The sequence below is a fragment of the Centrocercus urophasianus genome, unplaced genomic scaffold (genome assembly GCF_019232065.1).
Source record: "Centrocercus urophasianus isolate 14NV4802_14NV808 unplaced genomic scaffold, USGS_Curo_1.0 seq_15, whole genome shotgun sequence".
Lineage (NCBI taxonomy): Eukaryota > Metazoa > Chordata > Aves > Galliformes > Phasianidae > Centrocercus > Centrocercus urophasianus.
The window spans coordinates 40,145,494-40,217,582 of NW_024884697.1; the positions used below are offsets into that span (position 1 = coordinate 40,145,494).

At 34.2% G+C, this 72,089-nt stretch overlaps 2 protein-coding genes across 2 annotated transcripts in view; one reads left to right on the forward strand and one right to left on the reverse strand.

Annotated features, from left to right (window-relative positions):
* Positions 1-211: 211 nt before the first annotated feature.
* NTS (neurotensin) lies at positions 212-12,377 on the forward strand. The gene is made up of 4 exons (XM_042815360.1): positions 212-405; positions 3,482-3,543; positions 9,879-10,103; positions 12,005-12,377. Exons 1-4 carry the CDS (start codon positions 345-347, stop codon positions 12,149-12,151), a joined length of 495 nt encoding a protein of 164 aa, XP_042671294.1. The 5' UTR covers positions 212-344; the 3' UTR covers positions 12,152-12,377.
* Positions 12,378-42,109: 29,732 nt separating this feature from the next.
* Positions 42,110-72,089, reverse strand: part of MGAT4C (MGAT4 family member C) — a 117,637-nt gene continuing 87,657 nt past the window's right edge. The window contains exons 2-4 of the mRNA XM_042815877.1: positions 49,372-49,527; positions 45,017-45,164; positions 42,110-43,266 (exon numbers count right to left, since the gene is read on the reverse strand). Of these exons, the coding sequence (XP_042671811.1) occupies positions 42,110-43,266; positions 45,017-45,164; positions 49,372-49,527 (1,461 nt within the window). The remainder of the gene's footprint in view (positions 43,267-45,016; positions 45,165-49,371; positions 49,528-72,089) is intronic.

The window sequence follows — 72,089 nt, forward strand, 5'->3', positions numbered from 1 at the left end:
GCGGGGCTCCGCGTGCGTCAGGCGGGAGGTGGCGTCAGCGGCGGAGGGTGCGGAGCGGCGGAGGGGGGCAGCGGGAGCGGGGGGGAAAGAAGGGGGGGGGGGGAGGCGAGGGGGGGGAGGGAGGGCTCTTCACCATGAGGCGATGGCGGCACCGCCGTGACATCACCCCGAGGCTTATATAGTTGGGGAAGGGTCCGGGTCCACCATCTGGTGCCTGCGGCCGCCCGCCAGTGTGTGTGCCGAGGCGCGGAGCAGCGGAGCTCTCTCTGTGTGTCTGTCTGTCTCTCTCTCCGTCTCTCCCCAGGATTTATGGACTTTACTTTCTAGAGAGTGGCGCGGCAAGGATGAGACCCCAGCTGGTGTGCGTGGTGCTGCTGGCCTTGGCCTCCTGCAGCCTGTGCTCAGGTAAGCTCCGCCGCGCCCTGCGCCCCGAGCCTCCGTGCGGTGGGCAGCACCACGCGGCCGGCCGCTCCCGCAGCCTCGAGCGGGACCAAATGGGGCGGGGTGCGCTCGGTCTGACGCGGCTATGCTCTGCAGGTGCTCCCGGCTCGTACAGAGCGGGCTCTGTCCAGCATCACATTTTCCATCACTCCCGTAATTTACTCCCTATCTGCAAAACATTCCCCTCCGCAGCATCACTACCACGGTGTAACTGCAGAGTGGTCATTGAGGAACGTCGATGTAGGCTGTCCCATTAATTATGTTGCTACATTTGTGATATTTGAATCCCAGGTATTTCCAAAGTATCATAGATAGTGTGTTTTCTTCTTCCTTCCATCAAAGTCCAATCAGCATGATTATCTTTATATGTACTGTAGTCACTTTTTAGCAGCTGAAGTACCGTTTTAGGATTCTGGGGAAAAAAAAAAAAAAAAAAGCAATCACTAGCAACTGCATTGAAATGACAAAAAATGCTTGTCACAAAGATGCTGATCACACAATAGGATACTAGCTGAAAGTGCATTTCTGCTCTAAGATCAGTTGCTTTAGATACCTTAAAAATAGGGTCATACATGAAAATGCACTGCCAGCTTGTTTGGAAAGTGACAATAGCTAAGTGTGTGTTATTTAGATCATCAGTTTATGACAAAAAAAAAAAAAAAATTGCAATTAAACAGGTGTACTGTGACAGATGTGTAGTAGAATAATCTTCAAAATCCAATCTCACTAGTGTACAAATTACTGTTACTTGTAACTCCATTAAAATGTAAAGAGTAGGTTTAGAAGTAGATTAATTTTTTAGCTTCAGTATCCAGGAGAATTCAGAATTCTTTGTTTTGGATGCAAGTTTCCGGTATGCATTGCCCCACAGAAGAAAAATGTGACACACTTAAGCTTGTATTTTGTCATGGCTTAAGCATAATCATTTTGTGTGCTTTACAGACCTGGTGTTCTTTGGGACAGGGCTAAAAGTTTATTATTTTCTCTGCATATGTATGTAGATTTTTAAGCAAAAACATGACTAATATTTTCTGTGAGACAATTTAAAATTCATAAACCACTGAAGTCAAAGATTCCAGTGGAAATTAAAATAGACTCGTATAAAAAAGAAGCAGAATTGTATGTGTAACTGACATGATGGTTCATTTGCTTGAAAATTTGGAATTATATTTAAATGAGAAATGTCACAGACAAGTTTGTGTTGAAAAGCCAAATGAATTTTTGCTAATGTGGACAAGTAAGTCATTAGGAAAATGATCAATTTTCTTTTGAAAATGTTTGCTCTCAGGGAAAAGTGTGTTTTAATAGAAGACAACTATTTCTGTAGAATGTAGGTATACAGAAAGAAGCTATATTTCCTATCAATAATAAGGTAAGCATACATAAGACAGCAAAGTGTTTGGATTTTCCTCAGATTTGAACAATAATCTGTAATCAGATTGCTCTCTTGAGTGTTTGCTCTTTTTCTGCTTTTACCCGTCATCTGTCTCTTTCACTCCTGAATTATCTGAATACGCTCCGTTTTCCTCCAGGCTTTGTTTCATTCTTCACTGTGCGAACAGCTTCCTAAGTAATATCCTCCAGATATTTTTTCATTAAAGATGTTTTTTATTACCCATCTATTCAGTAAGCTTTCCACTTCTGCATCTGCCTTCCACCCTTGGTGGTGGGGAAACTATATTCTGTTCTATATAGCTTTTACAGGGTCCTAACCAGATATAAGTCATTTCATTGCCCCAGAATACAACAAATTGTGATGCTGTCTCACATGCACTATTCATCCCTTTGAAAGAGCTGTTGGTATTAGTAGTCAAAATTCAGGTGAACATGTGATGCCAGCAGAAAGGACTTCATCACTGGTGAAGCTATTGAGAAACTAGGTAATGATGAATACAGGTAGTGCTGAAAGGGCTGAAAGGCATCAGCTATAGAGAAGTTGCTAGTGACATGCTGCAGTACTGACATCCAGTCTTTATCAATATTTTAAGTAACAATTTTTAAGTGAAAGCAGTTAGTGTAGCGTACTAGTAATGCAAAGCTGAACATCAGCATCACTGCAGAGAAAGACTGACATAAGGCACAGACATTTTTGGTGACTTTAACACAAATGGAAGCAGTACAGCTGTGCAAAGTGATTGTTTAGTAAATATTCACTTCTATTAAAAACTCCTTTTAGCAGAATCACAACTGGTAGAAATGTCTGAGGAGACAAAGAACTTGGGGACACTATTTTACCTTACTTGTATTAGAAGATGCTATGATTTTTCACATACGGCAGAAGCAAAAGCCAAAAATGTTCCAGAAAGCTACTTCCTTAGCAAGTGATAAGCATAAAGGTGGTTAAAAACTGAGACTTCTGATCTCTCCTTTGCTGTACTGTACTGTACTCAGGCACAGAAGATGATCACTCTAATGACTCGGGGAATAGATGGCTGCTGTGTGAGAGCAGACTGGATTGGAGACAGAGACAGTCTAATAGATCTGAGCATAGCCCTTCAGCAAAGAAATTGTCATAGGGTTTCCAGAGGAATGGCTTATCTCCAATAGACTGTAGTAGAATGACTTTGCACTAATTTGCTGGTCACCATTTAAAAACACCTTGAAGATCCAAGTTGAGAATGTTTGCAATTGCTCCCAAAAAACAGTAGCTAAGTAAATGTTAGTTAGTAGAGGTGACAAGTAGTAATTAAGAAAATCAGTCTGATTTTGGATGAAGAAAATTGCACCAGTTTTTGTACTGAAACAGCTGAAAATTAATGGGCCTGTCTATGAGCGAACAGTGAATTCCTTCATTCATGTCAATAAGCTTGATTATGCTTTGAAATTTGATGGATATCCCTTTCAAAATAAAGTTTTGGTACCAAAAACCTCCTTATAGTCTCATTAGAACACAATGCTGTGAATCCACTTTTATTACTGTTGTGTTTTTTTTTTTTTTCCCCAAAAAAACCTCATTTATATATCTATATTTTGCTTGCTGAATTCAAATGTCCATGATTTATGATGAAATAATAAACATATGTTACTGGTTTATTCCCAGATTCAGAAGAGGAAATGAAAGCATTAGAAGCAGATTTATTGACCAATATGTATACATCAAAGGTAATTATTTTTCCTCTTTCAGCTAATGGTTAGAAAGCAAATGAATTCTCATTACAAACCTAAAAGTCTTCATACAAAGCAATAACCTATGGTCCAGGCCTGAAAGTTCAGTGCTTGACATCACTTTGGTGCAAGATTTTCTCAGTTCAAAGGAAATTTAAAGGTGTTGATGTGACACACACAAAAAAGTGTTCCTCACGTGTAACATTGATACTTTCATTAAACTGTCAAAAATGTGTAGAGGGATAAATTTATAAGAGGAAATGTGTTTCCAATAAGATTATGCCTGCTGAAAGTTAAATTAACCTTTAGTCAAATCTCTAAGTGAGATTTTTATGTGGAAATTTTTTTCTATGTGCATATAAAATTAAGACAGTCATAAAGCAAAATCTGTTAATACATATGCTGATTTTGGTTTAGGAATTTCATTATAATGTTAGTACAAGAACATGGGGACATGACTATGACACTATTAATCTGGCAAATGACATTTCCTTGACAGGTAGCCAGACGATGAATGATAAACATGTTATTTAAAACAAGTAGACAAAAGTTCTGTTCCAAACTCATACTAATGTAGGTGAAGTAGCAAGTGTTGCACATATGTATTGAACAAGCTGACAGACATTTCCTCAGTACTGTTATTTTCCACAAGTGATCTAAGCCTAGTGTTTCTTCAGCAATATTTTGAAGAAAAAACTCTGAAACAAGATTCATAGGCTTAAAGTAGAATGATTTAACTCTTGGTGCTTGATTTCACTGGAAAATAAAACTACATTCTTCTGAAAATTTTCAAAAAAAAAAAAAAAAATCATAAGCCAATGGCTAGTTGTAAAAAAAAGAAACAAAAAACCTGCCTGCAAGACTTATGTTTATACTGTATTTTCTTATATGTGAGCTTTTCCACAGCATCATTTGAATAAACCAGGATAAGAAATGAGGCTGGAAGATACATTGTTCTGATCTGGTCCAGCAGTTCTTAAGTTCCCACATTCTTTACTGGCATGGTAGATCACAAACAAACCTGTTTGCCACTGGTTTCTCTAAAGTAAAGAAAGATTTAATAGAGATTATTTCCCAGAGACAAATTTTAATGTTCTTTAAATAGTTCTTTCTCTGCCTGCCAAACCATAATACGCCCTGGGAGAAAACCCTGCAGCTATTCTATTGCTGCCACTGATTAGAGTGGAACTGTGACTGTAAATGCCACTTCCATCTTTTTTTCTCTTTTACTGTAGAGTGCAATTGAAGGTAACTAAAAATGCCCATATAAAGTGCACCTGTTGATAATACAAAGATGTTTGTTATATACTTTTACACATTGTTTTACATCATGTAACTTAATTTTTAATGGCTTTATGGTATATATACTGCAAGTGACATGGCACCTGAAGTTGACAGAAACAATAGGTGATGGAGACATTTTAATTCTAAGCGATAGAATTTTAAATCACTATTTTAAATTAATTAGTATAAAATGTACTCTTTCTTGACAGTAAAGGCATAGTGGAACCACTTAAAAGGTGTATGAAACTACTTCTACAAGAGATAGATCATTATTCCATTTGTTACTGAAATAATAAATTATTATTATTATTATTTTGTTGGCCTCTGCTAGTTTTTAGTCTTCATTAGAATAGAACCATGTTTCTGATTTGAAAGACTAGTTTTAGGATGGTATGCATGATAACTGACTGTCTTTGTGCCTGAGATTAGTCTCTAGTTGAGAGCAATTACCATTAAATTGTATTAATCATCTTTAACACTGACTTGGTAATCATCAGCAAGGGAAATCCAGCCAATTAAAAAGACTCAGTGGTTCTCATCAATAAAGTGGAAGGAAAATAGAAGGAAAAAAATACGTTTATGAAAGCCCAGATCTAATGCAGTAAAATGCAGTAAAATCATTCATGTTTCTGGTATTTCACAGAAAAATTCTAGCTAAGTAGGTACTTGTGAAGTATGACATCAAATCTATGCAATATTATGGAAATATGCTTTTTTACCATATTCTTTTGACTTCACAGACTGTTGATAAATGTCTACTGGTCTTTTGCAAGATACTCTTTAAAGTCACCCATGTGCTGAATATATCTCCATATTTAAAAAATTACATTCATGCTTTCATGAACTGCCTTCAACATTTAATATAGCTTATCACCTTTCCCTGCTGTTATGCCTCAACAAAGATACAGGGATCAAGCAAGACCCTAAAAAGTTTTATATGTCTTTCTTCTAAGATAAAGTCCAAGGAGCCTTTTGGAAGATTTAGTAAGATAACATAATCTGAAGTATCACAAATATGCAAATGATTACCTGCTGACTGTCTTTTGCATCAGAAAGATACATCTACTCACAGCTTCTTATGTGCTAACGTGAATCCACCATTTGCATGAAGACTGTCTTGAACTCAAACAAAACTGAAATGCTATTAGTTCAAGGAAAAAAAAAAAAGAAGGAAAAAATGTTTATTTGAAGGAATCATTATTACTAGGATAGACATTTGAGATCCCTGCATACACAATTTTTAATGAAATCTTGAACCTTCTGAGCTTGAATGCCTGTTCCTAACTGTATATACCCAGAAAGTTTAGCCTTCGTATCAGGCAGATGAGGCTGCAGCTGTCTAAGAGTTTCTAACTTCCTGACTCAGTTATTGCATGCAAGTCCTTACATTTGTTAGCATTAGTATACATCACAGAAAACCTTAGGATGCAATTCATGTACTTAAAGGCAGAAAATATTTTTGTTATCATTTCTACTGTTATGTTTTGAACAAAATTCAATTACTGTTCCGAAAAGGAACCATTGAAGCACCTATGTAGAGACAGTGCAGAAGTAATTCTGGGTCCTTTATGTGTTATTAATACTGCTGGAAAATAAGTGGTCTCCCTGTCTTATTCTGTGTAGAGGAAGTCATTAAACAAAACTAAAGACAGTGAAGTACACCAGAAAAGACACTGTAACGAGCCCTCAATTCTCTGCATTGTATCTCAGGAATTCTGTAAGCTAAGTCAGGTGTTTTACCTAGTTGTTCAGTACCATGGATTTTGCTTGGTCCTGAATCTTTTTCACCTGCTTCCACTAGACAAAGGCAAGATTATAAAAAAAGGAGAACTGAATATTTGTATTTATTTTATTTTAATTAACATTTTTGGGGTATTCATTACAAAACAGAAACAGCAAAAATTATATTAAAATGTCCTGGAGCATCATTCAACCATAAATTGAAAGAAAAAAGCATGTATATTATCACTTGAGATTCTCTGTAGTTTTCACAGGAAAAGGTACTGTCTAAGAGGGAAATATTCCCAAGCTTGTTTCAGTTTCTTAGACAATTTTGAGTTCACTTTCAGTATTTAAAAAGGTATGGGAAACCATATATCTGAGTCATATTTCAGAAGCATGTTTAACAGTGGAAATACATATATTCATTTCATGAATTCTTCATCATTAATAATTTTTAACTGTGATTCATGTGGCAGTCTCTTTTGTTCCACCAGGTACCTCCTAGATTTTTTCAAGTTAATCTTCAAAACAGTTTATTCCTTCTTGGCAGATACAATTTCTTTGATCTCTCATGTAGGTGTTTTTCCAAAACATACATTGAGCAACTGTAGTTGGTATTGCTTAGACATCTGTGGAAAATATTTCACATATTGAATGTCTACCTGAACATTTGCGTTACAGTCATCTGAAACTGTGTTTTCATGTTTTTTGTTTGTTTGGTTTGGTTTTGTTTGTTTATTTACTTTTTTAACATGCCCTCTTCAGTGATTTTCCATAACCTATAAAACAAAGCTGTGTGATTGTAATACTTGCTGTAATAGAGAAGTAGATTATAAGAAAGTAACATGCCTGCACTGTTCAGAAACTGGACATGATCTAGAGAGGTCCATGCTCAGTTAAAAAATTATTTCACTCTTGACTGAAGTTCTTAATGCTTCATAGTCTTATTCTGGGAGCTGGCAACAGTGTAAGTCAGAAGCATGCGTATCCAAGTGAAAATACTTTGAAGTGATGCATGTTATTAATGAGAATTAGACTCCCTTGACTAACAAAGTATGCTTGCATGCAGCACTGTAAGATTTTTTTCCCTAACCTCATAAGTAGCAGCCAAGACCAATTGCACATAATGGAGACTGCAATTTAGGTATTTTGCTAATATAGAGAGAAATGTTCCTTAAAAAAAGAAGACATACATCAAGGTTACATAAAATAATAACTTCAGATCAAAAAGATTCTAAAAGTTAAGCAGGAAAGCATAATACATTTCTCTAGTCCTTTTCTTTTCCAGTCATATCCATCAGCATAGTCTTGTTTTCAACTCTGAATTCTCACTTTCTCACACAGTACTGCTCCTGGATTTTATTCTTCATTGCAGTTTAGCTGGGGGTGTTCTAGTTCATATTTCTTTCATATACAAGGAGAAAGAATTGTATTGGAAAAGCCTCCTCATTTGGCAAGAAAAGCTCTGTGTTTGCATTTCACAAATACTTTAAAACAGAGTAAAGATTTTGAAACTTCAGTGAACAGTTGCTTTTTGGCTAAATTAACTTTTGCTAATTAAATCAGACATTCTGTACAGATGTCAATTTTGTTTTGAACCTGCCACAACTTTTCAAGTAATTAGACTGATGGGATGCCTGAGTGGAGAGCCCAGATGAGACAGCACATGAGCCCAAATTGAAAAATGTAGAACCTTCTGAATAAGGTTTGAGATTAGTTTCTTCTCAAAACAAAATACTGTTTGCTATCCAAGCCCTAATAGAAATCTAAGAACATAGCAGTTTTACTAAAAAGGCTAAATTACTCTCATTTTGAAATTCATGCATGTACTAGTTGCATACTGAACTAATGATTACGGTAAGAAGGCAATTTCTTGTAACTACTGTTATTAGTGATGAGAGCTTTTCTTGTTTCTTCTTCACTTATCTACATTTTCTTTCTTTTAGTTTAAAAAACAGTTGCAAATATGCAGAAATCTTGCATATAATACCTCTTTGTTAGAAAATTTCCGTAAACAAACAGCAGGTTGTGTGATTACTCAGTGTTCAGCTAGGTAAAAACTGCATCCACACACTTATTTAATGCTGGTAAGAGGCAATATCTGTACTAATGTAATACCTGTATTTAACTTAACACACGCAGGACAAAGAAACAACAACATTTCAGTTCATAGGTAGAGCACCATCCTAATATATGCCTCAAGGGCATTAATTGCCATTAATAAACAGGAATTTGCTATTTGACTTTTGATTGGAGATTGCTGTGTCACTGGTTCTACTTGAATGAAACTAATCTCTATATTCAGCACTAGGAGGGATACAATTTAGAAGAAATAATGACTAGGGTAATAAATAGATAATAACCAAGGAATTGGCAAAGACAACAGAGAAGGAAAAAAGTGATCAAGATAGAAATTAGGTATTTCTAATGATAATTAAAAAAAAACCTACTTCAATAACTGTCTTAAAATAGTGCCATTAAAAAGTAAAAATTCTTGTTATCATTTTCTAAAGGTTTTAAAAATCAAATTGCTCTGAAATAATGTAAACTATTGGATCAAATTATGGTGACATTTCTCTCTTTATTTCTGTCTTCCTGTAACATCTCTGAATTGTTCCATTATGGACCACCCAAAGACAGTTGATCTCATGAGGCATTTCAGTCTAGCCACCAAGTTCGTCTTTTGCACAACTCTCTTTCACCTATACTCCATCTTCATCCAAGCCCCTAGTCCTATTCACATCACTTAACACTCATGACTTTCCAGTATCCAAAATCCCTGGGGCTTACAGATTCCATAACACTGGCTCCAGCTTCACCAGACAACTTGCCCTGAAGCAGGGACTCTGTTCCATTTCTTTAGGAATTTTGAAATGACTGCTATTTGTTCTGAACTGGGGAGGAGCATCTAGTTAACCACAGGCATCTAGCTTGGAATCTGGCACTGGAAATTTATCCACTGGGTCTGACTCACTGTCCTGATTTACACCTATGAATTTATATTATATTAATTTCCATTTGTGTTTTTGTTTGCACCTGTGCAGAATGACTATGAAATGCTACCTTTCTGGTTTGGTAGCAGTTTATTTTTCCATCATGTATATCTACTTGGGGGGTAAAGCAGTGTGGAAACAGTTTTGGTGTTTTTAATAAAGGAGTTGTCCTAATTTCATGCTCTAATTATTGTCTTATAGCTTGACAGATGAAAAGAACTTCAAACAAACAAGCTTCTTCCTTCCAAAATGTTTGAATGTCATACAATACCACTCAAATCAAAACAAAACAAAAGTTGCATTACATTACGTACCATGCATTTGTATTTTCAGATGAACAGAGCAAAACTTTCTTACTGGAAAGTGACCCTGCTAAATGTCTGCAATCTTATCAACAACATGAACAACCAGGTGGGGGAAACGGTAGAGGTAGATGATGAGGATCTCATTTCTGGAAGACAGTTCCCTGCTGCGCTGGATGGCTTCAGCTTGGAAGCAATGCTGACAGTGTATCAACTCCAAAAAGTTTGCCACAGCAGAGCCTTTCAGCACTGGGAGGTAAAATGAGGTGTCACAAGTGCATGTTTCCACGACTGTTACACTTTCAAGCTCTGTTTGTCGTCACAATGGTCTTTTATACTTCAGATCCCAAGTGTTCCTCCAGATCTTAGGTGCTCTTGGCTTAAATTACCCCATCACATTGTCTAAACTATCCTATGTTTTTGCTATTTTCTAATATTTAATACTGATAATATACCACTTAGTGAAAGAGTTGTGACTTAATATAGCTTCTGAAGAGGTGAATATCTGTTTTGGAGAAAGACACGTGAACAAATGTGAAATATCCTTAACTACATAATTTCTCCACTCTTTGTAACTATACCAAGGAATGAAATAAACATACGAAAATGAGCCAGAGCGCAAAATTAATATGTGCTTAACAGACATGAAATTACTGCAGATTTATTCAAGCATAGGTAAATTCACACAGAGTTTCTGAAGGGCACTAAGACAAACAGGATTCAAAATACATACATGCCCATGTATACCTGTAATTTTACCAGGTACTCTGAACTTTTTATAATTGCTAAGAAACTAATAGCAAGGGAAATCCTGATTTTCTGTCCCTCCAAACCTTAGGGTTGCTACTCCTAAATAGTAATTGTTTTGTGATCCATCTGTGATATGTACCTTATTGTAACATTCACGTAAACACACTGGACAGAATCTAGTCATGCTGTAAAAAAAACCCCAACAAAACAAATATGTCTAAATATCAGTACCTGCTTTCCACTAAACCAGGATTCCTCAGTTATCACAGTTCATGGGCAATTTGACTGAGTCCTGATCCCCTTTTGCCTGCTGAAGCAGAGCTATGTGTTTGCTTAGGGTTCTCAGTCCACTATACCATCTAGGATGACACATAAAAAAGACTGCATCTTTGAGAACCAGATGTTTCAGAGGATTCTTCACTGGTACATTTATTATTGAAAAGGATCTACCATGGAATCAATCACGTGCCATAGCCTGGCTTAATCATGGCTCCTTATTTTATAGTTGTACCATCGTTTGTGGTGGTTGCAAAGCTCCACTTCTAATTATACTGCATGTGAAATTTAAAAAGGATACTTCTGTATCAACCTAGGAGCATGGTTATCCAGTGCAAAATTTTCTGAGGCGCAATAGGGGGAGAAAGAATAGAGCTAGAGAGAGAAGAACTGAAGAAGACTTGAAATAAACACTTTATATAATGAAACAAGTTCTTGCGATCTTACTCATCCAGGATTGACTCCAAACTCTGTTGAAATCATGAGGTTTTTTCCATTTATATCAACAGGATTTAGATGAGCACTCATTTATTAAGTAATTAAGTGACTAACAGAATTTGATTGCTTAGGAAAATACTGAGGTGAGTCTAAAATGTTTCTAGCTTAATGCTTTTCAGCCTGGCCATGGAAGAGCATGATAAAAGAATGGATGAAATCTTAATAGATAAAGCAAATATAAATCTGAAGAAAATACTTAAAAAACTGTAAATAAAACTCAAATGCAGTTAAATAACATATTTTAATTGAAAAAATTGGTTTTCATGTACTTTATTTCCTTTCTTTTTACACATTTTGATTTTTAATGTAGAAATTCTGTGATAAAAATATTCCACAAAATCTGAAATTAGCAAGGAGTGGGTGTTTTAGGAGGTTTTTAGGATAAATTAACCATTACTGAGTGACAGTGATAAGGAAACTTTAAGTCATATTTAGCTCCAGAGTGACACACCAGCTTTCTTATAGCTAAATCCAATGGTCTTACTAGTTTCAGTGGAATTTAAATATCACTTCTCTGTACCCTGATCTTCGGGAAATGTCTGAGTTTGGGGCAAATAGAACTCTTGTGGAATTGATGTTTTTCAGTAGAAAAAAAAGCCATGATAATATCCTGTCTTTTCTTACATCCTACAGTTACTTCAGCAAGACGCTTTTGATCTAGAAAATTCAAGCCAAGAAAAGGAAATAATGAAAAGAAAAAATCCCTATATTCTGAAACGGCAACTACATGTGAACAAAGCTAGAAGACCATACATACTCAAGAGAAGTTCATATTACTGATGCAGCAGAGGAAAACAATGTGTATTTAGTTTATAGGTAACTGTGTGTTATAGTTATCTTATTTAACTTTAAAATCATACCTGTGTGGAAATATACTATGGAAGATCATCAAGATGATAACATAACTGTGTCTTTTTTGCAATTGCTGTTACTTGATTGTGATTTTTTCCTACTTGAGATTAATTAGACCAATACATTTTCAAATAAATCTAGTTTCTAAGCATGACATATTGTACACAATTGAGATTTCAACATCTTTCCAACAATATATCAGTCTTTTCCTATTTTAGAAAGTACACTGTCATACACTGAGAAAATGGATACCATCCATAAATCTTACTGAAATTCTTAAAAATTTCTTACTGAAACACCTCAAACATGTATAGGCTTGCAAGTTTTTATATGATACAGTAGTCTGACCTGCCACAGCATTTTATATATTGTCTAGTTGAAATTATTAGGGATCAGATCTAAATAAAGAAGGCAATATGGTCCACTATTAAATGGTAAGTCCAAAATTCATATTTGAAATGGCCTGCTTGTAAGCGAATTTAAGTTCTTGATTCCTAATTTGTCTCTGAAGAGCCATAATTTAAGAAAATACAGTAATGAGACTTCAACAAAGTATGTGACTTAAAGCAAAGGCACATATACTTCAGAATTGTGGATATCAGTGGTTAAATAAGGAAAAGAGTTTAAATAATCAGTAAACTAATTTATGGTGTTTACCTTATACATGAGTGCTCAGGAAAAAAATAAAGACAAAAAATAAAACATGATTCATGCTTTTGTGGTGTTACTGGTAAATCAGTATACTATATATCCAGTTATATGAGAAATTTTGGAAAAATATTTGAAAGAGGACTTTAAGTAAGAACAACTTAAATTTACTATTGAAATTCATTTTCTTTTCTTTCCTCTACAAATTCATAATGTCAAACAAGTAGTTCCAGGAGTTAATAATAGTCTCAGAATTCCACAGACACAGGGAAGATTTCAGCATGAAAAGAGGTGTTTTCAACCTGTTAAGTACTCAAGAGCCACTGAAAATTCATGCTCCATCCATCCCAAAGTGTCTGATCTTTATATCAAATTTGGGATCTCATGCTCCTGGATTTCATCCTGGAAAAGAGTCTGAAAGAACTGAATGAAGAAACAGTTAAATTAGAGTGCCAGTTCATGATCCCTTCCCAAGGGACGCCTTGATTCCCAAACCAGGATACCAAAATGTCAGAATAGACATTGGTTTTGAAGTCTGCCTGTTTTCTGTTTGGCATATTTCCTCAGAATGTTCCAACAAATGGCCAGAAGAAATCACTCAAGGAATTACCATATGCTCTCATACATCAGATTTTCTGTCAAGTACTGTTAAACATACAGAGGGATACACATGTAATAACATACCCATACCAATAGTTATACCAATGTTGATACATGGAGAGGGTTTTTTTTTTTTTTAACTGTAAAAAGTATTTCCACTACTCCAAAGCTAATTCTGTTTTCTTCCTGCAAATGTTATTAATCAGTTTATTTATTGAGTAGGCACTAAAAGCATGTATTCACAAGATATAACTGAGCATACACTAATTACTACAATAATCATAATTTGAAACAGCTAAGTATTTAAGCACATTTTGTTTCAATGATTTAAATGCTTAATGAACTTAAGAGCTTTGCTTAAATATGGGTCCAATAGAGTCATACCCTTTAATTTTTTTTTATGAAATGGTTGTAGAATTAGACTAGTGACATGGTATGCTCTCAAATGAAGAACATCCCTCTTTCTAAAAACCTACTAGCTCTGTAGTTCCATTATAACAGCTTAGATTCCAAATTACCTGTTGATCTGAAGCAACAAGGCAGAATGGAGCTTGTTCTAAAATTTACTGCAAGTAATATATGAGGAAAAAAATCCCTAGATGGTCTTCAGATGATTATTTTGTAGAGAACAGGAAAAAAAAAAAATAAGTTGCCAAGGTAATTTTTTCTGTGTATTCATTTTAAAAGCATGAAGAGTTTTAAAAAGTATTATAAAGTAATGTGACTGTCGTCTGAGAGAAAATGCTAGAATTTTCAGAAATACAAGCAAGCATCTATGTTTCATTTTGCAGGTGATTTAGATACTCAGGGTGATGGCAGTGGATCTCCTAGAGTGTTCTACCTGTCTAGTGGAAATAACCCTCTGACTGGGTGCTTGCTCCTTGCAAGTCACAGCAAACAGATTAGCCAGGTACTCTGGCTAAAAATGGCTTGAAATAACCCATTTATTTTCAGCACACTGAATTCATGCAGGGTCAGCTATTATGTGTCAGTGAGGAAGGCAGCTCTTAAAGTGTGACAGGGTAGCTTGTTAAACTGATCCCTAGCATTTGATAGCGGTGTTCAGGGATCTATGAGAGGAGTGTCATTCAGAATGAGAGGAAGTCCTAACTAGATGAGGATACAATATTCCTGGCTGTAGGATGGTCAAAGATACAAAAGCCAGTGCTGGCATTTCATGTTACTGGTCACTGGTGAAAAGCAAGCATTAAGATGTTAGAAAACACATCAAATCCTCATTATTAAGTCAGATAAACAGAGATGTAAAAGGATGTTTTGGTTGTCTGGGGGATCTTTATTTTCTTGAAATTTCATTTTACTTTTAGCTATTGCTACTTCCAGCTAACCTCGCTGCTGTGGAATTGCAAACTTTCTTTAACCCTGCAAAGCAAAAAACAAATAGGTAGGCAGGCATATTTTTTTCTGTTTCGCTCATTATATCAATGAGGCTCTCAGGATGTGAACGTTGGCCCTAGTTGTGTATTGCCTGTGAAAACATTGTGGTATTTAGAATCATAGAATCATAGAATTGGTCAGGTTGGAAAAGACCTTAAAGATCATCAAGTTCAACTGCAACCTAACCATACTACCCTAACTTTAAAAACCCTCCGCTAAATCATGTCCCTGAACACCACATCCAAACGGTTTTTAAACAGTTCAGCGATGGTGACTCAGCCACCTCCCCAAGCCTATTCCAGTACTTAATAACTCTTTCTGTAAACAAGTTTTTCCTGATATCCAACCTAAGCCTCCCCTGGTGCAACTTGAGGCCATTTCCCCTTGTCCTGTATTTGCAGTAACAATGGGCAATAAATGGACGTCAAGACAGAGGAGGCCGTTACAATATGAAAAAATTTGTAAGCTCAGACAAGGCTTTTTTTTTTCTTCTTCTTTTTTCCCCTGAAGTTCAGAATTGCCTCATGTCTAAAAGTGTTGTTTTGAAGACCATTAACTCAGATTGTCACAATGGCTTAAATAAATTACTTTGATGTGGACTGTTTTATTTTCCAAAAGGCAGTTACTGAGAAATGTATTCTTTGTCTCCATAGAGGAGAACATTTTTCCTACCTAGTCCATTACTGATGTTTATAGATGAATAACTGTACTAATTTCTCAGAAATTTGATACTTAATTATTTCAGATATTCCTCAGATATTGGATATTTTTCATGCAGACTAATTGCATAAAACTCTGAATGATTTTTAATGTAGGATAAAACATAACTGAGATTTAATTTGATTTGGTATATTTTTCTAATAGCTATCCTCTATAAAAACAAAAATGTCCTATACAAGAAAAGCTAAGCATGCATAAACTAATAATTTATAATCTCTGAAACATGTCTTTCTTTAAAATAAATAACATAAAAAGTAATAGTTACTTTTTTACCACTCTATAGTGATCAGTCTTCAGCTTCCTAGTGCATTGTTTGTGATATATATCTTCTGTTTTCAGTCTTTTCTCAATTGAATCTCAGTTTTAGGGAAGAGTTCAATGGCTGTGGTATGAACAGAGTAGATGAAACGGGTGGTTTTCAGATTAAATAGATGGCTGATTTAATTTTGTGATGCATGAATGTGGCTGTGCCTCATGATCTGCTCTTAAATAACACAGCCTCAATCTTAGGCTGACTGAAGGCAATCATAAAACAGCAGTTTCAGAGAACCCTCTAAACAAAGGACAATGACTTCTGTGACATGACAGTAGGAATCAAAAATCATGCCTTTCTGTCTAGTAAAAAAAGAAAGTTGTGAGAGGGGCTGATCTCCTCAAGAAACTGGAAAATAATGTTTTAATAACTACAAAACTGAAGCATTCAAAAGCCATGATTGCAAAAATCTGCAAAGTTACATTAAAAATACTGAATTCTAAATAAAGTATTAAATAGATCTCAAATGATTTTTATTTCTTTCTTTTTACTGTACTGCCAAGATACATAAGAAACAAATTTGTAAGCTTTGCCTGCAGAAGGAACTGAACATATTTGATTGCTTTTTCTCATTGCTACTGAAATTTAAAATTTTCATCCAATCTCTTGAACCTAGCTGGTATCACTTTAAAGCAAATACACAAAATACAGTGTTGATTATCAGGTTTCAAAAATTGCCAGATTCAGGATACTTGTGTTGGTCTGAGAAACACAGTACACAGGCAGTGTGTATTGGACTAAAATGAACATCTAACTCTTCTGAAGCAGTAATGTTGGGCAATGACATGGGAAACATCCAAGAGCTTTTGAAGGGAGGCCAGATAGATATTAAGAAACATAAAGCCTTCAGAAGCTTCTTCTTGTCCAGCTATTGTTTTTCGGGTGGATGAGAATGCACATGTACAGACACTGTTTCAGGAAACTCCTCCTAGGCCCTTTTACAAAGGAAAACTTTAAGACTACACATGATTGCACTCAGATTACCAAGGTATAGCATTTGTTTTTTACAGTCCTATTGGGTCAGATACTGAATTGTTTTGACTCAAAAGATGAAGTGCAATATTAGCCTAGCACTATTTTCAAGCCTATAAGCTCAGCTGAGGGATATGAAAGTTCTAATAAGAATGGTTTTATCTATTTTACTCTTGAAATTCAGTTACAGAAGTGCTTTGTAGGATGTGTTTCTTTTATGTCTACATAATGGGCTTCTCAGACATTCTAAATATTGCATCCATAAATATCTGCCAGCAGCATGCGTACACTTGTCCAGAGATAGTATCTAAGCTACTTAGCAAAGTGTTGTCACAAAGTATGTGAATGAAAAACTGATGTTTGTTTTTTTTTTCACATTTTCTACATTGACTGGAGAAATTCTAATTATTATTATTTTAATGTTATTATAATTTTAATTATTATTATTATCATTATTATCATTAATATCAGGTTTTCTTTTGCCAATTCACCATTAAAAAAATCAAACCTGATATTTGTAATCTTATATTTTAGAAATTAAGACTTTTTTTTTTTTTTTTTTTCCTAGATATCTTTAACTCAAGGTCTAAAATAAATGTGTGCACACACGTACACAAATATGGGCTGCATCATGCTTTTTTTTCTTAAAGGTAGTTATTCATAGAGCAGTGTGTCTGGGGAATTATTTTGTCTGTTCTAATATGGTACAGTTCCTTCAACAAAAAACTTCAAATCCATAATGTTTTAATGCATTTAAAGACAACTATTCCAGAATATAATATTGTAAAGCCTTTTATTAGCAAGTAAAAGCAATTTAGCTAATTCAATGTATAATCCTTGTGGTTAAAAACCTATTTGCCTTCTTGAGACAATGGAGATTAAAGATATCCTATTTTATAGCAGGTATATAAGAGATATTAGAAATAGTTTACTTAGCAGTTAACAGTTCTTGCATGAATTAAATTAGTTGATTATTTTTATGTACTACCAAGCCTTTAGGGTATTTGTATAACATGTATAACCAGTTGTTATGTTTCAGTACCACATTTACTGATCTTTTAAATAAAGAACAGTTTGGAACAGAAAACAAGACTTTTATTCTGTGCAAGAAGTGGGAATCAAAAGAATGAAAAGACGAAGAGAAAAGGTAGATGTCTATATACTCACAAATGGATGACTGGATTGAGAATGGCGAGGCTGGACTCTTTTCAGTGGTGAGTGGAGACAGGGCAAGGGGAAAGGGCCGGAAACTGCAGCACAGGAAGTTCCGCACAAATGTGCGCAAGAACTTCTTTACAGTGAGGTGACGGAGCACTGGAACAGGCTGCCCAGGGAGGTGGTGGAGTCTCCTTCTCTGGAGATGTTCAAGAGCTGCCTGGATGCCTACCTGTGCGACCTGCTGTAGGGAACCTGCTTTGGCAGGGGGGTTGGACTCGATGATCTCTGGAGATCCCTTCCAACCCCTACAATTCTGTGATTCTGTGAAATTTTGCAGTAAATAAAGTATAACTTACAGGGGTATTTAACTGCACAATACAAAGGTACCACGATGCTCTTTCAGTTTCATGTGGACACAGTGAATAATGGCACAGATTTCTCAATAATTGTCTTTAATGTGTAGAAGGCAGTGAAGTAGTAAGGTTGCAGATGCTTTTGCAGATGAAATCCTTGGCAAATAGTTAACTGATATTTTCCTCAAAATTTGTCATGTACTGAAGGTAGTTTTTACAGTATAGTTGTGATAAGTTAATATTCTGTGAAAACTACACGAATTATGAACATTACAATTTCTTTTTAAAATAAGTATCACACCTATCTACCCTTCACCTTGTGATCTTACAGATTTCTATGTTAAATCAGGTGAAAGCATCTGTTAGGGAACAATCGAGTGGGAAAATGTAGATAACTAAGGGTCTTAACAGAAAAATGTGAGAAGGTATTAACTGGGTATTCTTTCTATCTAGCTTTCTTGTGGTTTAAGACCAGCAGGCAGCCAAGCATCACTCAGTCACTCTCTCACTCCCCCTTCTGAACAGAACAAGGGGAGAAAACATTATGAAAAATCTCATGGGGTGACGTAAGGATATGGTGATTGCTCATCAGATACCTTCACAATCACAAGAGACTCAGCTTGGGAAAGACTATTTATTTATCAATTAATTCAAGAGAGAACTAAAAGCAAACATGGCGCTAACACCTCCCTTTGTGCCTACCACACACAGTCGGTTGAACTGAAATATTACGTTATATGCCTCCGTGCAACTTGGTGAGTAAAACACAATGATTACTGATAACATTTAAACTTACATATATGTGTGTATGCCTGTGAAGACACATTTTTTGTTATTAAGTAGATACGTAAGTTTTCTTATTTAATTAGTAAACTCATCATCCAATCGTTATTAAAGCTGTGAATTTGATAAAATCCAAGGGGTCCACCAATTCCAGAAGTCACTAAAGTGGATACTGATTATGGAGACATCGCTTATTTTTTTCAAGTAAGATGGCTAAGTTGGGGTAAGATGCTAGAAAGATTTAATTTGCAAAATGAAATCAAGTCCTTTATAGAATCAAAAGGAAAATTTGTGCCAGAATTTGAAGATGAAAAATGGCTCACAGATTTATCACATTCAGTGGATTTGACCACTCATTTAAATGAATTAAACATATATTGTCATGATAAAAATCAACTTATCTGTGCTATATTTCATACCATAAGAGCATTCAAAATGAAACTGAAGTGATGGCAAGCTCAAGTCATTGCAGATAATTTTGTGCATTTTGATATGTTAGCTAAACATAATTTTGTGAACAGTGAAAAATATGCAACACTGCTTTCCATTTTGAGAAAGGAATTTGAGATTTCAAGATTTACATAAAATTATCATTTTTTTTGCAATATTTGTGATTCCATTTTCAGTCAACTTAAATATATTGTATTCAGATTTTTCAAAGCAAATGTAAAGAATTACAATCGGACATGTAAGTAAAAATTTTAATCCTGTCTTTTTACTAGACTTTTACAAGACATATCAAAGAAAAATATGCCTCGCTCACAGTCATGCCTTATTTATGCCATCCCTTTTTGTTGGTGTGTACATTCATGAACAACTACTTATAAAGAGTAAAACTTCATTAAAAAATTCTGACAAGCACCTTGAGAACTCACTAAGAATTGCAACCACTTCGATCCAACCAGATGTTGATGTATTATTTTCACAAAAACAAGGTATAATATCCCTCTGTTTTTATGGGTTTGTTGCCCTCTTTTTCTAATGTTTGAATAATATATATACTTATAAAAGAAGTTTTGTTACTTCTAGAAATTGATTATATTATATATTAAATGAGGTCCAAGACAATTCCTCTTTACTCAGTGCAGCTAAGGAAAGTCAAAAGGTTGCACACCCATGGTTTAGAAGGTCAAAACATGATATGCTTTCCACTTTTTTTTTTTTTTTTTTTTTATTTAAATGGTTTTTTAGTACTGAAGAAAAGTAAGGAAATTATTCTTTGAACAGGCAAAGGAATGTCTCTGTAAATACTCGTGTAGCAAATATTTAACTTCAGGCAATGAAGTGCAGGAACTGTTCTAATACAAAAAAAGTCTAGGTAATAAAAGCTAAACTGAAGGGTTCCTGCAGGCAGACTAAGATAACTTAAAAAAATCCTAAATTACATTTTTTATATTTTTTCTTTGCTATTTTTGATATTTCTCTTTGTTTATATTCTTCGTCCTTTTGAATCCCTTTATTCTAACAGGGCTTCATTTTGTTGCTCTGCTTCAAATAGGACACTCTTTTGATATGATATTTTAAGGAATAAAGAAGGTCAAATAAGGGTATATGGGGCAAAAATAAAACAAAACAAACAAACAAAAATCCAACCCTAAAACAAACCACCTGAGATACTTCTGTTTCTATGAAAGTTCTACAGTGTAAAAGCAAGGGGTGGCATTGGGAACTTCAGCTTCCACAAGACAAATTTATATACTAAAAGTCCAGAAATTTATATTATCTTTAAAAAGTTATCTGGAAATGGTCTTTGAACAAAGTAGATCTTCTTCAAGTATCTAGCTCAATGATGCAAATTATAAGGCATACTTTAATGCATAGTTCCATGATCTTTCCCCTAAATTCACATTTCTCCGACCTAGATGATACAGATTATAAACAACATTTGACAAGGCAGAAGGTGAAAAAAGATATGCTATGATGAAACACTTTTGATGCCTTATTAGAAGTTCTTAGTAGTGTGTGAAGAAACATAATGTACTATTTGCACCCCTTCCCAAGGCACGTCTTAATGTGAAAGGAGCTGACATTTACTGTGAAAAGTAAAGTCTTTATTTAGATAGAGTGAGTGTTAAAATCTCTGAAGCATGGTGCTTGTAAATCTGACTTCTCTTCACTGAGGCACTTCAGTGCTTTTCTGTCAAAAATACAAGTGGTCCTTGGAGGATAAAGAAAGGCACTGTGACTCATCTTCCTCATCTAAACTTTAACTAAGAAAATGTGGTTGGCAACTGGTATGAATGAGAACAGATAGCTCAAATTCACCATTATGGATATTCATCGAGATTAATAGAAAGCTATAGATTACTGAAACAGTATGGTTTTTTATGACCATATGAAAGGCTTGGGAAAAAGGAAAATGGCTAATAAACAGATAATATTTCTTTTTCTACTATGTAAGCACATTCTATTACATGAAGATTTTATTATATGAAGATTTATTGCTGATATTTTAATAGTTGTTATATATTAGCAGTGCAGACAAAAGCAAAGACCAAAACACAATTGCTGCACTACTGGTATCTCATGGTCATCTTCCAGCATTTACAAAATTAGTTCCCTATCTTCAATAGTCACGTGTTGACCTCAAATGAACACAAAATTGGGAGTACAAGAATGGGAAAAGAGGCTTTTTGACCCAACCTGGCAGAGAAGCCTTCCTCTTTTAAGACAGCAGTAGATATATTTTAAGAAACAGATATTGCAAATGGCAATAGGACAGCCTTCTTGGAAGTTGAAATGATGTATGGAAAGATAGTATAACTGATCCACCAAAAAATGAATTGTTACTATTAAAGCTAGACAGTGAAGAAAGGAATTTACTACAGCGTCCCCCACAAAGCATCAGATCAATATAATGTAAATTTACTTTAAAAAACATCTCAGTTCCTGAAAGTTACCTCTCTTCTCACATTAAGGCCAATGAGATTACGTCTATTTTCTCCCAGAAATGAGAAATGATAGGTTCTTCCCTGTCCTAATGCCCTCCTGGACTTGCAGAAATCAAACAGGTGAGAGCTTGTATTTTGATTTTCCTACTAAGTTAGAACCTAGCTAGCAGAAGAAACTTGAAATGCACAAGCCAAAATCTGTTCTTGATTTTTGAGAAGAGTAAACTGGCACATGGTTATCATACTGTGTTTTACTTTCTTAAACTGCTGTCTAGTATCTTAGGCCTGCGTAAATTACAGTAGATCAGGGCTACTCAGGAAATGACAGGTTCTTCTTCAATTCCCTGAGAGCATCCTAAGCAGTGTCATTACAGAACTGAAGGTTCAGTAAATTTGATATGAAGTAACAAAAGAGAACAGTAATAGAAGTTACTGTCAAGGTCACCTCGTTCAATCCTTCCCAACTGCAGACAGGTAAGTGTTATAGACTTTTTTTGCATGGAATATGTCTCACCTGGCTGGAACCATCTGTAAGTCAGATACCGACGTCTAAACTAGTTATGTAAACTTCTTCCATGAAAAGACAAGCACTTTAGGGGAGAAACCTAATGAAGTATTACCTATCTATAACCAGTGCAGCTTTGAATGTTACAGAGGCCAGAAGAATCTTCGTTTGAGCCTGAAATAATTCATATACATTTTTTTTTATAAAATGTATATCATCAGTTGAAAAAAAATGACACAGCAAGAGAACAAGTTCTCTGAAACAAAGGTCAAAAGGAATAAAGCAAATCTGAACTTACTGGTCCTGTTGTCTGGTGTCATAGATACAGCATCATATAGAATATTAATTGTTTGAAGGAACTGTCAGTGATTTAGGAAACGTCTTGAAATTGAAAGAGAAGAAAATCAACATTTCAGATACATTGAGCATAAGGTAAAAAGAGAGAGCGTGTGTCTAAAGAAGAAAAAGTCAATCTGGCAGAAAATAACTTGGCAGAGTATGGATAACAGTTGAACCGGGAGTCTGGGCTGCTTTATGTTGGGGACCAAAGAGTAGAATATCTGCTTTAATTATGCTTAATTTCTGAGATTTGACTTTCACAGGACAATTAGAATATGGGCCTGTTCTAGGCTTAAAGCCTAGTTTTCACATCTACACAGCTTAGGGTGTAATGTCAGGGCTTGTGTTGAATGTCATATTCCCAGGGACTCAGAGCTCAGCCTCTAGAGTTTGAGGATTAGCAAAATGGACCCTTTTGTTTGTTTACGAATATAAAGGCATGACTAGGAGAAACACAGTTAAATAAAGCATAGACAATGGCATTATTTCACCTTTTATGTTTTTCCTTTGTGAAAATTAGTAATAAAAAGCTTTCATTGTTTGGATGAAATTACTGTTTTTCACTAAAAGATAATCACTGGTTTCACAGATGAGAATGTAAAGTTTGTAAGTGTGAGCTCTTCATCTTTTTTTTTTTTTTTTTTCTTTCCTTTTTTTCAATTCTTGTAGGCACTGAAGTGAATGCAGATGCAGATTCTAATTCAATACCACAATACTTGAAGGTGAACATTAAGAGTATTAACTAGCTAGAATAAGGCTCAACACATCACAAGTCATGCAAACCCCAGCTACCAATATCCATGGCTCTTGCAAGAAAAATCCATGCTCTGTATGAGCTTCAAAATCTCCTGTTTCTACCAAGTTACATAGTTCTAGAAGGTGATGGAACTGGAGTTTTCTCATTTTGAAGACAAGCCCCATCTTTAAGGCAAAGTTAACTCTTGGGCTGATTTCAAAGCATTCGTAACATACAGGAGTTGTATCATGATATCTAAATATACTTTCAATACTTGCTTACACTTTATCCATCAGAAATGTGCATCTGTGTTACAAGCGTGAACCAGAGGAAAATGCAACTAGTAGACTCTGCTAAGAATAAATAGGTGAACAGAGTCACTGCTGAGTTAGGATGGAGCTTTATTAAAAAATTTATTTCATTTTATTCAAAATGAATATTCATATTCATATTCATTTTATTCAATCTTTGGAAAATAAAATTATCTGACTTCTGAAAGTATAAATAACAGACTTGAAGGAAAGTAATTTTACTAATGAAGTATTTCTCTTTTGGAGAAGGGAGTGGAAAGGCCTTGTGATTTTTTGCAGTATACCACCATCTGGTGGAAAGAAACAGAAAGATGAAGTGTCTCGATAATTGGGTGGGTTTACTATAAAAAAAACCAAACTAATGCTAATTAAATTCAGTAGGTTTTTCTGGCTTTATTGTTACAAATCACTTAAAAGCATGAAATTTCTGTGCTGTCAGCTTATTAATTTCAAACAGATATTTAATCTTAAGAAATTAAATGGTAAGAGACTTAAAGATACTCTTAAAGCTAGACATAAATTTCAGTATCAAGAATAACTAGTCAGTAAGACAAGGCAAAATTTTTCACATGATGTTATTAGTTCAAAAATATTTTGTTAATAAATCTAACAATATATCTCATACAAACTACAAAATATTACTAGACATTCTTAGTATTGGTGGAATTTGATTATTTGTCAAAAATTCTGTATCAAGATAACTTTTCTTTTTTTTGCTATTATTTTTTTTCCCCCTCACAATTCGATTAAAATTATGAAGTAAAAATCTGGTCTTACTATCCATGCTCTCTCACTTCTTTTTTTTTCTTTTTTCTTTTTTCTTTTTTCTTTTTTCTTTTTTCTTCTTCTTTTTGTTTTTTTTTTTCCTGGCTGCTGGGCTTTTGGGCCATGGCAACCCACGTGTCCACTAACCACTTATTTAGGAAATTGAGGTCTGATACCAAAAGATGTTGGAAAAATGGCTACTGAGTGATTTGAACAGGCTTAGAGCTGTGTAACTTAATCTTGGACATCAGAGCAAGCCAGCAAAAGCTTTCCTGGGTAATTAGCACTCCTGCTGAGCTAGTTCACACATTCACAGCTGAACAGTCAGCCTCTCTGCTGGTTACTACTGGAGCTTTGGCAAGACCAACAACTTTACAGAAGTTTTGCCAGGCCAGACAATTGTCATTTTTTGATGGCAAAATATTTTCTTATAAATGTTGTTATGCTTTCTTATAATATTTTGACCAAACCTAGTATCACACTGTGGATAAAACTATATGACTTTATGAATAAAGACACTTTATCTCTTAATAAAATGTCTCTACAAAGATGGAAGGGAACTCTGCTGGCATGAACCATCTTTGGTGATGAGCTGTTGTTCTCCTACCATGGTGCGAAGGAAGTAAAGGTCTTAAAAGAAGGTTAAGGTAAATGTTTAACATGCCATATGTTAATAACGGCTGCCTCACTCAAGTGATAGGGCGAGATTTCTGTAAGTGAATCTAGGGATGACTGAAGTCATAACTGTACCCAGCATATGTGTGCATCTGCTTTCCCACTTGGGTTCTGCCCACTACTGGATTTAGCCCATTACAATGCTTCCAAGAATAGGATTTAGTCTTTAATTTTTTTTCAGTACCCAAGTTCACAATTTTCTCTCTCCTCCTACCTATAGAAATCATAGAAATCATACAAATTATAGAGTGGCTTGGGTTGGAAGGGATCTCAAGGATTTTCAACTTCCTACCGCCCTGCTACAGGCAGAGCTGTGAACTGCTAAATCAAATATTAGCTCAGATTGTCCAGGGTCCCATCCAGTCTGGCCTTAAACACTTCAGTAAGAGCTCAAAAACTAATTTTTAAATAATTAATCCTTTGCTTCTGTAAAATCATAAAAAGTGTTCATTGTCTTTTCTTTCTTTCTTTTTTTCTTTCTTTCTTTCTTTCTTTCTTTCTTTCTTTCTTTCTTTCTTTCTTTCTTTCTTTCTTTCTTTCTTTCTTTCTTTCTTTTTAAAAATTTCAACTCAATTAAGTTTTAAAGGAAAACCCTAGAATAATTTAATTGCTTTAATTAGTGTCATCTTCATAGTGTACCTAAGCACATGGAACAGAGTTTACAGTTTCACTTCTAATACAATATTAGTTTTAAGCTATATGGCTGAAGGAAAATGGAAAACCTGTGCCAAGTACTGCATCGAGTTCTGCTGAAATAACTAAGAAGATTGTATGATTTTAGTTCCTCATCTATTTACGAAACTAAAGATTCAGTCTATTGTATCAATATTGAAAAGCTTTGTTATACCAAATATTGCCACTTTATTAAGTAACTGCTCATTCCATATTGATCACATGGCAATGAATTTCACAAAATAATCACATCATACTAATAAGTTGCTTTGTGGTGAGCTGCCGTTTCCTTTTTAAAGGATGCATAACATGATACAGCTAAATGATATGCTCCACTACCTAAAGGTTTTTTTTCACTACTGGATAGAAAAATATTTGGTGAGGAAAATGCTTTCTTCCTTAAAGAAATTACTGTATGGCCTACAGTACCTTGAAGAAATTATTATATGGCCTACAGTACTTTTCAAATTATTGTAGGGTTTTTTTTTTTTTTCCAGTTCTATGTTACTATTACATTTAGCACCATTACATCAAGCTCTGAAAACAGTTTCATACACATCCTTCAATATAGTAAGAAGTTCTATCCCACTTTGTTCTTTGCCAAAAGGAAGTACTAGATTCCCTTCTCACTTTCACAGTTTCACTTCTTGCTTCTGAGAACGTGATTTTATTTGTCCTATTTTTTGCCAGTGGTTCAGTTTCCCCTGTTAATAAAATCATAAATGCTCTCTGTCAGTCTGTCCTTTTAACTGAAAAAAAGCCTGCAAAATTCTCTAATTCTGAACTTTCTATTTGATTTTATGAATTGATCCAAGGTTACAAAAATTTGCCTTACTAATTAGCATCACATCTTTTAATTATTTTTTGCCTGGTTGAAATAACCTCAGTCTTTCTGATCTTCTGAAACAAATGCTTGAGTTTTGTCCCTTCTGTCCGCAAGAGTGATAGCCTGAAAAAACAGGTCCTACATTAAATATTTTAGTGGCATTGTAAAAACGATGCTATTTTTCTGTATATATTTTACATTACAATATTTTTTTGTTTTGTTTTTAGACTTGTAGAAGGCAAATGTTTGAGGATTTTAATCCGTCTGCTTTTTTCTGAAATTTGTGTTCATTCAATCTTTATTACTAGATAGAGTTCAAATAATGACAATTAATAGGTAAAGGATGACAGACTGGATCATCGAGTCTGCCTTCTTCTTTCTATAAGGAAGACGACAATTTAATCAAGGCTAAAGCTAATTTTCCATGTAGCGACCAAAGAATTCAAAAGACAAATAATGCACTTCCACCTTTGATAATCTTCTCCAAAGACAAATCATACTAACCACTGAAAACTGAAATAAATGGTACAAGTTAGAATATGTCAAGTGTTATTTTGTAGTCATTTTTAATGCTTTTCTCTGCTAGATGAAATATCATCTAAATTAAATTATTTCCTCACTTACTATGTACAATGTTTCTGTCTCAAACGAGAATGAAATCCAGATTTTTTGTAAATTCTATTTGGTAAGAACTGACTGATGTGCTCTGGGGGAATGCAAGGCATGAGGCAGGAAGAATCAGATGTGGCAAGACTTTGGGTATATTCAGGAGAATAATGTTGTTAGGCTTGTGGCAAGGAAAATATGGGGCTTGTTTTTACTCTGTGATTAGGACCAGAGTCAAATAGGAATTTGCAGAAATTTGGCCTTAGAAGGAAGGCTACAAAGGATTAGCTGTGTTTCACATAGCTGACCATTCAAGGGGAGTGGTGCTCAGCAAGCTGAGTGATGAATGAGACAAAAGACTGCTGAGTTTCCCTGATCCAACTCAGATCAATCTGCTCCTAGTATTCACAGGACATTTTGTTCTGTGGACTTTCAGTATTCTAACCAGGAATTCTGCCTCTTCTTGTCTTCTGTGCTTTGTTCAAATATAGAGATTGAGGGCTGAAGACGAAGAATTTGGACATTCCTTGTTCCTGCTGCAGAGGTAGAAAATAGCCAGGGCAGAGTTAGACACCTGAGATGATAATCATAAGATTATGTTGTTCCTTATTTATGTCCTGGAAGGAAAGAGAAGTAAGAATACTCTTCCACATTTCTTTTTAGGAAAGAAGACCATTCCTGTGTAATGCTTGAGTAATCAAAACTTCCTGTTCATAACTGCCTCAGTAAAACTTTAATATATCAAACTAAAAGAATTGGACTTCTGCACAATATTTTTTCTCAATCCTTCACCCCTTAACAATATGTATATTTTCAACAGTAAGAGTAAGAGTGTTATTCAAATCCACATCCCTGGAATGGTATGAAATGGTGGAAGAGGTATGAAATTAGGTTGTTTGAATCTGTAAAGTGGGAATGACATGAAGAGAATTAAAAATGTATGGCCAGTAGGTGGTACCCTTATTCCAAATTAAAAAGGAAAGTCTAAAGCTGGAACACAGCATTAGATGAAAACTATGAAAACTTTTGCTCACTTTGTAAGATCTGCGAGCAAGGCTAACAAGGTGAACAAGGGATTGGACACAGCAGCTGTATGTGCATGAGTCTGATTCAGTTGTTGAGAAGCCCTTAGGATGGAATTAGGTATTTTGTAGTTTTCAGTGTTAAGAAGCTTTGACAATTTTGGAATCAAGCTTTTATCCATTCAGCAACTTCATAGTCACACTAAGTATGCACACCTCTGACTCATGAATTGCACTACTGACAAATAAGATTAACTTAAAAAAACTAAAAGCTGTTTAAGAATTTCACAGTTTGTGAGAATTGTACATATATATATCTTAAATGAGACAATTTATTATTTTAGACAATTGTAAGAACACAGAAGGAATTTAGGAAGACAAGTGAGTTTCATAACATAGAACATTAATTAGTCAATGTACTGTTCTTTGCATTATGGTAGAGTGGATAGTCTTTGGAACTGATCATCAAGTTTTTGCTTAATAAATTGAGACCAGAAAAATTGAAACCTCTGGAAGAAATTATAGCTTTTATTTTTGGAAAAGTATAGAAACAAGCATGTTCTGTTTAAAACATCAGTCTGAATACTCTTTGGGGGTATATGTGACAGAAATGAACTTAGAGTCGAAACAGTTGAACACTGGAAGTCTTTCGTCCAAGCCTGATTTCAGTCCCTTACAATCGAAATACCCTAAGAGGTTGCTCTTTTTATTTTTTTAGCTAAACCTAGAATGTGAGTAATAGTTCTCTGGAGAATGGTTATCTCTCTACTGATTATAAATTGTCTTACCCCATCCACTGTAAATCAAATGCTTCAGTTCAGGCCACTCTAATATTGAGGATTATTGCTTTATTTTTATTTATAAATCCTGATAGATAACAACAATACTTGGCCTCCAGATGACACTACTGATAGCTGTTTGTTTCTCATAACATTTAATATCGAACCCGAATCTCAGATATGTGTGATGCAATATTATCTAAAATGGCAACAAACATCAGTACTACTGAAACTGAATGCTATCCAAAAACAATTACCAATTTTCCCCATTTATTGACCCCAAGCAAATAAAATTCATTTGAAAGTGCTTATTATACTTGTTATTAAGTACTTAGATTATTTTTTCTTTTTTTTCTTCCTTCACTTTGATTTTCTCTATTTGTAACTAAAGTCAAAATCAAAATGGAATTCCAAGTGTGAGAAATATTGAGTACAACACTTTTGGTATTTTTACATTTATATAGAATAGAAATACATATAAAAGATCTTGCTTTTTTTTTTTTTTTTTTTGCTTTTTTTTAAAAAAAAAAGTTGTTTTTTTTTTTTTTTTTTAAAAAAAGGGCCTGTGTAATCACATAAATTGAGTAGCCTGATAATAAACAGTGATTTCTGTTGAAAATACCTTCTGAACTGAACTCAGCTTTGGACATTCCAAGAAGAACATAACTTAGAACCTGCCCTTTACAGTGAAAACTTGAATATAACAGCAGTTGAGATTTGACGTCTCTAAACTTAACTTCATGGGCCTCACTAGATTATTTCTCTTCGATCAGCACCAGAAACTATATCATTAAGAAAGAATGTAAATTGCACAAACATATGTATCTAAATTTGGTCTAAATTACTCTTTAAGTGAAGGAAAAATATTCATGTGGGTGTAAATTCTACTGGCTCTTTAGTTTTGCTGTTCTTTCCTGCTTTCTGGATCCACCTGATATTGATCTGTGCTGTAGCCCCTCTGATTTCTCTCAGTCTCTACCTACCTCTCATTGAGACTTGCTGCACGAGAAGCTTTTTCCTCCACCTTGTCATTTTTTTTTTAAACTACTAAAGGTCATAACTCTTATGGCCAGTCTGCTATGAAATCGAAAGGAATGATGTAGTTTTATCCTTTTTAGCTTTACCATCTCTCTCCCATTCTATAGTGGAGATTTTTGATATGCTTTTTTAAACTGAAATCTCCTGTCCTTGCACACAGAAAATTGGAGTTATTTTACAAAGCTATGCAATCCCAAATGTCTTTTTCAATGTTAAGAACATCAAAGAATTGTGAAAACTACATTAGAATACTGTACAAGAATGAATTCAGCTCATCTTCTGTTTTCTGTCTCTGGGATTACAACTATGCATATCTTCTTTGTTTTCCCCACAACATTCCTTCCACAGTCCCATGACTTTTCATCTTCTCACTATTAAACTTGTTTACTGGAAGTGAAGTTTGTCTCTGACTATCTTCTGTTCACACTCTTAGTTGTCTTAATGTAATTGTCTTCACATAGTGGTGAGAAGTGTTGAATAAACTGAAAGTAGACATACAGACATAGAAACTGGGACAGCCACCAAGGTTCCATAGCAGTCTTCATATCTGCACTCTGCAGCCTCATGCACTTGATAAACAGTTATCCACTGACTTTATGTTATACATAGTTATTTCCATTTATGCTTTTATGTAGATTAAGAAGTATATTCATAATATATATGTGTTTATAAATTTTTGGGGAAATACTTAACATACTAAAAAAAAATAATTTGAACTTTTTTCTTTTTGTTTTTGTTTTTCTTTGTTTTTGTCTTTGTCTTTTTTTTCTTTTTCTTTTTCTTTTCCTTTTCCCCCCCCTTTTTTTTTTTAATACAATTCAAACAAGTCTCTTTAGATTTCTGTTTATAGTTTTCTTAACCCATACACAAAGCTTCTGTTTAATACTCAGTTGACTTTAGAAGTCAGCTACAAACAGTGTTAATCTCTTTGGCTATGGAGATGGAAAAGTCAGAGCTGGTATTTCAATAAGTTTTAAAATTTATGTATGTCAGGTAACTTTTCCAAGTAAGTATGATTTGAAATTGTGGAAAATGCTTGTCTGTGACAATGGTTAGTAAAAATGTAACAGGAGACATGAGTGAAATTGAAGGGAATTTCTTTACAAGAATTGCTTTTTAAGATACACAACCTGACTTTTTTTCTTATTGCAATTACAGTTCATGTAAAATTATTACAGTTTATGTAAAACTAGACTAGTGAAGATGCAAAACAAACAAAAAAGTATTTGCAACTGAAGAATGTGAATACACTGAGACCTGTTTGGGCCTTTGTTACAGTTTTATTTTCTGGTTTTGAGAAATCCTATTAGAGTTTCTCTGCTTTACTTCATCTGTTCGTATTAACATTTTTTTCATTCTTCTGAATATGTTTTTTATCTTTTTAGATCTTCAACAATGAGATTATTATGTATGTTGGTACAGACACTAAAGTAAAAGGGTTATAAATATTACAACCACTATAAACAACTGCTGAGTCAATAAATACACATTGTCTTCTTTCTGTCTAACTGAATTCTTTGAGCTGCATTCCCTCAACTCTGCCAGGACAAGCATACATACAGCCAAATGGTAACTGATCAGGTCCATCTTTTATTCTTCTCTTTGATTCATTGCCTGACTGTACTGGGTAATTGTACAAGCAACATGTAGGGACATGGTGCAAAGATCACAGAATCACAGAATCGTGGGGTTGGAAGGGACATCCAGAGATCATCAAGTCCAACCCCCCTGCCAAAGATGGGGACAAAAGTGGGGGAGAAAATCAAAACCCTATTTCAACTTATGGAAAATCATGCTAAGTGATTTTTTATGAAATCTTGAATAACTCTGAGCTCTAAGTGCTATTGCAGTTCATCCCCACTTCTTCCTGCATCTTTTCATTTGTAGTTATAAAAGAAAGCAATAGATCATTTTGATACAGAATGCATTTATTACAACTAATTTCCATTCTGATAAAAAAAAAAAAAAGAGAAAAACAATCTTCAAAGTGGAGTAGTTAACATGTCCTCATCTGACTTTCAGTATAGCCAAAGAAAATCTGCCCAAACAAAAACCAGTCAACTAAAAGAAGAAAGAAAAAGCCAACAAAAAAAATACCTCAGGTTCATAACAGACAGTGATTGCTTAAATACAACAGAAAACTCAAAGAAGAAGTTAAAGAAAAAAAAAAAAAAAAAAAAAAAGGCATTATCTTTTAGGAATGTGTTCCAAACAGGAGCCTGATTGCCAAATGTCTGTTCCGAGGTGCCATATGGGAGAAAAGATCAGTTTTCCAACAAAAGGGATTCAAAAAATCGAGCAGTTCTCCTGAAGGCTATAAACAGTTCTCCTAATTGTTTCTTTGTGGCTCTCAGAAGATAAGTATGAGGAGAAAAAAAGTTGTGAAACTTTTTGTCTTTAAAGACCAAAACCTGAAAACCAAGTCTTTTGGCAGAAGTGCAGTGGAACCACTTAAGCTACTGAGTGCAGCCCAGATCGATGCACACCCCATTTATGAAATTCTGATTATAATTTTGAATAAAGACTGTTTTAGTAGAAAGGCTTAGCCATAACTTACATGATGAGGAATGAGATTCTAAATACTTGAGAACAGTTTTCAAATGCTTGGGAATTCTGCACGAAAATACAAAATCGATTTTGTAAGAGTGAATGAGTTAAACTAAAGATCTTCCCCTTAAAAATGTTTTGGAGCTATTTTATTAACCTGATTCTGTTGAATTATAATGAAAACTTGAAGAAAACAAAGAATGGAAAAAAAATATAGCTTCTGTTTTTAATTGGTATTGGAAGTAGTTATTTGTACCACTGTAGCTGAGGTAAGTGTCTGGCCCAAAATCCACACTGGCACAGGGAAAGATTTTATTTCTTTTAATAAGAACTAGGAATTGTTCCAAGACAGTCTGACTACTGGGAGCAGAGCGTCTGACCAAAATATGCTCACCAGATGGTAGATGTTTCCTTGTGGATAAATGCTGAAAACTGTGAAGTAAGGGTGGGAAAGTTCGCTCTTGTTGGTTTCAGTTTTTAGTTGTCTCTGCAGCTAATAAATGTGAGAGGGAGAAATAAAGCTAGATTTAATGGAAGAAAAATGTGTCATTATTTATTGCTGAGATATTGTAAATGACTAACTAGGGAAAATTCACAAGCCCTTTTTTTTCCTCTTACCTTAATATCTTTATTACTTTGCTATTCCAAAACTCACTGCAGTTAAATATGACAGGTCCACAATCAATAACAAGAAGGATTGTTTGCTATGTGGAAAAACATTTTTACAAACAGTCCTATGGGCCTGTTGGAAACACGGCACAGTGAGCTGCTCTGCCAGTCTCTCCGTACTGATGTGGCAGGATCTGAGGTGTCTTGAAGCCCAGCCTGGCAACTTGCTTGAAAAACCAATGAAGTAGATTTGCACAGAGCTCCTGCACCAAGCAGTGGCTTTGCTGCTCCTCTTCACAACTCCAGCCCCAGTGATGTGACTTCAGACAAAGTGAGCTAAAGAGTGCCTCTGCAGAGCATGGTGCATTCTGACCAGGAAGAAAGCTGGCAGACATGCCAGGTGATTTATAGCAGAAAAGCTCAGCAAAGTACTGCAAAGTTGACGGAAAAATTTTCACTCATAGAATTACATGGAATGGAATGAGTGTCACAATGAGAAGCCAAGGCAGCAGGAGAACACATTTTTAACTTTCTTTGTACTGAGCTTGAAATAAAGACATGTTCTAACTCTCTTTCTCATGCTCTCCTTCTCTTATTGCTTTCAATGAATTTATTTATTTATTTATTTATTTATTTATTTTTCCCCACCCTGTGAATATGTGTCTGCAGTAAGTGTGAGGAGTGGCAAAATCTGGATATGAAGAAAGTAACGGAAATAGGTGATGGAGAAATATAACCTGTCCCCACCTTTGCCTGTAGAAAGTCTGTTTCTATGAAAATAAAGAAATAAAAATAACTTCTAGCCACTGATTTTCAAAGCAATGGAACATTAACAACGTCTTTCTAATATCGTCATCTCTAAATCTGTGGAAGATAACAGTTCAATATTTAGTAAGTGTGAAAAGATATATATTTATTGAACTGAATTCATTCATGGGGATTCAGTAGAGGTAAGGGAAATATAATTATAGAAAGAAACTGGGTTTATTGAAGTAGAACTGGAGAAATGCAATGCTTTGCTGCTGGCAGAAGAGATGAAAGTTTGTGAAAGGAAATTTTTCAGTAATTTTATTTTACTTATGCTTTTTTTTTTTTTTTTCTCAAAATCCTGAAACAGAGATACTCTAATATATTTTTAAAGACAAATAATTTTTTAAAATGTATCTATGTGGTTCCTAAACTATTTTATTTTATTTTACCAAAGTTTTTATTCTAAAATTCTATTGTAAAGAATAGCTGTTTTTCCACAGCTCAAAAAGAAATTACTATTAAGATCCCAAATATAACAAAGTAATAAACATATGTTACCAATTATTTATGGTCAAGGTAAATATATCAATTGTGTCATTTATCCCCCAAATATAAGAGGTTCTGGTTAAAGTAAAAGTACTCATTTCCAAAAGAAAATGAGAATGTGCAGGTGGGAAAGAGCTGAGGCATTAGGAAGATGGGAGACCACATATTGAAATTAACATGCAGTTTTTAGTGGGAGAAGGGAAGGAACATATGGAAGAAATCGCGTCTTTGAAAGGTAGCAGACAACCACTAGAGAGAAGACTTATTTGGGGCTTCTTTTTTTTCTTCCTTGAAAGACGCTATTCAGCTGTGTGGAGGAGAGAAACCTGGCTCAATTTGCAAATGCAAAACCAGACTGCTGCCAGGAAACATTTTCAGGAGTGATTAACAAAGCCACTTTGCTTTACTAGATTTTCATGAAGGTAAAAAGGTATGCATCTGATTTTGACACAATCAAACAGAGCATCCTTTGCTTTAAGGCAAAAAAGAACTAGCACTTTTTCTCTAAAAGGGTGTCTCTTTAAAGAATCTTATTGCTTTCACAGGAGACGTGACATTTAAATCTATTGAGCACTGACTAAGAGAAAGAAGTAATTTTGAGAAATAAACAACAGAAATTGGCCCAGTTTCCTGAATGAAGGTGAAAGGGTTTTGACAGTATTTACCCACCAAGATGTTAATTTATTCAGTACTTAAATTAAAGAGAGAGGGAAGGACTGCTTGCATGTGTTGCTAAAAGTGTAGCATGAAATTAGAATTGATTCTGAGGCTGCAGATAAACTGAAATCTCACAAGTGGTGGCAGCACAAGGCAAGAGACTCAATATCAGCACGTATTGCTGTAAAGGCATAATTTATGTCTAAAGCGCTCTGCTGTTGCAGGTACAATGTGTACTGAGGAAAGACAGAATATTTTAAATATCAGCTTAAGATTTTGGTTTGAGCAGAAGCTCTATATCCAGATTATCAGAACAAGCTGAAGGTATGTTTGGGAAAGGAAGGTATACAAGAATCCACTGTCACATTTCTTTTCTTCTTAGGTCATGTATAGTTTTGTCCCAAGTTAAACATATGTAAATGCAGAACATATGATTAAAAGAAAAGTGAATCGTAACATGATTAAAGAGAAGGGCACTAAGCCAGTGAGTCTTTTCCAATCTTACATTTATTTTAAAAAATATTCTGGATACCATGGTAAGAAATGAGCTGTTCCTTGTCACATGTTCACCCCTAAGTCTGTTAGACATAAGTCTTGCAGTGCTACCATACAGTAAGCTGGACAGACAGCCTGTGTTATCCTTTGTGTGTACTCCATCAATGCGCATGCCCAAGGCAGTGCTTTTTAAAGTTGAATTTATTATTTTTATTGAGATGTCAAAAAAAAGAGCAGTTCTGGGGGACATCACAGACTCCCTTTTACTGTAAAAGGGATAGTACAATGATGATACTCCGACAAAGAACAACCCTTAAATAATAAGTTAGTTTAAGTGCAATCATACTGCAGAAAATATACCTGGCTGACCCTGTTGCTCAGCAACACACACCTTCTCTTCATTGCTAAAGACACGGTATTTATTTAACCTTTTCTTGCCATCATGCTACTCTCATATCTTCTGCCCAAATTGCTACAGATAGATGAAGCCTGATCACAAAAGAAACCTTGAACCTGTTTTTAAAAAGTTAAGTGCATAATGATTTTTTTTTTTCTTGTTAGTGCCTTTTTTAAAGCCCTTGCTTCATGCAGTTATCTAGGAGGAAAACCCTCTCTAATTATGCCAGGGGAAAGAGACCAAGAAACTAAGCACTGTGCTTTTGCTGGTGTTAAAAAAAAATAATAAATTTGAGTGTGTTCAGAAACTGGAACGTTTTATGCAATACAAACACAGTATCTTCAACTGAGAATTTGCAGACTGAGATCTCCATGGTTGCCAGTCAGGTTTCTCTGAACTGGAAAGAGCAAACCCGGTGTTAATGAGTAAAAAGCAAAAAGGAGGGAAGGCAGCTATTTAAGCAGCCGAACAAAGGAAATAAGTGTCAGCTGTTGATGTCTGGCTTTATTCATTAAACGTGAACCTCTCACATAAGTCTAGCAAAGAGCCAGAAAAGGGTTTAATTAATAATGTAACCCTACGTAAAGTACTTTCAAGTTCAAGAGGGAATTTTAAGAGCCTTTTTACTGGCTTTAAGGGCAAAGTGGAATTTTATTTGAGAGTTTGTAGTAGGCAATATGAGAACTGAAAAACATCTAGAAATAGAGCTAAAAAGATTAGCTCAAATGCCAGTTCAATTTTATACCAACAACACCAAATCAGTGTTTATGGAAATGTTATTGTAATTAATCCATCTCTGTAGTTAATTTAATCCTTAAACTAACATGTAATAAATAATAAGATTGAAGGGGGAGGTTTATCTTTCTTATTTTAAAGCTGAACTAATTGTTTTCATAAAAACTGCAAATTAACCTTTGTGAAGAAGACACTGAACATTCCTACTGTGAAAAGTAACTACAGCAGCAGTGCTTCTGATTAGAAAGTATATTTAAATATTTGGTTCCTATGTATCATATGTCTTTATATAGTTTTATATGTATTATGTTTAATAATACAAAAGGGACGGATCTCCTGTACCTTTAGTTATCTAGTAATTGAATATTCAGGCCAAGTGACTTTCATAGCCTTCTCAAAAGAATAAACAAAGACAGATGGACCTTAGACATCTATTGTACCCTGATGTGACTCCAGACATGTTCCTTCTTTTCTTCATTTACAATAGGAATCAGCAATCTTAGTCTATAAACCTGACTGTGCTACTTACAGTTAGAGGTCCTGAACCTCTGTGTCCCTTAGCAACACAGGATGCATTTGCTGAATCAAAGTTAGTAAAAGAGGCAGTAACTTAGAAAATGCAGTGCAGAGATAGCAAAATACATCTGTTCAGAAATTATTTGGATTTCAGCCTTCTTAGATGGCTAAAAAAATAAGGGAAAAATAAAAAGATAAGAGAAATATTAGATTCAAAGCAAAAAAAAAAAAAAAAAAAAAAAAAAGAAAAAATATTAACATGTTCGAAATTTTATAGCTTTTATTTTCCAGAGACTGAGAGAAGGAAAAGTATTAAGCCCCTTGTTTTGCCTTATCTGCAAAGCTGTTCGGGTGGTGGAGACACTTCAATACACTTGTCTTAGTATGTAGAATATGAAAACAAAAGTTCTTAGTTTTCATTATAATTCATCCATCCATCCACCTGTTTACTGTAAAACATTACGCTGTACCATTTGAGGATATGATATTGCTTGAGTTCATAATTCATGTTCTGTGCTACTACTGATAATTTAGCAGTTACTGAACATGTAGTCACAAAGGACTGTAAATTTAACATGAGATGAAGCTAGTAAAAAGATACAATTTCCAGCGGAATCTCTGAAGTGCTTCACAATGAAAACTACTTGCATCTGCAGTTCTGAAGTTTAAATGATGCCTGTTTTCTTTTTTTTTCCCTTAGTAGCTTCTCAGTTTTAAGTTCTTACAATTTATTCTTTATTTCACTTTTAACAAATCAGTAATGATCAGGATCCGAATTTCCTATTAAAAAATAATAAAAAAAAATTGATCCCTAAAAGAAGAAAATAAGCAGAGTGTAAAACAGAGCATCATGTTAAAAATGTCAAAGCACTTATCTACAAACAATACATTCATTATCCTTATGGTAATAAATACAGCAAATATGCTAAAACTCACAGCTTTCGTCTTCTGAGTTTGTTCTTCATAAAACTGGGAACTCAGTTCTTCTTTTACTTCACAAGGAGAAATATTTTACTTCCCTAAAATTCCTTATATCAAAGGGATCACACTATTTGTAGAAAGATAGAAGACAAATCGGCTTTTAATTAAGAAAAGAAAAAAAAAATCCCAGGGGAATTGTACAATAAGTAGTTCCAAACAGCGCTAATAGAAACAATACATGCACGTTCGGTTAAGAATTGACTGATCAATGTGCAGAACACAATGGAAGATTTTCAGTATTTGCATTTCAGTGTGAAAATACTGACATTTTGTCCACAAATGAACACAAGAAACACACTAACCAACAGTGTACATCAATGAACAGAGACACTGCCAATCTTTTGTTTCATCAGTGTTTTTATAAAAAAAAAAAAAAGAAAATCCGAACTTTGGGAAGCGTCAATGAACATATACACTCCCAGTTAAATATTTCTCTTTCTGAAGGCAATCACTTAACACATAAAGAAAAGATATATCAATTACGTCTTTCTGAAATCTGTCTGAAGACCAGCTAACACTACTTTTTCTTCTCTTTTTTAGGCAGAAAAAAAAAAGTTGGCAACAATTTTCATGTTAATGAGTTGAGTAAAATATGAATTACTTGGAGGAGGAAGTGGAATGCACACACTCAAGTGAATGCTCAGATGTTCTATAGGACAGTGTTCTTGCTTCTCCTGAGTTAAACTAATCTTTAATTTTTTTGTTTTGTTTTGTTTTCAAATAAAATAAAATATAAGAGGAAGGCTAATGCATGCCTCTCATTCCCAGAGCATACTGCTATCCACACCTGAGGCAAGCTTCCTTTGGGGGCATATGCTTGACATTCATGGATTTGACCCTCGCAGATAGGGAAGATCCTACATCCAAATGAGGGTTTTTTACATTTGTATGATGCAGGAGATAAAATTCACTGCTAGTGTTTTAGAAAGGAAAGCAGTTGTGCTCTGTTCTCGAAGGAATGGTGACAAGTACTGTGACTCTAAAAAGAGTAAAAACACTCAGTAAGCTGTAGATCAGAAGGTTACAGTCTCCTAAATCCAGAGAATCAACAAATTTAGCATAAGGTGTTGGTCTTGGCATTTTCAAACAGCCCCGTGTTCAGTTGACATGTCCAACTCCTCCCAGCTGTTGCAGCATGGCCAGGCATCAAATGCCAGTGTCTAGGCCTCAGTTTGAAATTACATTTCTGAGGGTTATTTAGTATACAACTTAAAATTATTTTGTTTACCATAAGCACAACAAAAAATATATTATTAGGTAAGTTTTTGCACAGTTGAACTGATTATTTTCATTTCTAGTTCATGAAATACTCTTTAAGCTTTTGTTGAGTGCATTTAATGTGTATCATCCATTCACATTGTGTATGGTTTTGATTACAAGAACACTACAGACTGAGTATTATAGAACATATAGACTATGTTCTCCATCCTGATTTGGAAGATTTGGTTGGAAATATTGCATTTCAGAGTAAAAGTAAACACTCCTAGTCAGCCTAGTTGTATTTGCTTTAGCACTAATAGTTGACAATCAAGGAAAGGAAATGTAGAAAGACATTTCATTTAAAGCTTCATGTTGACTCATTACTAATTATCAACTAGTTAGTTGACAATCATGGGAAATCACTGTTAAAAAACAGGTCCTTTTGAAGTTTTTATAACCATTTGAGAATGGTACATATTTTTCATTAAGAAAAATGTGATATTTTCCTTTCCATATTGGACATGTATGTTGCTTTTAAGATATTTTTCCATAGACATATGAGAAGAATAGAGATTTAGGTGTGTATTAAGGAGAATAGACTCTTCTTAAAGGCAAGGATATTTTTTCAAGTTATGTGTAAGCATGTACAACAAGATTTATTTAAAAATGTACCTTGCCTCTGAATAGGAGATTTTCCAAATGTAGACTTGAATTTAGCAGAATTTATGAATCAGGAAAAGCAATATCATTGCTGTTTCGTGTAGATTTTCAAATATTATTTTCTGAAATAGCTATGTCAGGTTTGGATGTACTGAGTACAGTAGCTAGTTCACTCTTGGTCAGTGCAGACATTTTGAAATTTAATCCTTGCTTCCCAGGTTTAACTAAAACCCATACATGTAAATTAGATGAGAACTGCGGTATTCTTGGGTTTGATAATACAATGTTCATCCGTGTCACATCTGATATTCCTATGGACATTTTAGTGTCCACTGAGAATGGCTGCAGAATTTCTTAGAGGAAAAAAAAAAAACACATGTAGATTCTACTCATGCAAATGTATGTGTGTAATATAAGTCACATTTCCATATAGCCTCCCTGTGTGATACACTGGAAACCCAGAGATAACACTGAAGTCACTAGGACTCAGGAAACTTTCTGTTTATTGGCTCAAGCCAGGCAAAATAAATTTGTAGGGAAAAACTTGAGGCCATTAAAAGATGGCAACAGGACCAACATGATAAAATTTAGAGAACGATAGAAAAAAAAAAAAGATCAGAGACATATTGATTGCTCCTTAAATTATGAATCTTCATTTTTCTTGTGGTCTGTTGCCTAGACATCAGCCAGTGAAGAATGGTGTAGCATTCACTTCCAATTGCTTAACCTGGTACACTCTACATTTGTATCATGTATAGAGTGGATGTTTAAGTAGGGAAGGTGGAAAAATTTTCAGGAAGAATACTGCAGCTATGTGCATAAGGGAGTTCTATTAAAGGAACAGAAAATTATGAAACTTAAATATGTTATGAAACTTAAGATGCCTAAGAGACAAAGATTGCCCTGGGGGTGCCTGGATTTGATACTGACATCTGTACTCAACCAGAATGTTTTCTTACTATGAGGAATTTTATTTGAATGAGATTAAATTATTCCCCTAATAAAAAACATTAGTAGTATTTCTTTCACCTAGGAAAAAGAACAAACAATATTTGTTGAGACAGAATAATAGATGCAGTTATCTATTTTTCACATAGTAATCATGTCAGATTCATAATTTTACATACATTCCCTTTTGAAAAGAATTTTCAATGACAAGCCACAATATTTTCTTACAGTGCTCAGAATCAAATTGCCAGTTTCAGGACAGACATCCTTGTCATAACTGCCTTTAAAAGAAACATATCACCAACTATTTTACAAACGCATATTACCATAACATTTTAAATTTGAATGTGCATAAGGTGGAATCCAATTTCTGTTCACAATGTAGTGATCATAGCTCTAAGCATTTTTGTAATTATGTTTTGTTTTGATCTGAACAGTCCAGAAGATCTCTCTATAAAGAGAAATTACAACTAAAAAAAAAAAGAGGATTCAAGATCTCAAGAAAAGTTTCAGAACTTTGCATTTCCTATAAAATTCAAAATTTTCGACAAGTAAATGCTTGTATATTGCCTGGCCAAACTAGTAAAAAATAAATTGCTTTGATAATTTTATTGTTTCCCCAGATTTTCTGTGTCTCTAGGAAAGAGTTGGAAATAAATCAGTTTATCTGGGAAATGGTACCAGTTGGGACCCAGCTGATATGTGGGTTTAATGTGTATTTTCTCAGGTAGCTTCGTTTTATTGACTTGATGTTTGAGAAGTCCAGATGCTAATGCTCCTAATGATTAGCCACTCTTTTTGACTTTTGGTAACAAGAATTCTCATGCAGCTAATATCAAACAGAACTTTGTGCTCTACATCTGTCATTTCAAAATTCCCATTTTTGAATTCCCCTAGTCTCAAGTACGTAGTACATTTTCTCCCTATTTTACTCCCTACAATCTTCTCTCCTACTTCCAAGGCCCCATGATGCAAAATGTCATTTTGCCGGTCTTCAGTTCCAGTTATAACTTTAATCTTACTGATTTTAATAGGCTTTTCAAATACAATCCCATAAAAGTCCCCCGTAGAAGGAGGCTTGCCCCAGAAATACTCATCAATGCTGCTGTAAGCCTTGCTTGCTTCGTAGTTTTCAAATACATTCATGTTGGTGTGCAAGTTTGCAGGTGGGTTGTCAGGGATATCAAATGATTCCTCTTCAAAATCATCATCCTTTAGTTTGTTTTCAGCTCCTTTGTAAGATGAATAGTATCCCATGTGCTGGAACAGTGATGGCTTAAAACGTATCACTTCCTTTTGAGCTAACAGCCCACGAAAGTGGATCAGCAACCAATCGCAAGGCATTTCTTGGTAAAACATCAACAAAAAATGGGCCAGGCGTGGGAGGTCATGGGAATGGTAAAGCTTTCCAATATACCCCAGTTTGGAGAATTCCAAAGTTACCCAATAGGATCCTTCTCTTGAGGTAATTACTTTCTTAACAGTGGTCAAAAAGTTCTTTGAACAACGAACGTCATCTTCTAGCATCACATAATAGTCAGAAAGATTAGCACAGAAGTTAAGCAGGAAAGCATAATCAACGTTTTGTTTGGATCGAAACTTCACGCGGTCTTCTGGGTCATTGTAATTTCTCTTGAGACCATCTAGTATTGGATAATACTCCTCAGGGACGTGAATAACTATTAGTCTGCCTGCAATTATGTGATGTGCAAATTTCTGTGAAATATCCTGGACCATCCCTTCACACCAGGTTGAATCAAAATCTGCCAGCTGTACTACCACTGTGATTTCTTTAAGTTCCTCATAACTTGACTGTTCAAATATGGACTTGATGGTCTCAAGCAAGTAGTTTCCTTTTTTCCGTTTCACAGAAGATAGCCCAATTGTAAGATACCCTGTACAAAAGAGAAATCAGACAAAAACAGAGAATCTGACATTGCAAACTAGTTTCAAAGCTATCATCTAGGGCTGTGTTAATGTTGAATAAAGCTTTTGAATGGCGAACCTACTGAGATGCATGCAGCAAAGAATGTTTATTCCTTTTTCATGAAACAAGAATCATACTGCATACTAGTGTGAAATAGACAAAATCCAAACAATGTGAATGTGTACGCCTGGGACAGGAAAAAATCCACTGATCAAAAATTCAATGTTAAGACTATGAAAATCTGAAAGAAAGGTGATTATGATTTATGATTCACACAATATTTTTGAAACAAGGCACTGTGAAGTACAGCACCAAAACATGAGCTAAACTTTCATCATTTTAAGCACTATACAGAACTAGTTCAATTTATGCATATATTTACCATTTTATGAATGTAGCATGGATAATTTCTCTCTGCATTTTCATTTTCATTTTTAACTGAACTTGTCCAATTTTCTCCTGTTGAATTTTTTTCTAACTCTTCTTCAGAACTCACTGAGTAAGCACACGTAAGTCCCTTTTGCAAGATGTAATTTGGACATCATTTTGAAATAGAAGAGAATTTACCACTGCTTATCTGTATTTCCATAAGCTGTTTTCAATGCTGCTACATTTTGCTGGGGAAAGATGCATCTTCATTGTAAGCAAACAATTTAAATCTCTGCTGCCTTGCAGTTATTACTATTACATATTTCTTTCCTGGCAGTCCAAATCAGTACTTTCAGATATCTTTTGATGTATATCTATTTTAATGTAATAAATGCTAAGACTTGATAATTAAGTTGAGTCTGCACCAACTTTTTTAAAAAGTGGTTTGTAAAAGACTACACTGATATGACGATGCATAGTTTTCCTTGAGTCTAAATTCCACTTAAAATTTAATTGTACAGTGAAGTACAATCCCTAGAAGCCAGGCATGCTGCCTACATAGTCAGAATTTTCTCAAATCTGATTTGAACAAACTATACCTTACAGCTTTACCTTACACCTTATACCTATGAAGATCAGCAAGTCACAATTCTATTTTACTGTCTGTGCTTGGACTCCTGAGCCCTGTTTATGCTGGTGAAATGATTGATTTGGAAGAACTGCTGGATAAAATTGAAGTATGTCTATATTTCACTTCAGATGAAAGTCTTGAGGCCTGCTTGAAGTCAGAATGAGCATACAGTTTGTTTGGCTGGGAGAAAGATGGGAGAAGAATCCTCCTCTACCATCTCCATAAATATTGCAACTCCTATTTCTAGTTATCACAGTTAAATAAACAATGAATTCCAGCTGCAAGACTGATCCAACAGGGGACCTGAAAGCTGTATCTGATCCCAATCATATTGACTGTACAGGCACAGGCTGTGTCTAGTCTTAGGGAATGGGTGTAGAGCACCATCATCATGTGCATAGCTCCCAGTTTCTGAATCATCTCTCCCAGCTTTGGAGAAGATCCGCAGAAATATCCACAGAAAATCTGGGGCTGCCTGAAGGACAGCTTATCAGGCAGGCATGTGATTAGAAGATAAAGAAGTTGTAGGACACTCACTGCTTGGGCTGAATTAGCAGCTACCCAGGAACTGCCTGTTCAGAGATACCTGTCCCACCACACTCTCTGAGATCCTCACCGTTTAACTGATTTATCTTTCCTAGAAACACCACAGGAACTACATGGATTTCACCCATTTTAAATTACCTCGTTTCATAACAGTCAGATTGCAGGTACTTACTTCTCCTTGGCAAAGGCGTGCCAGCTAGGTAGCGATAGGAAATGTTTATAGATCCTGAGAAATTAGACAAATCTTTGTACGTGTGAGCATAGCGCTCTGGGTTGAGCTGATGGGTGGCTGTTTCTCTGATTAATTGCTTGTCCCCTTCCTATTAGTGAGAAAACAAGAAGAATAGGAGAGGGAGAGAGATACAGAGAAACACATTTATGAATGCTAGCCAGAAAGGCAACACAGACAGGCAGATTTCCAAGAATAACATTTTTCAGTGTCAGCTTTCTTGAAAGCATGTAGATGTTACCTCATTTTTTAAAACCCATTACTGAATATCACACATTTTTGGTTGCAGGAAATAACTTTTCAAATTATGGTAAAAAGAAAAGAAGAAAAAGCAGTTTGGAGAAAAATTCTTTAAATGTTGTTTTTTGAATGGTTTTGGATCAGTTAATTATCACAAAAAAAAGCTGGCATACTGAGAACAGGGAAAAGAGAACATCAGTTCACAGTACATGAGATAATTTTCCTTGAAAGAAGAAGTGGTGGAGGAGATCTTTTCGAAAATACTTTCAGTGATTAAAAGCAAAATAGCCCAAACCAACCCTCAAACAAGAAAACTATTAAAAAAGCCCTAAACAGAGCAAAGAACAGTTTACATCACCACATTCTCTCTCTCTGTCCCCTATTCTTGTTTTTTGCTTTTTGTTTTTTTTCTTTCAAGAGGCCTCCTGAGCCTTAATAAAATCACACAAGAGACTTCATCAGCAAATCATCCATTTAACCTTTCCCTCAGACTTTAAAAAAAAGTATATAACAAGATGCAGCACCATGAGACTGTTTACAATTTACATTGTTTGAGCCTAGTCTGATGACAGGCCAATTAAGAAATGAGTTTATTTCTTCTATTACAGTATGTTACTATGCTAAAAAATGTCCTGACCTGTCTTAAATGAGAGCATTGTGCAGCATTAGTTCTGCTTCTAACAAGAATAACGGTAAGCAAAATTTATGTTTGATGGTATAAACATTCTAAATATGTGAAGATGTATTTCATGGTGAAAATAAATATTCCTGTAAACCGATCCCATGTACATTTTAAGTTCACTATTTTTCTTCCATAGAAGAGTAAATAATTGGCATCTGAGTAAAGATCTTCCGGATGATGTCCCGCACTGTTATACTCTCTAGTGCTGCTATACTACTTGACATTTTCTCGTAAGTTAGGTGAAGAAGGCTTATTCTAGGTTAAAATGCAAATCAGTGGACTGGCTCGAAAACAAAACAGAAAACAACAACAAGCAACAACAATGACAAATGCAGAAAACAATTGTTCTAGTACTAGCATTACTTTTTCAAACAGTATTTTTCATTAAGGTCAAAATGTCATTTGTAATTCAGAACACCAAAATTCCTCATTTCATAGGATGCGAGAATGGAAACGCAACTTATTGCATAAAAAGTTTAAAAATAATTTGAAATTGTAAATGTGAAGACAAAATGTTAAAATGAACTGACCACACAAAAACAAAACAAAACAAAGAAAAACCAAAAAGTTTTTTCATTTTACTCTTGAAGGAATGCCTCTTATGGGTAGATTTTGCTGTTCATTCAAAAAATGAATGGAAAGCAAAACTGAAATATTGATCTTTCCTTAAATATAAGGTTTTTTTTTTGTTTTGTTTTTCTCCTGACTGCTGTGGAGAGATCAGTGAAGATGAAGAGCTAATTACTCTCTTTAGCTGTCTTCTTTGTTTTACAATAGCTCTGGCTCTTCTTTCTTGATTAACCTTTAGAACATGTTCTACTGTTTGCTGGATCTTGAAGGATTCCTGTAAGTGTCAGAACAGTCCAAAGTGCTCCATTTTTATATACATACACTGCTCCACTAAAGATTCTATGTCAACTACAATATTGCTACTGTTTTCACAGTGCCCAAGTAAGGCCTGGTATTCATAGAAGAGTTAGGAATCCATTTTTCAATTATAACTCAGAGTATGTAAAACAAGTCACGGTATCCCAACAGAGATATTGCAATATAAGTTATATTAATTCAGAATGTTTTCTAAATGTTTGAATAAAGTGGCACTCACACTACAGCAGAACCGTAAGCATATATCAGCACTGCATACCATCTATTAAAACAATTTAAATAATTTCTCCTGGTGAGCCATTAATTTTCACAGTCGTTACTTTCCACTTCCACTGCAAATGCCCTGCAGAGACCAATGAAAGGGTTTATTTGAACATGCAAGATTCTCCTTGTGAAAAAGGAGTATCTCAGTTTTAATTTGTAACTTCCTGAAAATCTGCTCTTTGCATGTTGTGTGTGGTGAAAGTGGTACCAGCTGTCCAAAACTGGGAAGAAAAGCTGGGCAATTACACGCATACTCTGTCACTTATCTACAGGAGATCTTCCAGCAGGAAACAAGCTGTAGTTAGAAAGTCAGAAGGCCTTCAGGACTCTGAGAACTTTCAGATTCTAATTTCCTGAGGCACACTGGTTAGCTTGCTGTCCTCAAAATCTATGCAGTTGTGTCTTTCCTCACTACTAACACTAAAGCTGCTTTTTTTTTTTTTTTTTTTAACCTCAGCAGAACACATACACTAGTAAATTAACGGAGCTGTCAGACATGGTCGGAAAAGTTGAAAATAAAAATAAATGAATAAGATAAAAAGTCAACAGCCTGACACATTTGAAAAATGCTTGATGGACCAGAAATGTATCAAGAGATCTGGGAGAACTGTCAGGAGATTTGGCAAGAGACTTGGCTGGGAGATACATGAATGCAAACATGCCAGAACTGTGATGAGAGAAGCAATGAAGAAGAGTGAATTTCTAAAAAAAGATGGGAAAAAGAGCAAATTAAGAATAAGACATGGAGCCATCTGGGGAGTTGGCAAATAGGATAGGAAAAGAATTAAAAAACAAATCAAGAGGAACGCCATTAGCAGTGATAATAAAAGAACTTTCAGAGACATCTGTGGGAGTTAGAAGCAATTACTGAAAGAAGAAAATACTGCTAGGAAAAAAAAAATTGATAAGCCAGGTCAAATTCAATTACAATGAAGAAATCATGAATAAATCAAACAGTGTAAAATCTTAGTACTAGTGCTGTTAGAGAAAGCATTATGTCAGTAATGGAGTAACATACTGGAAGTATGAGTTATCTTTTCTAAAGTTCAAAAAGCACTAGGATGGCCCTAATTGTATTCACAAAGTTAACAATATTGCTGTGGGTAATGCAGTGAGTAAAATGTTTTTAATTAATATCACTAGTAAGATATACATTGTTGTGATAAATTCGTATAAGCATTTTACTATTTACATATTGCACATATCTCATATTATCGTATTGCTATTCAGATCCAGCAAAGACTTCACCTTTCACAATACTGGGAAGTCTGTACTGCCCCATTACACGAGTCAGACAAAGAAGAATCACAAAGCCATTCATTAGTTCAACTTAAAATCAAGAAAGAAGGCAGTCTAATTGTATCACAATGCTATATGTTTAGTTTAGCAATTTTATTATTTGTAAGCTCCACCTTTCAGGCTATCACGCCTTCCACTGGGCCCAATCCAATTTCTGATGAACTGGAAATTCAAAATATAACTAAAACTTCAGATCATACTTCTCATTCTCCAGTGAGACATCGATAGAGTACATATAAATTGCAGGTTATGTTACATTCTCGATAACCTACTTGTTGAAATTCTTAACAGACTTTTTGATTATCTATCTATCTATTTATTTATTTATTTATTTGTTGCTACCATTGACTTACACTAGGTGTCATTTCCATCTAATTGTTCACACTGTAGCACCGAACCTAGAAGATTCAAATATGGGAAATAGAATATGACAAAAACATAGAATAAAAGCAGTGAAAATAAATTACTCATACAAGAGCCTAAAAGTAATATGGAATTAATGTAGATTCTCTTCTATAATTATATTCCCTATCATCATGTAATGAAGTATTTACAAGTGAGATTCATAGTACGGACTGAAGAAGGAACTCCTAGCTTACATGAATATTCCAGATGTAGGCAATTTCTACATTAAAACTGAAGGAAATCAAGAAATATGGGAAACACAGAATTCATTTTGGCTTAGAAGGAAGTATCTGATAGAAAAAAATTTCTACATTAATTTCCTCCTGTACTTAGGGCAAAAAGTAAAGGACAGTTCAGATCTTACTGACACACCTGTGTGTGTTGTATATTGATCAGATGACTTCATCAGGACACATTTTTCTGTTAGCTGTACACCAAAAGGAGACTACAGGAATTAAGAACCTTAATGATTCTCTAGGGATGTATTTTATTGTTCCAGAATTTCTTTCATCAAGAAACTTACCAAAACATAACCATCTTCAATGTACAAGTTCAGGAACAGCAAGCAAATGACAAGGACGCCTAAGAATGACACTGCTGATCGTTTCCGCAAGCATCTCATTTTATCAAAATATTTCAAGTTGTGTCTCATATGAAGAAAGGCATACGGTAGTGTCACCTATGAAAGAAAATCACAGTGTTACAAGAACTCTTAATCTACCTGATAGGTATGAGAGCAAAACAACATGTATCAAAGCTCTTCAAATATACATAGAATATACTCCTTTAGGTGGGATTTGTTTCATGTAATCTTGGTCATCTTCAAGCTAAATCTATAATTCTACCTATAATTTAACCTTCCTTTTCCAGTCAATAAAGAAAAGCACACTTTATCCTACCCATTTTAGGCTGGCACTATAAAAACATTGTGACAGGAGAGCATCAGCTATTCAGTTCCCCCTGCATAAATTTCTTAGATTCCATCTAGATGACTAGGAAAGATGATTTGTACCTGTACTTCCTTTCAAATACAGCTCAAGCCAAAAGGCCAGGAAGAAGTTATTGCTCATCTCAATATCCTTGCCAATGGGAAAGGTGTGGATATTCCCAGGCGTGAATGAGGTACTTTTCCTGCAGAAAGGAGGTAACATCAGGAATCTGCAGCACCCCTCAGCCTCAGACACTTGTACTAGTATGAAAAAAAAGTATGAAAAAAACTTCCATCGGAGCTGTTATTTTCTGCACTGAATGTAGAAAAAAGATCAATGTCTACCTTAGACTGAACACATATAGCTGTCAGAAAGCCCTTATTGCTCCAATTAAACAAATCAAAGAAAAGTGGCAGAAAGAGTCAGGAAGCTCATTAGTAGAGTTCAAGATCAAGAAGGCTGTCTAATCATATCACAATGTTACATATTTATTTTAGTGATGTTACTATTTAAACAATATGAAAGCCATTCTTGGATATCAGATCACAAACATTAACTTGTTCTAATGTATTTAACTACTTCTCTTTGAACTACATTTGACTGAATATTGTCTGACCACAAACTAAAATGAAAACCACACAGATTCCAGACTGCACTGCTCAAACACTGAGGAATTCTTAACTGAAAAGTAGATTATAAACTCACTCTTTGTTTTCACTGTTTTTAAGTACAAAAGTGTTATGGCTGTTGTTTATAACAATGTATGATTTGTCTATAATATTTAATACATTGAAAACGTACGAATAGAGTGCAAATATCTACTAATCTACATGAAGTGATGCACTACATGTGCATGTTTAAACTCTGTATTTAAATACCTTCATTTTTTAAAGCACTGAACATAGGAACTGGCAGAAAATGTATCCAACTATGAATTCCACACGAGATTTATTACGTCAAGTTGATAGTTTTCTGGACTACCGATGAAAAATCTTTAAAATGTAGAATTCAATCTATATTTACATTGCCAAATTAATTAAATATATCTGACAGTCCATTAGACTCTAGAGAAATGAGAGGTAAGTACATCAGGTGTAAGTAGTGCAAAAATGTAACTAACCAAGTTTTTTGCATATAGATGAACTGCAGTGGATGGATGCTGGCTGCTTTTAATATCATTGGCTTTAAAATCACTATGTTGAGAACAATAAGAGCAACTTATATCTTGCACAGAGGAAAAGAACTATTAACGAACAACTAAGTATTTTTCATAAACTGGCCAGATTTGTCCCCGTTTATTTGAGGGTGGGCAGAACCAAAGCAGACTGATCACCATGAATCTGAATAAATCAAATGTAGGCATTTTTTTTTAAGGTTACAGTAGTCCTTTGCATTTCCTTACCGTCTAATGGAAATGAGCACCAGGAAGGAGCTATCAAGGCCATGAATCTTCAAACTCTTGCCCTCCAGCCACTGACAGCACAGTGATTACTGGTGATCTGTGGATTCAATAGGCTGTCAGAGGACACCATATCAGTTGTGGAAATGAAAGACTGCCCCTGTTCTAGAATAGGCCATGAAACATATGCACATGCATACATACATGTATGTATACTTACATATATGTGTGTATATATATATATATATATATACTTTTTCTCACAGTGTAACTATGCCTTTTCAAAGCAATACACTCTTAAAAACTGATGAAACTAACACTGGAAAGATTAGATACTGGCAGTTCTTAGAGAACAGTGTGAGACAGCTTGACAGCTGAAAATTCAAGCAGCAAAACAGAGAGTGCTTAGAACCACTATCAACTTTAGGGGTATCAGAGATGCGCTGCAGCTGCACATAGAGAATTTTTCCTTTGGAATGCTTGAGAATAAATAAGTGACTTTTCAGACACAGAATGACTGTTCACATTGCTGATTGCACTGTGGTACCTCCCTTGTCTTTGCTCTGACCAACTTTGACCAAAGTCAGTATGTGTGAGGAAGGTGTTTGTAACTACATTTTCTGGTTATATTTTCTTCCTTTAAGGACCAGCAATTTTCATTAGATAATTACTTTGTTGAATTAAGAAACAGGCGTTGCTAGAATTACAGAAGTGAGACTGGAGGAAGGCTATTATTATTAATGATAATGGAGGACTATTAATGCAGAAAAATAATTGTTGCACATGGCCAACATTCAGTAGAAATTGCTTATATTTATTGTGTTGGTTTCACACAAAGTCATTAAAACGTTCTTGATTACAGATAGAATCCTTGAAACTGTTGAAATTAAAGCTTAGTTCCAATGTTGATTTTTTTATGCTCATAAAACTTACAGGACCCTACCAACCCGAGGAACTACAGAGAAGGACATCCAGTTGTGATGAAACCTCTGCTGACAGCACTTCATGAAGGAGACACAGCTGCAATCACTAACACCAGATGGCACTGCAGATGTGTCTTCAACTGCCATCAATCTGCTCCAAAACCTGCTTCTTCCAGCCAGTTTGTCTGAATGTACTATTTGGCATACTTATAATGTAAGCCTTTAGCTAAAAATATTCAAGCCTCATACATATGGAATTTCTTACATTGTCCTAGAACTGCTTTTTCTTGCATCGCTATTTCCAATCTGTAACATGGCACTTTGAAACACTACAAAAGTGAAATATGAAAGGTTAAAAAGATAGTGGTAGGCACTGCCAGTCATCTTCTGAAAAAATATTAGAACTTCTCACAAAGATTTTTTTGCTGTTCTGTAAGCCCATTTGAGCAGAATATACACAGTCACACAAAACTAAGGCTCTGAGATTGAAAAAAAAAAAAAAAGCTTCAACTTGTCAGTTATGAAGCCATAAGTTTGCCATAGGATTTTATGCTTTCATTATTCATGCACAATTAAGTAGATATTAGAATTCTATAAGTGCAATTTGTTTTGTAAAGCTAGCATTAAGTTGTTACAATGTAGCTATTAATACACCTGCATGGATTCTAACTCTTGTCCTTTCTAGATGAGATGTATCATTTTCTTCCCTCTCTTTGGACTCCAAAACTCTAATATACATTCGTATTCACACGTGCTTGTGCTGTTATGCATAATAATTTAAAACTATAATTCTTGTGACTTTCTAAGATGATACAGACATAAAAGAACAATGAACTAAAATATGCAATCACATACCTTACAGAGAGAAGCTGATTTTTATAAGACCTGTAAAGGTATGAAGGCTTTGTAAAGATCAGAAGTGATTTTCACATAATAATGTGATGCTTTCTCTTGCAGAATTTGCAACACTCAACAGAATTTTTAAAAAATGTTTTAGAAAGCAAATTCTGAATGCACTTCTAGTAGTAGTCTGTTCCTAATAGCCAAGTCTTTGTAACAAACAAACAAAAAGTTAAATTTAAATTTAAAGCTGTTAAAAGTTTTAAACAACTTTCAATTGTGATGTCTAGGTGGCTTTTTCCAAGAATAAAAAGTGGCTAAAAGCAAAGCTTCTTCCTTATTTACCCCATTCTCAGAGGTAAGAGGATATTTTTGCCAGCTCTGCAGTAATTTCTGTGTATCACATATACGCAATTTCACTGTGACAAACCATTTCATGTTCAATCCTGTCTAATTCTTCATGACTTTCTGACAATATTTGCCACATTTGCTTTGTCCCACTTTCAGAGACCACTATTCAATTACCTGATCAATTTCCTTTGAAAAGATAAATGTTAAAAGACCCTGTGGTCTTCCTTTACAACCTAAACATAAACTTACCTAACCAATATGGTGGATCTACTTGTGTCTACAAATGTAAAGAAGTGCAGCAGTGAGATCATCTACTATGTTCTGAGTCGCCATGCCTGGATGTGTTTAAAAACTGGATGTGGTGCTCAGGGACGTGATTTAATGGAGGGCTGTTATTTAGGGTAGTATGTTTGGGTCATGGTTGGACTCAAAGATCCTTAAGGTCTTTTCCAACATTACTGATTCTACAATTCTATGATTCTACTCTGGGTTGCTTGGGTGCTGTGCCCTAGCAGCTAAAGAAAAGTTGCATATTTACAGAGGAACAGATGGATGTCAGAAATGACAACTTTTTTTTAATATATTTCCAAATCAGGCACAAAGCTTTGCCTGTCACTAGTCTTCCAGGGCATACAATAGACAAGATCTGTTCCCATGTTAATTATATAAAGAAAATTCTGAGATAACATTCGCAAAAAATCATGATTGGATTGCTAAATCCTTTGTGAACTTTATTGCAATCCTTGATTTGACTAATGATGACTTGATTTGACTATGCTCTGAATTAGGTTCTTCACTTCTGAGCTCTGAGATATATCATTCCACTATTGTATAACTAAACTGCTTTACTTGCACTTCTTGATGATCGTCCAATTTCTTTTTCAGATTTTCTATTTGGAAGACTGCAGATGATGCCTCAAGGGTTCCATTCAGTCCTCTTTACAAATAGCAAAGTAAGCACAGGAAAAAATAAAAGGAATTTTTGTACATGATTACTATTAAATTCTGCACATGTCACGGTCTTCTTACATAAGATGAAAACACAGCTAAGCAAAAAAAAAAAAAAAGGACACTGAACCCTAAATTAGCATATACATCTGAGCTACAGTTTTTAGCAGACTAGAAAATTACAATGGATACGTTTTTGCTAGTCCATAGAGCTCAGACAGACTCACAGCAAAATTTACTGTCTATCTTACTGAAAGCCTGAAAATATGGATAAAATGTTTAAGGCTGACAGGCAGGATGTTTGCTGTCACTGGCAGCAGAAAAGTAAAAACTGTTGTGAGGGAAAAGAAGCTCTAGCTCAGAATGAGGCTAACAAATCCAGATTTTAGAACTTGAGTTTTAAGCTGGCAATAAATACAGTTTTTAGATGGTTTGCTGTTTTATTTTGTAGCTCCAAATGCTAAAATTGTCCTAGAGATTGTCATGTCTTCTGAAATTTATATTCTATATACAGAAAGTAAAAAAAAGATGTAGAAGAATGAATAGACTACTCAAAATTTTGTACATAAAATGTAGAGATTTAACTCAATATACTATTGGAGGATGAAATGTCTTCAGCATCAAAATGACGTAAAACAGAGCAACAAAACTTACTTTAGCTGTGGTGCTCTGAGCAAAATGTAAAGTAGATCCCTTGGTCAAGTCTAATCAAGGTGAAAAGGTGACTAAAAGTAAGAAGATATATTGACTTAGATGTTAAACTACTATCTAATTAATCACTGAGTGGGTAGGAGCGTATATATTTTATCAAGTATGTTGTGGTTTGAAAGATGGATTTTAGAAAAATTGTTACAGGTGATGATTTGATGGGATGTGGAAAAAACCTAGAAGGCTACAAAAAATGGCAGGCAAATCTGAAAGAGACCTTCAAGTTCTGATCCCGAGAGACGAAGCAAAGGGAAAAAAGAACAGTATAGGAGAGAATGCTGCTCACTAAAACATCCAGAGAAAGTAACCTTAGAAACAGGTGGAAACTCAAGAGTGAGGGTTTAGGTGGCATCAGAAATAAGGCAAAAATGACTCAGTATTGAAATTAGCAGTAGAATTAAAAGGTTCTCAGTAAATTTATCAGTTTACTCATCAGTGAATAAAAGGAAGACATGGATACGAGCACTGCTGTCTTCAACAGCAAGTTCAAACTTTCATGGATGATTATCATATATGGCATTTGTGTAGCAAACTAAATTCCTTGAATCTATTAGACACCAGTCTGACTATACTAAAGGGAATACATAGTATATGACTAATTTGGTTCAGTCATTGGTGAATCTCAAAAGGTGGTGTTAGCCATTGAGCTATCATAATCCTCCATACTCTTCTTGCTTCACAGTTTCTGTGGCTAGTTACAACATGGCACTGTTTAACACAAGTGCAGAACCCTGAGAGGTTTTATGTGCTGTGGAACAAGGAATATCTTTTGTGAGAAATCTGTGCTTCTGAGGAGCCATCCCTTGCATAGCATTCTATGAACCTATGTCAGGTACTGAAGGCTATTTTAGCATGGTATCTTTACATATCATTTCACAATTCTTCCATAATAATATGTGTTTGGAATACCATGATCAAAAAGCAATGATTTTTTATTGGGTGAGTTCGTTCAAAACATATATATATTCATATATGTGTATATATTTTTCATGTATATAAATATATATATATATTTTTTTTTTTTTCCAAAAGGTAAAATGGCATTGCTGGCTCCTTTACTCTCTAGTTAAACAAGATTTAAGTATCTCAGATTAGAGAAAAAAAAATATACATATATCCAGCTTGAAATGTGACTAGGTGTTATTGAACAACTCCCAAATTCATGAGATTCTGACTTATAGTTTATTATTTGCACAAAACCACGTATTTGTGAAGTTCATGGTACCCCTGGGAAATAATGTAAAATAGATTAGGAGATTAAAAGTGAGAAAATTGGTTTTCACTGGCTTTGTTACTAATCTTTTTCTCAGATAAGTGTTTCATTAAGACTTTCCACTGAGCTCCCAGATAGAATCTTCCTGATCAATAAACTAACTCATTCTGTGAAAAAGGTTTAGAAGGCTACATATACATGTGTAAGAGTCAGTAATCTGCTTATTCATTTTTTAAGAAATGTTCCTCCTCAGAAAATCTTAATAAATTTTGATGATTAAGCATCTTTAACATGAAAATAGTTATTTATGACTATTGTATTTATATAAATAATTATATTTATAACCGTATTTGCTATTATAATAGCAAAATGACTTTTGCTTTTCTATAGACTTTGCTATTTATCAACTTGTCTAGACATGACCTATCATGTATATTATTAACGTTGATTGTATAACCAATGGAGATAGTTTTAGATGTACCATAATACGTGCAACATACTATCTTCCTCTGAAGTGCAATTAAGTCATGCAATCTAAGCAGGAGCTGTGGTGGGAAGGGTTTACAGCCGCTGTTGCAAGTACTGCTTGTGCTTTTGCATTCTTAGTCAATTCTGCCTGCTGAGTCAATTAGATCCTTCACAGAAAGAAACCCTTTGGCTCTCCTGAAAATAGATCATGTACACTAGCAGCTTTCCATGGCCATAATGATGATTTTGAGTTTAATGATCAGATTTCCTTAGGCTTTAGAAAAGTATTTCTAGACAGAAGTGAGAAGAATCCTGGGTTGAATAACTACACATAGGATAAACAGACATTTCCAATCAATGAAGGTAAGTAGAATGGCTTCTCATAGAGCACATGCACTTATCAAGTTGCTTTCTCTCTGTCTGTGTGACCTGTCAAGTAAAACTAGTTCAATTTGTGTAGGAAACTTCTCTCCAAAGCCTGCATACTCCGGCATGCTCTGTTCTGTAGTAATCTCTGATATCCAGATTGCAGCTGGTGCCTAATTTCATTAAACTGGTGTTTAATTACTCAAAGGGGTAGTAGTGATACAGAGAGGATTGTTTCCTCTGTCTCATAATAGATTCTTTCCCAGTTTCTTCAGGAGATGCTTATTCCAATGTGCTCATACCTTCTGTTTATCAGTTTAATACATTAAGTGGAATCTGCTAAATTGAATCAGAGATAAATTTTGTAACCTAAAAAACCCTTCATTTTCCCAAGGGTTCACTGATGAACAAATATAAATATAAACTTTGAAACAGCTTCAACAAAATAGCTTGTCAGGTATGGAGAAGAGAATTTTTAAACTTGTGTATGACAAATATGATAGAATCATAGAATAATGGGATGGAAAATGCTTTCAAGATCATCAAGTCCAATCATCAACCTTACCTGTAGAGTCCCTAACTTTATTAAAGTTACATATATTTGTAAGCTTGTTTCATCTATTATCTCTTTTGTTAGTATATTTTCAAATTAGTATATATTAAAAAAAAAGTCCAAAATTCAAACCCAAAATATAGACTATATATGAAAGAGTTGATGTTGATTTCTTGAGTGAATCTCCAGAATACTAAGGTGATTTAACTAAGCATTATCTTACAGAAACACCAGCTTAGATCATTGGTACATTTGAGCCTCTGCAGGAAAAATAAATAAATTTTCACTTTATTTTTTCTTCCTGATTGAAGCCTCACAACTGAAAAATTAAAAAAAAAAAAAATGTATATTTTAAAAGCTGCAAAGAAAACTAAGATGCTTGCAAAATAATTTTCTACAAGATCTGAGCTCCTTTCTCCTAAGCATATAAACAAAGCAAGAATTTGGCATTCTTGAGATGCATGAAATCCCAGGAATGAACAAATGAATTATGTTAACAACTGTGTCAAAAAATGATGGGATAGCATTATGACTTGACTGGACTCCTGAGGTTGAGTTGAGTATTAACCTCATTAAATATAAGTCAAGGGAATTAAATCAGGCTATTACTTCTTTATTATTTTTATTTTTTCCCTGGATAATCTACACAGCTGTCAGCAAAAATATAACAGGAATCAACTATTATTTGGGTTTGAGTATGCTATTTGGACTCCATGCAATTCCAAAGAGGTCCAAAGAAATTCCAACATAGAATTTAAAAAAAAAAAAGCTTCTTCAATCTTAGTAGAGAAAATACAGTAACAGTATGGGGCAACGTGAAAATGTTTATATTCATGCTTATTTATTTTTCACGAATTGAAGCTAATACGAGTTGGTCATATTTGAACTGAAGTTAATAGGAAAAGGTTTATAGCTTGAAACACATTTATGGAACTGAAGGAATTTTTGTGCCTGAACCTGAAAATGAAAAGTGACTCACAGATTTAACATTTTTAGTGATTTTCATCACTCACGCAATGAATTAAAAGTGTCTTCAAGGTAAAAAAAAAAACAAAAAAAACAAAAAACCCAACAACTTATCTGTGCTATGTTTCAATGTATCCATGCATTAGTTTTACAAAAACAAGGCTGAATATCGCACAAGTTTTGTGTTTCTATTGCTCTCCCTTTTTATGATTTAAAAATATAAAAAATAAAGTGGTTATTTATATGCATTAAATATACTATGTATTTTAAATGTGGACCAAGACAATTCCTCTTCACTAAGTGAGGCACAGTAAGCCAAGAGGTTGGACACCCATGGTTTGTATTATGCACACATAGGATAATTTACATGCTTCTAATGTTAGAAGAACAGAAAATAAAACCTGATATGGTGGCCTGCACTATTTAGCCTCAAAGAGCTTAGAGGGAAAAAAAGAAAGAGGGAAAAAAAGGAATGCTTCTTCACATATATGATATTTTCAAGTTACTATTGTGCTTAATCAAAAGTAATTTCTACTTTACTTCCTGGAAAATTTAATTTTCTAAAAGAAATGATGGACAATCAAGAATTATTAGATTCCTATAATTTTTATCCATTAACATCAGAAAAAAAGGTTGCATATGTTTTTCCATATTTTAAAATATTTTGAACAGATAAAGCCATTACAAAAGGAGTAAGAACAATTGTAAATCTCTGATAGGTGTATCTTATATGTGCAGATATTGCAGATACCACACTATAAAACTATGTTATCTCTTTTTTGTTGTTGTTTTGTAGTATTTGACAGCATTTTCAGTAAGTTTATGTAGTGGGCAGACAAATTATTTTTCATTAGCAGACAAAAAGGTTACTAGAAATATATTATAGATTATACATGATCTACATGTATAATCTATTATCCATACATTTCATTTTGGTCCAGTGCCTATATCATACACTCACTTCTTTTTCATATTGGGAAAGAGTCCAAGAGCAGAACATGTATCAACAAGCAAAATAGTGAGATATATATTGCTAAAATATGATTGAATTCAGCATGGTAAGTTATTCTTTAAATGCTGTTGTGCATTTTTATTGCCTAGTTAACCAACATTCATTTTACTGCTTAAGGATATAAATATAACTCAGCATGTTTTAGCTAGAATTTCAGTCAGAAAAAAATACTGCTTCTCAGTAGTTGTGATATTTCTCATAGGAAAAAAAATAACCAGCATGTAAACTCAATTGTCTTTTTGTGATTATTTAAAGAGATTTTCAGCAGTACTACTATGCAACCCAAAGGAAGAAAAAATATTCAAAGATAAGGTGTATGATCTGAATGTCACGTATGATTTTATGGATATAAAATCATATGTAATTAAAAATATTTCATTTAAGATGGTCTTGTCTAAAACTACCAGTGTGCATGTGACAGCAGAGGTATCAAAGACCATTTATACCTTCATACAGTATTAGGGAGATCATATAGAACTTTAAAAGTCTAGGTATTTGAAATACATTTCAATCATAATTGTTAAACATGGTGCATATTAAACATTCCTTTAAAAAGCATTTTCTATCTAATAAAAGTTTCCTGAAAGTAGCAGGTAACTAACTCAGACTGCAAAATGAGATTTTAAGAACTGGAGAACGATGAAAAAGAAAAGACTATTATCAGTACTGTTAAAAATGTGAAAGTTTAAACATAAGGAAATGATAAAAATACCTCTTCTATTAAAGAGCCACACTACCATGCATGGAAATGTTTCTAACAGAGTGAAACAAATTGTATTTAACTTAATTCAAGTGGAGTGAGAGCCAATACCAGTAATAAGACTAATAGCAAAGCTAGCGTAAAATATTCTTACTATGGATGGAAAAGTAATCACCACATGCAGAGTGTATTAAGTAGCAACAGTAATTTTTCATAAATCCAGTATTTAAAAACCATTGATTCTGGTGACTAATAAAATGATAAGTTCTCAAGATCAAGTTTGGAATGTAGTTTGAAAGAAATAACGTAACAACACTTACACCATTTTTAACATCTCTCACTGTGACCTTCAGCAAGTGTTTACACCAGGAGCAGTACAGTCACCTAAGCTATCATTCATAAGCTTCACATCCTGTTTGATTGAATCTTCAAGACCTGATCATGTCAGACTAGCTATCTGATTTCTAATCTTCTACAGCTATTAGAATACAAATCAAAATTGGTTAGATTTTTAGGCATAGAATCTCAAAGCAAGAGAGAATAGACATAAAAGGATTTGGAAACAAACATGTCCAGATCCTCTGTATCTCTGAAAGACAGCCCCTCCTCCAAGGTCCTCTCTCAAGTTAACTACCACATGAAGTAGTTCCTGCTTGGTGAGACTTTACCCAATCACTTTGAATCTCTAGTAAAAAAAATCTGCTATCTCCACCTCTCCATCTTCTTCATTATTGTTATCAAGACCATCTGTTCCCTATTTTTGCTGCCAGGTCCCTAGCATCTGTCTGTCTTTCCTTGCACCATCTCAGCTTTCTTCTTGACTCTTCTGCCAGTGTAGGTTAAACTCATCCCAGAAAAAGCTGAAGTTAATCTCCTTCTAAAAGATTATTTGACCCTATGTGAAAACTTATCTCGTGCTTCTTCAGGTCAAGCTGTTGAATTGTTTATACTAACATGGACACACTGAACAAACAGGTAAAATTGTTTATGTACGTCAATAAACCTGTTACTTAACTCCAATTAGGAAGTTATAAAACAGTAAATGTTGACTATTAGAGAATAACATAAAATACTGAGTAGCAGTTTAGTAATGAATGACTGTTATGGGTAGTCGAGGACAATTTGACAGTAACTAGACCAAGAAGTTAGATTTTCAGGACATGCTGAAGATGCAAATTAGATAATAGAATTGCCTTCGACAAACAAACAAGCCATAAAAGAAATATCCCCACTGTTAAATTACATGTAAATGTATTTTTAAGCTTTTTTGAATTAAGACTAAATTATAAAATAATATTAAGTATTATATTTCATATTTTTAAAATAATAGATCTTAAATAATAAATCTTTATCATAGAGTTTACATTCCTCTGACTTCTAGTGCCTTCTCAGACAGATATTCCCTCCTACAGATGTCCAACAATTTTTAGAATCTTTTCTTAGTGTACCTGAGTAAATTTCTTTCTGATGTTAATACCCATACTAGGATTTTTGTTTGTTTGTTTGTCTTTTTAATACTATTTACTTCTAAAATTTTCTGCTCATTCTTCTTTCTGCATTTATTGTAATTTAGATTTTGTATTCTCATACCTAATCCTCATTTCATGTCATGATTGCATAAAAAAATCCCTTCATCTTTTTTGAATTATTATTTATTTACTCATTTATTAAATCCTTAGATAAAATATTTGCTTCTCTTAATGTAAAAACTATATTACAGTACATCTGTTCCCTGAATTCTCAAAATTTCTTAGCTAATGTTTGGAGATGAACGTGTCACATTTGTAACTACATTTTCAGGAGTGCAAATTGTCTGTTTCCTTTAATGGACAGCACTGTAATCACCTTGTTGATCTGTCAGCAGTGATATTCTTATTACATATGAATACAGTCGTAAGATCCTTACCTGATGCAGAAAAGTAGTCAGATAACATTTAACTATATGACAATTATCCAGGTACTTTGCCGTACCAAAACTATTTTAACTTCCATTGCTAGTTCTTAAAATGTTAGGAATCCATATCACTCATTCTGAACTCTTCCACTAAAAGCAATATTTTTAAAATTTATATTGTTGAAGCATTTGCTGAAACAGTGGTATAGTTAGGATACCAAAAATTATTCATATGTATTTAGATGTTATCCTAGTTTCAATACTAGTTTCTGATAGGACAGTTGTAATTTCAAGGAGGTGTAGTATCTGTTCTAGTTGTCTGTACTTGAGCAAGGGTCCTCTCCAATGTGAGGTATTCTAAGATCTGTGATTTGTGAAAGAGAAAATGACTTGTTTCCTCAATATTGCTGAAAGTAACTTGCAATGATGAATTATTTCTTAACTTTTTTATTCCTTTTGAGAAGACGCAGCTATTTAGGACACTTATAATGGTTTTATTTCCAGTCTTCTGCTTAATTATAATTTTTTTTATAAGAATACTTATGCTTTACATCATAATTTCTCAGAGATGTCACAGAGTATGTCTTTGTTCATTCAATTGCAATATTTCTTGATGCAGTTCCAACTCTAAAATTTGCATTAGCTGTAGTGCTGGATTCGATACATTTAGTCAAAAGAATATAACAACAAGGGAAAATTATAAGCCTATCTGAAATAAATATATATATAAAATCATTTTTGTATGAATGTTTATACTAATATTCACACATCTCTTATGAGTCCTGAAAACATTGTTAAAAATGGTAGGCAATCAGAAAAAAAAAAAAATGGGAATTATTTTCAGTATTACAGGAGAAGGCTTTCTTTTCTTTTTAAAGAGAACTGTGTTTTTCAGCATTATAATTCCAACTGTTCATTACTGAAAATAAATTATTTCTGTTGCAATGCAAAAAATGTAAATTAATGGATAACTTCATTGTTAAATGAGAAGATGGGGGGGGGTTAACTTACTGATTTCAGCTGCTTGTTGCTGATGCAAAACTATAACTATTTTCTGCTCCTGAGAAGTAAATTATGAGGCAGGCCCACTGTAATACATAAAGTTTGTTCATGATGAGCTTTGTGTTAAAGTTGACAATTATTTTTCAAACAAAATTTCTAAATAACTACAGATGTTTTTTTGAATGGAAAGAAAACAACAACAAAACAAAACAAAAAAAGCTTTTAAAACTGCATTAATTCTGCCACTCTCAGAAGCAGGTAGATGTTGCCCAATGTAGTCACTCTTTAGTATTTCAACTGTAGGCTCTTCTGTATTTGTGCTGTAATGTAAAAGAAATGTTAGCATATGTAGTTAAAGTAACAGTTAATTCAGCTGGCCTGCTAACAGATTGCTTAGTCTGACAGTTAAGCATTTAGTGTCTGCCTTGTAAATCAAGATGAATCAAGCTGAAATACACTGAGTGTTTGAGTGGATAGAAAGGAAAAAAATGGCTATAGCTTTTTCTACTGAAAACTTTATGTATGTATGTATTTATTTATTTGTTTACTTGTTATTACTTTACAAAATAGGTAGTATGTTCTGAGTTTTTTTTCACCTGACCTCTGATTCTAAACTTATAGAGATTAACACTTTTGTATTTCCACATATTGACATGTAAGCTTCTTACCTGTACTGTACTTCATTTCTGAATTTCTCCACATTTTTATACAATACAATGACAAAAATTACTATGTGAGAAATGCAGATTAAGAACTGGGAACATTGTGCAAACTAAGAGAAAAACTGCAAGTGATATATAAGCTCCGTTTTCACGCTAATCCACTTCTATTGTGTATATAATGAGCAATTTTATCACATTTAACAAAAAGTGTTCTGCATTTCTGAAATGAATAACCTGTGAGGTTGAATGAAAAACAGATCTCCTTTATGAGTGTACATGATTTTAGCTAAGAAAAATGAGGCTGGGGAGATATTTGTCTGCAATACTAAGAGCAATGTTTCAATTCAGAAATATTAGAAAGAAAATAAGCTTTACATGGGTCTGTCTGTCATCTTACAGTGTAGCTCAAAATTTTGATAGCTGTGAATAGCTGCAGCTTATTATTTCCAAGTTGAGCTCAATAGCACAAGTCAGAATATAAAAAAAAAAAAGAAGAAAAAAAAAAAGAACAGAAAGAAAAGCATAAAATAGGTTGAAGATATAGAGAAGCAGAAATTACTTGAACTGAAAAGTTAATTGCTAAAAGATCTGCTCTGTACAGCATACTGGCAGTTAGAAAGTCTGAATGATAGGAGATTTCATTTCACAGTGCAAAAACCCAGCATGCCATAGTAAAGTGTTTATTCTTCTCATGTTTGGGAAACATATAATTTGATATTTTGTTTTATTCCAGAATAAAACAAAATATACTTCTTTCCTCTTCCCTTTCCCTTAACCAATAATGAGGTTAAAAAAAAAAAAAATTATGTGTAATTGATAGTGGTGTGGATGGTTAGATTCCATGGGCACATGTTGTAGTCCTCTACTGCCACCTTACCTCTGCTCCTTGAAACACACTGGACACAGGACAAAAGTCAGCTGTGGCATATCATTTGTGGTGACTTCAGGAGAAATCTTATGTTGTCTTTTACAAAGTGTTGGTACTTCTTGAGACCTATGTTTCTTTTTCAACATGTGCTATCAGAAACTCCTTACTCCTTCCAGCCCTTGGAAATGATCTTAATGAACCACTATCAACAAATAGGGGAGATACCAGCAAAACAAAAATAGCCCAGAATCTGCAGCAAATCTGGAACCTTGTGAGTATGCTTCTGGTATTGCAAAACTACCACATCTTAGATTATCAAGGAGTTAAAGAAATGGGAAGAAAGTAGACACTGTTGGGGAAAGTGTTAGTAGGAATCTGGGAATGGACAATATACTATGATTATTGATATTGATATATTATGATATATGATTAAAGTTCATTTTTGGTGAAAATATATATTTAACATTGAGGTTTATGGAAGATAATTTTACAGAATAATCAAGAAGACAAAACTTAATTACCAATGTGGCACCAAAAAATGGATGAGGCATAAAGGCAACAGTAACTCCTGTGTCACGGTCTCCTATGCTTTGCTTTGTGCCATGAAGGCAGAACTCCACACTCGCTACAGTAACTAAAATCATACTAAGATAAGTGTTTAAGAAGGGCATTGTGAATAAGTAAATTGTGTTTTTCTATTGATTCCACTGTTAGAAGATGATAGATTAGGTGAGATGATGCCTGTCTTTAGAATCTCACTGTAATTTCTGGAGGGTCTAGGAAAGCAGAACTATTTTATTCAAATTATTTTGTAAGTAGATTGATTAATTTCCCCATGTTATTTCCCCATGGAAATAACAAATGCATGTCAATATGGAAAATACAAGTAGGAGGAAAGGATGCAAAAACTTTGTGTTGATAAATCAACAATCTTCCAAGGATATAAAAATACATATTATCATTATTTTTAGGTTCTCCTGAAGAATTTTGCTGCATTTAGTAATGACTGTTATTCACTAATCTGATATGGAATTTGTGTGACCTAGAGAATTTAACCTAACTGTAAAAACAAAAATGCAGAACTTATGTAAGACCTATTTTTACATTCTTATTATGTTCTATTAATTTTTCTTTTACAGCATACATGGAAAAGGAAAAGACAACATTTGCATGTTTATACATTAATATTTATCTTGGCAACAAGTGGTTTGCAATACTTCAGTGTTAGAAAATAATTTACTATCTCAGACTAAAAGGAATGTAAGAGCTGTATTGTACCATCTATTCACTGGCTTGGATTCATATATATATTTATACCCGGGATCATTTTGTTTTATTCTTCTTAAATAAACATACTGATGATGCATTATACAGTTACACATAACTTTCTTTCAGAATAAATGGGCATCTCATTGTCCTTCATGGAGTTCTAGCCTGAGATCCACTCATGCTATTCATCTTATTTTTTATTGCAGAGTCATCATATCTGTTCCTGTGCACACCGTTATCTGCATAATTCATTAAAATCTGCTCCACACAGGTCAACATTATTAGAATATCATGGCTACTTCTTTAGTCTAAAAGTCATTTTATTTTAACTAACACGTGTAGACACTCGCTAACTAATAAAGACATTAACCAAGAAAAGTGATGTAGACAAATATAAAGAACATATTCCTCAACTTAGGAAAGGGTTCTCTGAGAGAAGTTTTGAATAGTATAGCCTTGTCAATGTGGAACTATATATATGTATATATGTATATGTACATATATATATATATATGTATGTGTATATATATATATATATATATATATATATGTAGGAAAGGAAGAGAATACGATTACTTTCCATTCCAAAACAGTGGTAAAAAATTAAAATTCTCTTAGCTTCTACTGTGCTGCTTTAATTCTTATGGAAGCTAGCCTGATAAAGATACTTTCCCTGTTGTTGCACAAGATTATGAAGTAAGCTGTAATTTCTCCATTCTTCTTTCCATTCTTCCAGCTCCATGTAAGCAATAGCATTCTGCTGAGTAGTGTGATACTGGGGAAAATAAAAAGCGAGTAGCAGACAGGCAAACAGGGTCTGCTTTTCAATAACAAAACTGCAGCAAAATCTATAAAGCCAGTAAATAAACCTAAATCATTAAATAAAAATGGCCCTCTATCTGACTTGAAAAGCCATATATTTTTTAACCTGAACTGGCATAATACTTTCTACAGTATATCATTTCTGATGGAGATCACACAAAAGAAGTAGGTTAGACTGAGAAAGCTCTGACAAGAAGATAAACCTGTAGTCACTAACACAGCTAATTCCCCAAGCTTTCATCATTAATATTTTATGGCTTTCACAAATCTGCGGAATCTTGAAGGAAAATGTATGTTTCATTTAAAGAGGTAGGGCACAATAAAAAACCACATTTGTATCAAAAAAGGTACGAAATACAAAATAAATAGAGATGTCATACAGGGAAGTACACGGTATGTTCACTGTTTCTTGAAACACCCCTTCATGCTGTATTTATTTGAAAAGCAGAAAAAGCATTAGCATACTCAAGTATGTCTGCATTATCATTAAGACAAAAATATGATGAATACTATTTGTGGGTATTTTTTAATCTCTACCCAAACATTTCATTTTTCACAATCACTCTCTAAAATAACATTTATGTCCATTTCCTTTGCTGCAGATCCCTATAGGATATGGGTATTATTTCAAGTTTAACCTGTCAACAGTTTCTCAGCATTAGAGATAACATAAAAATGAAATGAGTCTTTTTCTGCATTCACTGATGAATCTTAATAATGCTTAAGGAAACAATTACTTGGCTAAAGACACTTGAGGAGACTGTACAGTTTAAATAGTTGTGCTGGTGGGTATGCTTGCATTAGTGATGGAAAAATTAAGAACAGAAGCACTATGCAGGGCTCTATAGTAGCTATCAATTGTGCTATTAGAGTAGAAATAACAAATTTCATCTCTGGTAAAGAAAAAATGATGAACTTATGTGGGAAAAAAAATATAAAGTATGTAATTTATAACTACATTATCACATGTTTTTGTATAAGCCTGACTATGAAAAACCCTTAGTTGTATTAGTATAGCAATATATAAGATTCAGAAATCTTCAGAGAAATTCTTAGATCATATTGCTTGCTTGTCCTTCCTAGGCTATGCTTTCTAAGATCATGGAGACATAAAGGTGTTATTCTTCAGCCCAGAGAAAGCAAGGGTGGAACTCCTTATCAAGCAGGAGTAAGTAATCATAGAATCAGTTGAATTGGAAAGGACTTTCGAAGGTCATCTTGTCCAACTCCCATGCAATGAACAGGGATGGCTACAGCTAGATCAGATTCCTCAAAGCCTGACCTTTAATGTCTCCACGGGTGGGGCATCTACTACATTTCTGGGCAACGTCCCAGTGCTTTACAGTCTTTATCATAACGTATTTTAATTTATTTTTTTTTTAATATCAAATTTACATCTCCCTTTTAAGTATGAAACCATTTTTCCTTCCTATCACAACAGACCCTGCTAAAGAGATTTCCTTCTTATAGCCCCCCTTTAGATACTGGAAAGGCATTTTCAGGCCTCTTCTCCAGGCTGAACAGTCCCACCTCTCTCAGCTTGTTCTCATTGTGAAGGTGTTCCATTCCTTAGGTCATTTTCGTAGCTCTCTTCTGGATGCAGTCTAACATCTACACCTCTCCTGTACTGAGTGAGTACACCTCCAACAAATCAGTAATATTTCCAACAAAAATAAGTTGGATGATCCTAGTTTTGAACATGTAATTAAAAATTATTTACAGAGAGGAGTGAGTGCTACAGTTCTTGGCACATTATGAACATGATTTTGACATATTTCTGATTGAGTTTTTTGCCTGTTGTGGAAATTACTGTAACAAGGGGAAGAAGTACAAAGTAGAAATAAATACTGAGAGAAAGGAAAGAGAAGAAAAACATACTGGGAGCTGGTTCAGGAGCCAAGAGGGCTAGCTGAAGCTGTGGAAATGGTCCAGTACCTTTGGCAACCCGTTAAACTCAATCTAAAAATCACAGTTTCTTATTAATACCACTATAATTATGCTGGCTAAATGAAATAAAAAAATTCTCTAATCCTGAAATGTGAAGTTACAGAGTTATAACTTCACTGTTTTGGCATGGATTCTGTAAAATAATGTAGCACTAATAGATATTATTCAGTTTGTTGATTGCTATCAAACTCTTGATGATTTTACTTGTTAAGTACAAAATTTGAATAGACAGATAGATTGCTTCTGTGATTCAGCCACATACTAAACCATACTTTGGTCTTCAGAAAAAAAGGAAGCCTGATAGGTAGGATAGAAAACCTTGCAAACAAGAAAGAAAATGAATGAATTGATAAATTATTTAATTGTTGTAAAAATAATGTATGGTCCTAACTTATTTCCTTGTACCGCAGGGATGTTAACATTATTATAGAAAGAAAGAAGTTAGACAATAGATAATGATGATAATATTAATACTAAAGAGAGCATGTCAGACTGTTAGCAGAGAAAAAAAAAAATCAATGCATAATTTGTAAATATAGAATCTATATATAGAATCTTGTCTAAGTTAGATGCATCCTCCGGCTTTTGGCTGTGAAAGATGAGAATTGTCTCAGAGCTAAGCCTTTTGGGGAGGTAAAGATTCTTATAGCGTTGTTTAATAAAAGCCTCATTCTAAGCAGTTTATCATGAGACTATGCATGTGACATAGTAGAAATAAAAAGAAAAATAAGAAGAAAAAGTTGCATGAATTTAACTGTAGTAAATACAAAATAATTACATCATGTAAACTAAGCACAAAATCTAAAATTTGTATACTGCATTGCTTCAATGAAGCTCAGTAATATCCATCCAACATGAGAACACTTTGTTTCTTGTATATGTCTCAGAATTAAGTGATTTATTAATTAAAACTTTCTGCTTGTGACAGAGGAAAAGAATAACTGTCGTCAAGCTGATCAAAGAGAGAACATTTGTTTGATTTTTTTTAGTAGTAATTAAAAATAACACACACAAAAAGAAAACCTAACTAAAATAAAATGAGTGCTATTTCTTCATTTTCATTAGTTATATATAAAATTTGTTTCTGATTGTTTCTTTGATGTGTATTGAGTTGTGAAAAAAGACAATTCTTAGAGCCTTGTCTGAATATTATTCTTAAATAATACTTTAAGTGGCTTAGACTTTTGTATATTGCCTATCCATAAAAAAATATATCATCCCTAGACTCCTTTGTACTAAGGGCAGTAGCCTGTAATGGATAGCTCCTGGTGTTCTTGTTACTGGAAGTAACTTCACAACAATGTTCTTGATAATCCTTTTCCATCAAGGATATTTTTCTTTTTATAGTACTCACTTTGGACTGTGCCATAGTATTCCAATGTTTATCCCTGACACCTTGAAAATGCCTTTCACATGACACCCATCTCTTTTAGTCATCTGCCAGAAACGAACGCTGGCAACAGCTCTGGAGCCCATTCACCAAACCTCTCATTTCTATAATGAAGCTCTACTACATGCAAGGGATGCTTTGCCAAGTCAGTCTATTTTTGAACAGCTCTTGTTGAACAGTGTGAAATTCCAGGGTTTCTCAGGATTTACAGAAGGAATGCAGAGAAAGAAAAGGGTGTTTACACAGACACTCATGTCTTTCAACAAAGAGAGTTTATAAGCTTGTAAATGGAAGAAAACTCTCCAGGGAGAATAATGATAATAGTATAAAATATACCCATTCTTAAAGTTGTTAACTTTTATTTGCCTATATATCTGACTACAACACCCTACCAAAAAAAAAAAACAAAAAACTTTTTTTAAATTTATATATATATATTTCTTTCAAGGTGGCAGATATTATTAACTTTATTTTTCATAGCAATAGAGATATTTTCAAGTCTGCAATATGTGCTAGAGTATTAAATTTTTACCTGAACTATTTAAAGAATTAATTTAACATGAGCTCTATTTTTTTGGCTCTCAAAACTAATCTGTAACATTAGTTTAAGTAATACAAAAATGTATTCTGTCTGTGAAGAAATGCTTGCTAATGTAGATGTGTGATAGACCTAACATTAAAATTTAATGAGACAATAAAAGATAGATTTTAACTTCTTAATAGCCTTTGCGGAACCATCCATTTTCATTAAAAGGCCTTATTTTTTTTTTTTTTTTTATATCTATCTGCATTGTCTCTGTCTTCTCTATGTTCACTGGGTTTCAAAAGACTTACAGAAACATTGTCTTTTTTTATATTCCAGAAGGGCAACTTTCTTCCTAGACAGTCAGTGTCTGCCAGATGCCATTTGATTTTTTTAAATTATTTGGAAACATGAATTTGTGATAATTTCTACTCGATAATGTATTCAAATAGTGAAGGTTTTCAAGTATGTATTTGTAAAGCACGTCTGTGTTTACAGCAAGTTTCTGCATTTTTTTTCTTTCTCAGTTTTGGAAAAAAAGTAAACGGCATTTCATTCAGAAGAGCATAACAAGGTTTATGGAATAAAATGCTCTTTTGGGAATAAATTTTTCTTTGAGGAAAGGAAATGTCACTCCTATTTTCACTAAGGGCATGAAGGAAGACCTAAGGAATTACAGATCAGTCAACTTCACCGCAATTGCTAGGAAGATGATGGAGCAGCACATTTTGGAAACCTTTTCCATGCACATGTAGATAAATAAAATCATCAAGAGTAGTCATTGTGGATTCACCAAGGGAAAGACATGCTCAATCAACTTCTATGATGAAATGACTCTAGATAGCTGACAAGAGAGCAGTAAATATTGTTTATCTTGACATTACTAGAGATTTCAATAGTGTCTCCTATGAGATACTTGTAAACAAGCTGTTGGTGTATGGACTAGGTGAACTAAGAATGCTGTTAATGGCCATGTCCAAAGGTAGTGATCAGAAACACAAAATCCAACTAGAGACCAGTAACCCATGTTGTATCTCAGTGGTCCATACTGGATCGAGTTTTGTTCAACATTTTTCGTGAATGGTCTGGGTGACTGAACAGAGGTCACTATTGGCAAGTTTGCATGATGACACAAAACTTGGAGGAGTGGCTGATATCCTAGAAGGCTGTACAATCATCCAGAGGTGCCTGGACAGGCTGGAGAAATGGTCTGTCAGGAGCCTGCTCAATGATTATTGCTAGGTAAACAGCTATAGCATTATGCAATGCCATAAAGATGCTCAGTTCCCCAAATGAGAACAAATGAAACAAAAAAAGTATCAATTAGAGATGTACATGTACTACATAGTTGCAAGTAACATATATTAAATGCCAAATGTGATATAATATTTTGTGAAGAGGGCAAAAATGCAATACAGACTTCAGCAAAAGTAATGAAAGTTACACATATCCAACAAATTAATGTGATTTCAAAGAAAGTTTTTGAGC

What these genes read in the sequence shown, in the direction of transcription:
- NTS (XM_042815360.1), top strand. Translation starts at nt 345, where the DNA reads ATGAGACCCCAGCTGGTGTGCGTGGTGCTGCTGGCCTTGGCCTCCTGC. An exon ending in CTCCTGCAGCCTGTGCTCAG is followed by an intron (nt 406 to 3,481) that starts GTAAGCTCCGCC and finishes GTTTATTCCCAG; the next exon opens with ATTCAGAAGAGGAAATGAAA. An exon ending in GAGCCTTTCAGCACTGGGAG is followed by an intron (nt 10,104 to 12,004) that starts GTAAAATGAGGT and finishes TACATCCTACAG; the next exon opens with TTACTTCAGCAAGACGCTTT.